Genomic DNA, 70,895 nt, shown 5'->3' with positions numbered 1-70,895 from the left:
GTGCCAAACCCTTTGTATCGATTCCCAATTCCTTACACAACAGCAACAAGTCCGGCTCCTGCAGCTTCTGTAAATCCATGATCGTCCTGAGTGCCCGCTACTTCCAAAACAACTATCCGAGAGTACGTAACCTTGAGTCTCTCGGCAAAGTTATCTACCAGATCTAAAACCCTCGTTTAGAACCTGGTCTACATCAAAGGAAAAGCCAAGCACTCACCCACACGTGATCGATGTTTCCAGACAGCTGCATTCCCTTAGGCCGACTGTTGTTGTCGCTTGTATCTTCAGATCCCAGCGCTGATCACCAGTTGTCGTGCCTGGGTATTTGGATCCATCCCTTCTCGGCAACCATGTTGTTGCTACGATAGGGCAGCGTCGTACCCGGACTCCGTTTGGTAGCGTAGTCGAGACTCCGGGTTGAGGAAATGCTGCTAGCAAGTTGGGAAAACAATAACAAGTTTACTGGCACTTTTTGTACACTCAATTTACATCGTGACAAGGTCAGAGTTCAGCGACGAGCGAATTGGATGAGCCTGTTACCGAGGGCTCAGAACCCCTTTTCTCACTCAGCATCGTCGTTTTATCCCCTCAGACTGGCTCCTCCTTCTTGATGACCACCAATTACACACACGACCCCACCCACCATGGACAGTCCATTTCACTGTCGCTGAGGGGTCGTTGCACTCTTGAAACAGCAAGGGTCAGGTGGTCAACGGCACGCTTGTGGGGGGAGCAAGGTGACAGTTCCTCGGGCTCGTTCCTCGTACTCTCTTGTCCCGGAAGGGCAGAACGTGCTTGCTCCTCCAGTTTGTCCCCGAAGGGCAGAACGTGCTTGCTCCTCCAGTTCTTCACCGAAGGGCAGAACATGCTTGCTCTTCCAGTTCTTCCCCGAAGGGCAGAAAAGGGTCTGCGGCGACTCCTGTCCAAAGATACAGGTCATATCGTTTCGGCATCATACGCCAAGCCCAGGTGGCCCATTGACTCCGGCTTTGCCGTCCCGGGAACGCCGTTTCCAGGAAAGATGCAGGGTTCTAGCATGGGAGAACGCCTCGCCGGCCGATTCTGATGGCCAGCGCGTCGGCACCGACTGCCAGTCATAACAGCGGGCCTCACAATGATATGGTGTTTCTGTACCTAAAGCCTCACATTATTATTATTATTATTATTATTATTATTATTATTATTATTATTATTATTATTATTATTATTATTATTATTATTATTATTATTATATTATTTTATCATCCAGAAGAATATTTCAATGCAGCATTCGGGGGTGCTTTGTCACGAGCAATAAGAAAGGCGCCTTACTTCGCAAACACTGTCCTTTGGCCGAAAGAGCTTTATGTTGTACAGCCATTGCTTCTTGCGCAAGCCATCGCGCTTACCTTGAGGTATCATGAACAGTGCATAATCATTTGCACGCTTGTTGCTGCAGTTATAGGCGCCACATCACGGCATAGTGCCAGCACACAGCGGTGCAAACAAAGCGCGCACAGCGCTCGCTTAGTTCGCGTTCGCGACTGTCGCGAGCTGGCAACTGTGGCAGCTTTTAGCTCACGCTTGTCCTGTATATACATGTGTGTTCTTTTCGTGTGTCCTTCTTTGTGTTTAAGCAGCATGCTGCAAGTGTTTGCAGTTGTTTATTCGCGATCTTCCTGTGCGTCCTTTGTGCGTCTTGTGCGTCCTTCCTGTGCGTCCTTTGTGTTAGAGCAGCCCGCTGCAAGTGTCGAGCTCGTAGCCTCCCTGCGTATGACATCCCACTTTCCCGCTATCGCATTCATTGTCACAGTTTCGCCCTTGCTGTGAAACTGACTGTTTAGTTAGCGCATTATCTCGCGATTATCTGTCACTGGGCCTGCCCAGCCTGAAAACTTGTCCCTCTGCGGTAATGCCCCAGCGGGTCGTAGTATACTAGGAATCGATAGGTTCACCGCGCCTTTGGTGTTTAACAGTGCTGGGATGCTAGGAAGATTGGTCGTCTGTGGTGACAGACGTGGCGGCGCATTTTATAACCTAAGCTGGCATTGTATTTTTTCGCTCGCCAACAACTTTGGGGTAGACATCGGGGTAAACTGTGGTGTAGACTAAGCGCCACGGTTAACTGTCTGGATCAATGAACCATCCCAACAAAAAAGACACCATGAAACGGTTGCGAGTGATCACTGCGCATTTAAATCGAAAGGTTTTTATATGCAATATTTGACAAAACAACCGAAATATCTAAACTCGCACGATATTATGAGTGGGCACTGCAATAACATGGTTGTAGCAAATCGCTCGATTCCTACAACTCTATATGGAAACTCCCCTTTAAAGAAACGTTGATGTTCTTCTCTATTTCCAGGTGTTTCTGGGGACATGCGACGCGAACGTCAAGAAAGTGGCGGAGATCATGTCGGAGATGGCCGACTTAGGGGCATACAATGCTATATCTAACTCATGCCAGACAGCAGCACTGAGACTGCTGCGCAGGTTAAACATCAGTACGCAAGGCCTCGTTACGGCGAAGGATGCCGTGATAGCTGCGGCTGAGAGGCTGGTGTCCAAGATGTGACGAGACACATTAAATGCCCATCGTGACACCAGCGTATAATCTGGATATTGGTCTTGAAAAATTTTGCAGTCGCTCGTCGAGTGTTTTTCTTGTCAGCGCTTGGTCTTGTCGTTTTTTCTGTCTGCTTTGGCTAAATTTTTACCGCTGTTCATTGCAAAACTTGCAATGGATCCCTACAAAATAGACCAGATACCATGCACACACTTCTGCTATAGACTTCAGTCTTGCATTCTTTGTTAACTAGTGCTACACAAGTTGTTCCAGATAACCTAAACTTAGCAAAGCTGTAAGAAAATATTTAAAAAGGACGGCACAGTAAGGTTCAATTCTAAATGCGAAGCATTATTTAGTGAACCTTTGACACTTTCAGCGTTTCTATCTATCTATCTATCTATCTATCTATCTATCTATCTATCTATCTCTATCTATCTATCTATCTATCTATCTATCTATCTATCTATCTACTATCTATCTATCTATCTATCTATCTATCATTCTATCTATCTATCTATCTATCTATCTCACTATCTATCTATCTATCTATCTATCTATCTATCTATATCTATCTATCTATCTATCTATCTATCTATCTATCTATCTATCTATCTATCGTTGCTGGTTTTAACGTGCAAATCATGACAGGCATGCCATGTAAAACATGATTTAATGACATGGCCCCGGGGCGCTCGCGGTCGTTTAATGAAATGCATATATACCAAAATTTTATGACGACATATTTCTGTATGACGAACGTTAGTGACAGGTGGTAACATGTAAATCATGCCTTACATGACGTGCGTGCCATTATTTTCATGTTACCACCTGTTATTTATGTTCGTCATACAGTCACGTCACGCAATACCAATCTGTAGCAGTCAGTTTTCATGGCGCGCTGATCATTATATGTGAGCCCAAAGGCATCACTTTTACACCATACATAATTAAGAGCTGCCCGGCAATGTTATTGTGCATGAACCGTCCGCGGCAACCACGCGAAACAAGCTGCACTAGTGCAAGGGAGACGCAAACATTCCCCGAAACAACATTCGCGAATATTCAGTGAAACGCTTACCTCACAAAAGCGGGTATCAGTCATGGGATCAAATTTTTCCCGCCGTATTCTGTGCAGCCACACAGCCCGTCGCTTGGCATACTTTTCCTGCTGGGAATAGCAAAGAGGGCTTTGCCCGTTTCCCGTCTGTTGTTGCACCCAAAAGCACAGCACCCAGGCATTTTTCGATGCCTCGATAGGCTTGCGATGAAGTGTCAAAACGATGCGGGCATTCGTAATGTTCCTGCACGCTTTTCTGAGGCTATAAAAACAATTGCCCTCCAAAGCACCGTGTGTCGGCAGCCGGGAGTCACTAGCGAGGCGAGCGAGCTGGACCATTTGTGTGGCGAAGCCGCCCAAAGGGCGCGGCGGCGAAGAGAAAACGAATGCGGTACTGTTCCCGTTACAGTGACTTTAATGGGTAGTCCTCTCGAGCGCCCTCTAGCGGGTCGTCTTCGGCTCTCTCTGAGAGCACGCCCCTCGTGCTGAGTCTGCCCTCCGTCTTGAATATCGCTGATGTGCACCGTCGCCTAGTGCAATGAATAAATGCCTTTACAATATATATATATATATATATATGATAGCAACTTCCACTTCTCTGTGCTATCATGAGCACTATGACAGGAAACACGAGTGCGCGTAGCAAATAGAATGAAACCCCCTTGTGACCGACACCTGGCGATGGCGCTGTGGCGCTGCCACAAATAAAGTACGAAGGGCGACGTTTTCCGCAAACTGTTGTCCCTCCCACAACGCGTCTGATATTTAGCGGCTGTTGTAGCGGGGGGGGGGGGACTAGAGCACGCATCTGCAACGCAGCGAGCGCCTCCGCGCCATCTAGGGATCTTTCTGAGAACTAGAGGTGGCTACGACAGCGCCATCTAGTGAACGCTCCAAGAACTAGACGTGGCTACATACTACTACTACATACTACAGAGGAGGGACAGACCCACACCCAAAGGAGCTTCGCCCCTAAATGTGTTAAGTGTGGAGCACTTTAGGGGCCCGGCCTGTCGTATGCTGTCATCGCATGCTGTCGTAGCTTGACGTAACGCAGGCAAAAACACGAATAGCATGGCCATCTGTAGCATATCGAGCGCGCGCTCGCGCGAAAGAGAAATCTGCTTCCTATTGTTCTTCGAGCGCCTTGATGGTGATAAGTGCGGAGCAAGCACTTCAGGGGCCCGGGCTATCGTAAGCTATCGTCGCTTGGCGCAACGCAGGCAAAACCACGTATAAAATAAGAAACAAAAAGAGGAAGCAAGCGAGAAATAGCAAGAGAGAGAAAGAAAGAAAAAAATAGGAAGAAAAATAGAAAGAGAAAGATATAGATAAAGCGAGATGAAGAGTTTACGAGATGAAAAAATAAAAATAAAGAGCGAAAAAGAAAGAAAAAGAGGACGAAAGAAAGAGAAAACCGAAGAGAAACAAAAAAGGCTGCCCAGCTAGGCACGTCCTTCATTCTTGGCACCCCTATGCGAGACTGCCTTAATTTTTATTTTGCTGTGTCTTCATTTTATGTGTTACACACGCACGCACGCACAGCTCTCAACGCTGTATTTTACTTAATCAGCTGCAGTTTTTTTCTGTTTTTTTTTCTCAGCAATAGCGAGGCGGGTGGGTCAACATTTGATTGCACCGCGGCGCTCTTGCCACTTGTTTCCGACAGCGGGCGCCGCGAAATCCCCTGCGTCAGGTTTGAAGCTATTTGCCAAGCGCCCACGTGCTCCTATTCATACTACTCACGATAGTACTTCTCGCTGCGGCATCTGGAACCTAAGAAGAGCCACTGGCGCCGGCGTTAGCGTGTGCATTGGTCCTCGCGTCGTGACAGATAAAAGACGCGATAACGTTACAATGACCTGCCTCCTTCCGCTTTTATCTCTGTTTTGCGACGTTTCTATGAGACCACCGAGTATCGGAAAGCTTGCTGATAAAAGCGAGTCTTGCTCCGGCGCGACAGCCGCGTGTTTTTGTGCGAAGAAGACGTACCGCCATGCCGGATCGCGGACGAGTGCACCGTTTTCGCGACCACGCCGTCGCAGGCGTCAACTGGCGAGCGACCCGCTTTGTGGACGAAGTGCCCAGTTCGCGAGTGTGTGCCCTCTGTCGCATGATCCCAAAGAGGACTGTGCTGTTGCCGTGCTCGCACGCTCTGTGCGAATCCTGCCACGCAGCCAGCTCTCGAGATGCCGATGGGCGGTGTCCGTTAGATCAAGAGCCGTTCGAGGCATCGCAGTGCTCCGCTTACGACCTCTTCCCCAGGAATGCGAGCGCATTCAAGGTGAGGAAAGAAAACCAATATCAATGTCTCTTCCGAAGAAGAAGAAAAAAAAAAGTCAGGAGCCCTTGCTCAGTCCGCGCGCCTGACCTGCTAATATTCTTCCTTTCTTTCTTTCACATCGCGCAGTGTTGCCCTCCTAACTTTTTTCCTTCCTGCATGCTGGGAATTGGACGTGCTTAGCAGCGCAATACTTTGGTTGCTACAACGATGGTCGTACGTTTATAGCCAGGCAACAATGAAATGTGCCAAAGTGACATGAGAAGTCACCTCGATAAAGTATCACGTTGTCATATCAGAAACGGCTGATCGCCGAAAATCCCACGATTTCGTACAGGCCTTATGAGAAAATTTCACGCAAGCGTTATAAATAATGTTTGCGAAAAGAGCATGAACCTTTTACACGACATAAAAATAAGACGTAGATCTTTTAAAGGCAGAGCATAATTTGCTAATGTTATTTTTTGCTAATGTTATAATATTCTCGTAAAAGAAAACTGAAGCATTTGGTCGCCGTTGCTAGTTCTTCTAGTGTTAACGTTCCAGCGCTGTGGTTGATGCACGTTTTGAAAAGAGTTATGATGCTGCAAGAAAGCCATAATTGCTGACTAGTTATTGTTGATTTTTTAAAGTCTGTGTAAGCGACAAAGCCTATATTTGTACGCAGATTATAATTTTATAACTTGGAGGCTAGAAAAGTAAAGGAGCATTCAAGCAGAAATATGGTTTCTTGCATAGAAGGCCTATATCCCCTTTTTCGCAATACTGCCAGTTTATGCATGCTCTCGAGGTTCTTGACGTTTGCTTTCTAAGAGATATATTAGTCTGCCGGCCGCGGCGGTCGCATTTCGATGAAGGCGAAATGCTAGAGGCCTGTGTACTGTGCGATGTCAGTGCACGGTGAAAAAACACCAGACGGTCGATATTTCCAGAGCCCTCAGTTACGGCGTGCCTCATAATCATATCGTGGTTTTGGCGCGTAATAACCCAGCTGTTATTATTATTCTTATTAATATTATTATTATTATTATTATCATTATTATTATTATTATTATTATTATTGCGCATAACGATATCGCATTTTATCTTTTTTCTTTGAAGGTTCACTGCTGGAACGAATCACACGGTTGCCAGTTTCAGGGCACTGTGCGAGATACGCTGGAACACTACGAGAACGCATGCACATTCCATTCAGTGGAATGTTTGCGATGCGGCGAGGGGGTCCTGCACAGGGACCTGCCAGCGCACTACGTTGCCGGATGCGGTGCCGGTGTTTCTTCGACACGCTCAGAGAACATGTCCGCGGAGTCTACAGCGCTGACGCTACAAGACGTCAACTCTTCTCTGGAAGAGCTGAAGGCGCTGTTGAGGGACCCGAGCCATGACCAGCTTCTGCCCGTGGTTCAGAGCCAAATGAATGAGCTGACGGAACAGGTCAGGAACCAAGAGTCTAGGTTAGCTGATGTCATCCGCGATGTCGGAGCATCAGTAATGGCGGAGATGGCTCGTGGCGCGGCCAGTATTTCGTGCACCTTGTCGCCGGAGCTCACTTCTTTGCGAGATTTGGTGGCCGACGAAGCCGACGCCTCGGCGCCTCTTCCGTTGGGCTCAGAGAAGATGCTGATACTTCGAAAGTTGGAACAATTCGCGAACATGTCACTGGGTGGCCCGGAACACTCACTGCCAACTTCGGAGCAGTGTCCGCGCCGAGTAGCTGTTCGTTGCACTTCGAGGAGCGTCGACGTTCGCAATCTGACCAGTTCCTTGCCTTCCATACTAGCGTGGACCCAGGCCTACGCCAACGTGAATTACGTACTGAGCGTCGAAAACTGCGACGAAATCATTGCGTGTCCGGAAAGGTCGAAAAAGTTTGCTGAGATTGTTTTGTTGCACATGAGGGACACATACTTTACGGTCGCCATCTGGAAGAGCTACGTCGGGCACGCTCATCGTATCAGGGTGGAGATTGCGTTTTACGGGTTGCTAGCTGGCTCCCATTGTTTGCCGCCCCATTTCCGCTTCATGGCATTGAACAAGAAACAATGGAGGGTTCGTGAACTCCCTTCCATTGACAGTTCTTGCGAGTGTATGCACAACGGAGGGTCGTGGGCACACTTTCACCGTGCGTTCTGGACAGAATCCGATTCTCTTCAGGCGGGCGGTTTTCTTCAAGACGGGCACATGGAGTTGAGACTCGAGTTCTCGCATGCAGAAAACCCACCGGCGGGAGCTTCTAATGCTCGACGTAGCTGAGAGCGCAGTACGCCGGTATACCCTCCTTTCCAGAGAAAATTCTTTCTCATAACAATGCTTGTTAGTGAGACAGTTGTTGAATTTTGCTACACTTATCATATGGTTAAAAACTGTTGTCTGTTCCTTTGTTGTTGATACGCCATGTGACTGGGAATTTTCATTTTGTCGCATCTAAAAGTGACGATTCGTCCGTCATGTTGCCTCCAAAACGCTCGGTCAGTGTTCTCACATTTGGAGTGTTTGCCTTCGCTTATGACATTAAAACGTATTTACAAGCTCTTTTAAATTTCGATTCACGTGGACTCATATTGACTCTGCATTAAGTAACGCAAACATCACACTTAGAAGGTGCATATTGCAAGCTCTAGAAAAGACACACACAGACGTGCGCGCGCGCACGCACGCACAAACACACACGTTATATAATGAATAATTCCAATGCTCTCACCTTCATCACGTATGATAGCGGTGGAAGACCTGCATTTTTTGCCCATGCTTTATACAGAAGGCAGGGACAGACAGACAGACAACGAACTTTATTGGATCCTGAGGAGTTAGGTTTCTTTTTTTATTAAATGTATATAAGGAGAGGTTGGTGTCAATGCGTGGAGCCGGCTACTCCTCTTCTGTCGCACAATGGTTGTCGTCGCGAAGTAGAAAATAAATACAAGGCTATACAACGGCACATAGTACAGCACTCGCGCGCTTAGTCCAAATTCTTCAATGGAGTACTCTGTCCACTCAGCGCAAAAGCTGACAAAACACGAGTATTCACACGATTGAAATGTCCACACGAAACATAGCAGTTCACTAAAATGTTGGCATAGCCGATCATGTCACTTGGGAATTCTCGTAAGTACCGCAGTGAAACTGCAACAATGAGGTTTTCACAAAGAATTCCCTGCCAAAACGAAGAATACAAGAATATTGTGTCCAACGATACCGGTGAACAATAACGCGAATATAATTTTATCAGATTTAAATTCTGTAATATTTCATATATTCCACCAAAAATTGCACTGGTGCGCGCGCATCAATGTTCTGAGAATTTAACCAGAAACATGTCCGATTGGCCAACTTACGCTGGTGGAATGGGCAAAGGGAAATAGAGAGATGAAAAAGAGAGGAGGGAAGGTAATGAGCACCATACGTACGCCATTTCCTAAACAGTGGCAATTTAGTCAATATACACCCGCGAACCACTCCAGTTTTCGATAGAGAGCTCTCTCTCTCTCTCTCTTTCTGTCTTTATGGTTTAATCATAAGAGCATGATCTTTACACTGTCCGGTGCGCGGCAGCTGATGCGAAGGCCGCGGGTTCGATCCCGGCCCACGGCGGTCGCATTTTGATGGAGGCGAAATGCTAGAGGCCCGTGTACTGTGCGATGTCAGTGCACGTTAAACAGCACCAGACGGTCGAAATTTCTCGAACCCTCCGCTACGGCGTGCCTTATAATCATATAGTGGTTTTTACACGCAAAACCCCAGATATTCAAGTCAATTCTGGCCTATATGTACTGATATTTCATGTCGGGAGACGAAAGGAATCGCGCGTTAACCATCCTTTTGGGATGTGACGGTGCGCATACCTGAATGAAGTATGGATTCCATATCCATACTCCATGGAATCAGAGTATGTCAGACATAACGATGGCAAAGTGGAATATGCTTTCTTTCTTTTTCTTTTTTTTTACGCGAGGACGACGTGCGAAATGCTTGCGATCCTAAGTTACACAGAAGTACATGAATGCGTAAAGTGGTGACAAATTGTTGAACAAAAAATGTCGCCGAAGCCAGCCTTTCGGAAATTCATCGAGGCAACACTGCCTCGATGCTCTTGTAACCGGCATTCTCGTACTATTGTAACACCACTGGAATCGCATTTAATAATTGCGATAGAAATATTACATATGTAGTCAGTGGCGGGTTAATGAGCAGGAAGTTCTAGCACTAAACAACTCTGACATTCTGCAAAGCAGCTTTGACCTTTTCTTCAAAAACGCTGATGTTTCTAACAGATGAATAATTGAGTGCTTAACTGCAGGATGCAACCAAGAATACGTGGTTGTATCATATAGTAAGCACTCTATAAAGTGAACTGATAGGACTGTGTCTATAAAAAAGAGCAGGCAATCCCTGACGTACTCCTTCCCTAGAAAGCATGGAAGTGGAGACGGTATCATTCGGCAACTTGTGACCTGTATTTACGTAACTTTTGATAGAGGCTCAAAGCAGGAACAGTAATTCTCCGAGGCATGGACTGATGAAATCGAATGACCACATTAATTAATGCTGTTAAATGCCTTAGCTAGGTCAACGAAGACTGCGGCAAAAGCTGAATTTAAAAACTAGTTTAATTTTGTAAGCGATAGCCCCGCCACGGTGGTCTAGTGGTTATGGCGCTCGACTGCTGACCCGAAGGTCGCGGGATCGAATCCCGGCCGCGGCGGCTGCATTTTCGATGGAGGCGACAATGTTTGAGGCCTGTGTACCTAGATTTAGGTGCACGTTAAAGAACCCCAGGTGGTCGAAATTTCCGGAGCCCTCCACTACGGCGTCTCTCATAATCATATCTTGGTTTTGGGACGTTAAACCCCAGATATTATAATTTTGTAAGCGATGCTCCGTGCTGCGATTTCATTCGACAACTTTGAACGGAAGCGAAGCAGATGTTGAAAGATCAAATCGAACTTAATAAAACAGGACTTTAGGCGCTTCTGTAGGAAATTTTCGATTACGTTGCTAAAGAAGGGAAGAACACAAATTGGGCGTTAATTATTATTACATCTGCGATCGCCTTTCTCAAAAAGGGGAGTTACCTGTCCGTTTTTCGGGGGGTGGGGTTGGAAACATACAATTTAGCACGTGATCGATCATATCAACATGAGCTTCCGATTTCTTATCATTTACGGGCTTTATTCTTGAAGGGTCTATGGAATGTGAACCTGGTCCGGTTGTAGTTAAGTGATGCTATAATAGAATTAACTTCTGCTCAAATACTAGGATCTTAAAAATTTGAAAATTACGGTAATGCGATATATGGGTAACGTATAGTGTGTGTTGAGCAATTTGAGTGGAAGGGAAATCGCTATTAAGTGCATTAGCAATGTCGCTTCGCTCAGTGTAATGGTTCTGTGCAGTTCGGTGCGCCTCCTACTAAAGGGCGTGCCGATCCTGCAACCAGCGTCGCAACGAACGGGTCGATTCCGGCGCTAGCGTGGCCTGCTTTTTTATTTCGAAAGCATTTATGCCAGTGTTTCCTTAAAATGTATCAACAACACAATTTAGCACGTGGGAACACATAAAAGCACTTCCACGCCTTTTATGGAACTTCCAGGGCACCTTATTTTGCCGCAGCATGTGAGCACTAATGCTGTCTCTCAAGATCAGATGCGTCTTCTGAAGAGAGCATTTACTCGTCATATTCGTCATATGAATGCAAAAATTCGATCATTGCTAATAATTACGATCATTGCTGATAAATGGTGCGGCCGTGAGGTTGGTGCAAGGGTTTACGCGATAAGCAAAGAATGATCAGCAGTTTATCTCCTCTTGCGGTTACGTAAGCTGAAGCACACGAGGTGCCCTATAAAAGCGATAAGCTCGTCGAAAAACATGGCAAGTACGTTGTAACGCCAACGCAGTACTCGCAGTATAAGCGTCTGAAGGCTCACACCACAATGGCGGATCTCAGACGAGTGCACCGTTTTCGGGACCACACCGTCGCAGGCATCAACTGGCGACCGACGAGGCTTTTCGACGAGTTGCCGAGTTTCCGTGTGTGTGACCTCTGCCGCATGATTGCTAAGCGGATACTGGTGTTGCCGTGCTCGCACGTCCTGTGCCAAGCGTGCCACGCCGCCAGTTGCCAAGGTGGCAGTGATGGACTGTGTCCCATGGATCGAGAGCCATTCGTAGGCGCAGAATGTAGCGGCCACGACTTCCCCGCCAGGAAAGCGAGTGCCTTAAAGTGAACCGAGTGCATTGTACATGCGGGGTGTTCGCTTCGGTGGCCGCCCGAGCATTTCACAGCGAACGCTGTCATGAGATCACAACAGACGATTTTGGTGGCATAGTTGTTCGCCGCCGGTGTCCAGGGTCGCTATCGCGCGAAATGAGAAAATAAAATGTCCATGATCAAGCGGGATTTGATCCCAAGCCCTCTGCGTGGCAGTCGAGTATTCTACCACATGTATAATATGTAATATAGCTTGGTAGAAGACTAGAATAACAACCAGGTGATGCACAACGCGAATTGCGTAGAGAGTGGGTGGTTTAAAGCTTCCTAGCCATTACAGATGACTCAACCAATATTTTTCGTCTTCAGCCACAGCGTCAACAAAGTGCACATAACGCCTTACAGATATGTAGCGGGTACCTCGCTTCTTTGCAGAATGACATATAATGGCGTTGTGGATGATTGCCTACTCCGCGAAAATTGATTCGGGGCGTAATGGGTACCTTAACTTGTAGTTGCCTTAAGAAAATTTTCCACGGGATCTAGAAAGACCGCTTAATCAGCTTTCTCTATGATATATGCTGGATGTTCCACGCAAGGTCTGGTTTTTTTTTTTCGTTGTAGCTGTGTGTGTTAAACTGCACCCAGGGCAGCTGTATGAATCGACGCGCCGATGTGGTGGGAAAATAGTTCACGTAATCTAAGCTTCTGAATACTTGCACCCGCGGTGCGAGACGTTAGGGCTCCAGAAGCGTCACATGTGTACGTCATCCCGAGCTGCTTTTCTTACCTACTTCGCTGTTAATATTGTTCCGTACGCTTTCCATGCCTTACTGCTCTGTTAGTACATTGGTTGTGTCTAACAAAGAAACGAACAATTCCCTTTTTCGTATGTGCAAAGCGATAGCGAATATCAACTGGATAAATTGCACGTACTTTTATTTTTATTTTCATATCAAGGTCTATTGCTGGAACGAACAGCACGGATGCGGGTTTGTTGGAGCCACGGAAGACATGTTGCAACATTACGAAAAGGAATGCGCCTTCCACATCATCGACTGCTTCCGGTGCGGCGATGGTGTCCGGCACAGCGACCTCTCATCGCATTACGCGTCTGGATGCACTTCCGGTCTCTCTTCCAAGGGTGCAGGCGACGCTTCCTTAGAATCCACGGCGGCGATAGTTCGAGACGTGAGGGCCTCTCTGGAAGAAATGATGGCCCAGTTGGTGAACCCGGACCGCGACCAGCTGATGTCATCAATCCCGAGCAGGATGAACGAACTCACCCAACAAATGAGAGAACACGAATTCCGGTTAGCCGAGTTCACTCGCGAGGTGGATGAATCCACGGAGGCCGAGATGGCTCAGGTGGCGGCTTCGATTTCGTCCAAGATGGCGGGCCAGCCGAGGTATCAGAGCAGCGAGACGGCGGAGCAGGTCAGCACGACGTCGCTGCAACTGCTACGCCCGGAGAAGTCGAAGACCTGTCGCCAGCCGTACTTATTCGCGAACCTGCCTCTCGGTGTTCTGCAGGCCATGCGGCTAACTTCCTCGCAGGATTATCCGCAGCATGTCGTCTCTAACTGCGGGCCACGGGACGTGAAGTGTCACTTGTATTTAACCGCGCCTCTGTCGACGACGCGCACATGGAGGGAAGTGGAAGGCTCCGTGAAATACGTCCTGACCCTGAAGAACTGCGACATGGATGTGCCGGCGATGGAAAAGAGCACAATTTTCGCTCAGGTCACCGTCTTGCACACTAGGGACGCTTACTTTACCGTCGAAGTCGACAAGAACTACCTCTTTCTTTTCGTGCGAATCGGGTTTCACGGGTTGCTGGCGGGTCCCCAGTGCTCGATGCCTTCTTTTAGGGTTAAACTGTTGGACGGTGAACCGGGTAAGAGCCGTTATCTGTCTTCACTTCAAGAACCCTGTCGTTGTAAGGGCGACGATTACCGGTTGCTGCACTTTCGCCGTGTCTACTCGATAGATGCCGATTGCCTGCAAAAGAACGATTTCGTTCGTGGGCGAAAGCTGGAGCTCGAAATCGAGGTTTCGCGCAAAGAAACTGCGCATTCGCCACATCGGAGCTCCTAGCGCCAATGTAGTGCATTGCTGAGCTTTTTTATTCTTTGTATGTCTCTTTAACACTTCACGCGTGCATGCTGCATGAGCTTAACGAGGTTTTGACTGCAGTTCAATAAAACACTGCTGTGAAAGTATCTTGTGCCTCGTTTTTAGTGCGTGACAAATAATTTATTTTTGTGTTGCTTTACTGAATAAGAGGAGATAGTTACGAAGATATGTGTTCCTTTTCTTTACAAGAGGCTACAAGATGAATGCACTTATAGTTTCTGACAGTGACGCCTCAATCCCGGTCGCGGCGGCCGTATTTTCGATGGAGGCGAAAATGCTAGAGGCTTAGATTTAAGTGCACGTTAAAGAACCGCAGGTGGTCAAAAATTTACGGAGCCCTCCACTACCACATCTCTCATAATCAAATCATGGTTTTGGGGCGTTAAACCCCAACAAAAAAAAGTGACGCCTCATCCTCAATAGTTGGTCATCGAAAGTGCCTCGCCGTTACTTGAAAGGTCGAAGCGAGGGCGTCTTCCGTGCTTGATGGGGCTCTAGACCAAAGATGACCGAACAATGTGCTCATGTGAGCAGTGCCAAGACCTTCACTTGACTCCAAATGGTAATAATTATCTCAAGCCATTTTATTGCGCCTCCTATCAGCAGTCTATTCAGAAGCGGAAACGTCACACAGTGATGGCAGTGCAGTGTTATCAGATTAGTTCGGCCTGCCTCATTGGTTAACCCCTTCACTACCGAAAAAAAATGTTGGCGAGAAAAAGAGATGTGGTTTGCAAAGTATTATTTCAAAAATTTGAGAAGCGCGAAGAAATACATAGCGACGAAGAGTTCATTTTCTAATTGTAAGAACTGTAAAGAAACGGGAACACTAGCTGTAAAAATGGCAGGAACACCTCGATTATTGTGGGTTCTGGCTTCCAGTCTTTAAATATTTTTTAAATGATTTCAAACACCAACACCGTAACTTTTCTTCACACAACTTTGCGCGCAAAAAAAAAAAAACCAAACGTGGAGAACGCTTGAGCTTTGCTTTAAAGAGTAGGACGCGATAGCGTAATCGTACCGTGTTTGTATCGCCTTCCTAATCGCTAGCCTGGCTTCGCTTGTCAGTGGATAACCTAAACCGTGCCTCAAGGAAAGCCGAAGTGCGGACGCCCTCCGGCTCCTACATCCTTGCTAGAGCATGCCGAGGGTGTATGCGTGGTGGCCGAGTGGCTACACACACCGCGTCACGGAGCGAATGGTGAGTTTCGAATCCCCAATCTCACTCAATCCGAAGATATTTTTGTAACGGTTGATCTGCTCGACGTGATTCACTGCTGCTTCGGTAACGCGCACGTCACATCAAATGCCTTATACTTCCAGTATTCATACTTGGCACGCCAGCCGAGCGTGATAAGCGAGCGCGATCCAACTTATCATATCGGTGAGCGAGTGGAAGGGTGAGCGGAGGCATGCGCTACGAACGCAAGTCAACCAGTTCCCGCGCTTCGCCCGATTTAAGAATAACAAAATAAGAAATTAGAAAGAGAAATAAACAAAAGAGGAGTTCTTTACAGTTCAATCAAATTTCGTTATTTGTAAGAGCTCGTGAAAGACAATAAGTTCGAGCATCCACACCAACCTCACTTCGTTCAACCATATCTTAGGATGCCCGTCAACCATCCGGCATGCGCTACGAGTGCGCATGTTCCTTGAAACCGAAACTGGCGCTCAGTTTCCGGGGCATGGTAGTACTATGGCATACGTAACGATGCGGCCGTGAGGATGGTGCAAGGATTTACGCGATAACGAAGAATGATCAGCAGTTTATCTCTTCTTGCGGTTACGTCAGCTGAAGCACGTGAGGTTGCCTATAAAAGCGATCAGCTTGTCGAAAAACCTAGCGAGTGCGTTCTTACGCCAGCGCACTACTCACGTCTCAAGATTCACACCACCATGGCGGATCTCAGACGAGTGCACCGTTTTCGAGACCACACCGTCGCAGGTGTCAACTGGCGACCGACGAGGCTTTTCTACGAGTCGCCGAGTTTGCGTGCGTGTGACCTCTGCCGCATGATTGCCGGGCGCGTACTGGAGTTGCCTTGCTCGCACTTGCTGTGCCAAGCGTGCCACGCGCCAGTTGCCAAGGTGGCGGTGATGGAATTTGTCCCATGGATCGAGAGCCATTCGTAAGCGCGAAATGTAGCGTCCACGGCTTCACCGACGAGACAGCAAGAGACTTGAAGGTGAGAGCAGAAGTGCATTGCACATGCGTGCTGTGCTATTCGGTGGCCGCCCGGGCATTTTACAGTGAACGCTGTTATGAGATCACAACAGCTGATTTTGGTGGCTTAGTTGTTCGCCGCCGGTAGTCATGATCGCTATCGCGCGAAATGAGAAAAAAAAGAATGTCCAGGATAGAGTGGGATTCAAAACCGAGCCCTATGCATGGCAGTAGAGTATTCTACCACAGAGGCGCGGGTACATAAATTAATTCTAAAAAAGACCAAATACAGGCGTCATGTCAGGCATCGAATCGCATTAACAGATGTAATATAGCTTCGTAGAAGAGTAAAATAACAACCAGGTGTTGCACACCGCCAATTGCTAAAGGGAAGGTTGTTTAAAGCTACCCACCTATTACAGATGGCTCAAACGTAATCTTCAGCCACAAAATCAACAAAGTGCACATAATGCCTTACAGATTTGTAGCGGGTACCTCGCTTCTTCGCAGAATGACCAATAATGACACTGTGTATGATTCCCTACTCCGCAAATATTGATTTGTTGCGTAACGGGTGCCTTGCCGCTGTACTTGCGGTCGCCCCAAGAGACTTTACAACGTGCTCTGGAAACAGCGCTTTTCCGGCTTTCTCTGAGTGTGCTGCACGTTCCACGTGGGCCTAGCGTGTTCTTTCTCTTGTTTCGTTCTGGTAAACTGCACCTAGGGCAGACAAAAAACGCCGTCACAGGCGTTTTGTGTCTGCCGGATCTGGGAAGGGTGCACCGATTTCGCTACCACGCCGTCGTGGTCGTTTTGTGTCTCCTAAATTGCACCTAGGGCCACTGCATAGATCGACGCGCCGAAGTGGCGGGAAATTGGTGCACGTAATCTAAGCTTCCGAATACTTGCACTGGCGGCGTGAGACGTTAAGGCTCCAGGAGCGTCACATGTGTGCGTCACTCAGAGCTGCTTTCGTTGCCTACTTCGCTGTTATTAGTGTCCCCTACGATTTCCATGCCTTCATTGTCTTTAGTACATTGGCTGTGTCTGACAAAGAAACGAACGATTCCCCTTCTTTCGTACGTACAGAGTGATAACCAGGGCTGGGCAAAGATACTTTGAAATTGTATCGCGATACGATACAAGATACTCAGGCGAGAAGTATTGGAGATACAGATACAAGATACTGTCGCAATAATTGTATCCGATACGATACTTGCCAATTGTATCTTAAGATACTTCGATACATTCTCAAATTTAATATTATAGATCCATATAATGTAGCAGCAAACATCTATACACAAAAATGTCTGCTTGGAAATTTCTTAACTGTGACCTATTTTGTTTACTTGAATGAAATGTCTCTTAGTATCTCAAAAGTTTTGGCCTGCTTGCTCAAAGTACATTAGTTTCCTTCCAAAGTACTTATTGGGGCTTATTTGAGCTTCTTCACAGGACAACTCTTTATACACTTCGCTGACAGCGGTCTTGCTTGTCATTTTTTTAATTGATGGGAGTCGCTGCTTTTAGCTTGTCGACCAGCTGTAGCGGGTTGCCATATAATCACAATAACTCAATAAGAAGCCTTCGCACTACGAAGCAAATACCGGTGTGGACTTTTACCTTCTCCGTAAAAGACAGTTTGCACCATGCCCGTATATCCGGCAGTGTACACACAACAACGCTGGTATCGGACTTTTTTTTTCTCGGGGGGGGGGGGGGGGTGGAGGGGGGGGCGAATGTGTATGCGGGGTTTGCGACCCTTCGCTGGCGGCCCGGCCGGCACACATGACCGCCTCCATCCCTTTGTTTTTATTTTCTAAATAAGTATGTTCGTGAGCTATACAGACTGACTGGTCTCAAGCATTTCTTTCGTGAGAACATGTGGTCCCCATGTGCGAACATAACCGTGGAACAAAAACTCTATGTTTCAATCCACGTAGATTGCACTCGTTGTGTACTGTACGTCGTCTATCGATGTTTCTCGAATCCTGACTCCAATCCCCTTCAGAAATGACCTATATATGATAATAGGGAAAGGCTTTCCTTTCAAATGGCAACGTCATTTGTTCAAGCTCTCTCCATTCCCACCATCCTTCTTCACTGTCCCGCCTTGGAGCTAATTTCGCGACTACGGCCCGCCGGCTATAAGTTGAGTTTGAGACCCCTTGTGTAGATAGATGACGTAAACTGGCAATGAATTTCCATGTCCTACTTAGCTGCTGGCGTAAGGATTCTTTGTTGATATACTCACTAACGTGCAATCTTTTTAGCAATTTTTCTTCAAAGAGACATGTGCAACACAGATATTCTCAGTACGTTATTGTACAGTTCCACAAAGCGTCGCAGACCCCGCCGCTATTCGCGTATTGCCGCTTATAGCTCCCATTACGTGGCGGTTATAATGCGAAAATTTAAACGCCTAAGCAGGAAAACAATATAAGTAAATAAGAGGTGGTTCCGTATCAAACATTCACATTGATGAGTCAGAACACAATACACCCTTCGTCCAATAGCTATGATACATGAGTATTGTCAACTTACCTGTTAGACAATAAATTAAGTGTCTATGGAAAATTGCCTGAAGCGGCCTCGTTGGGACGCTCATGAGTAAAAACGAGCATTCGGTAACCGCGTTTCTCACATCCCCTTCCTAACATCTTTACGATGGCTTCTAATGATTTCCATTATTAAGCAAACTCAATTTCGCGTCGCCATTTTCTTAAGCGGTAAGCAGATATTTGTATTGTGTACTCAAGGCACGCCACATAACTAATATATTTTGTTTTCAAAATCGCCTTGGGCCATGTAAATTGTAAACAGTAGTAAAATAAAGCAGTTAGAAGTAAAGCAGAAATCCTATTTTGGGAGTGCGTTACAAAAGACATACTGCGGTGACCAACCGGGAAACAGTGCAAGACCTAGTAATGATGTGATGCAATGACAGCTAGAAGCACTTGTGCTAATGATCAGTTATTATTTCATAAATTCTTTGAATAAATGTAGTGGAAGTGAAAAATACGGTCCCAATATATTTTCTTTGGTAACCGCTTGCTCTATTAGGTCTAGCATCAGTACCGTGGTGCTAAGTTGTTTAGAATCTTATTTCATATAATTAACTAAGTCCATGCCATCCAGTTACATCCACAAATCCTTCAAATCGCTGATATGTAAAACCCATGCGACGCAAGGCAACCCCATTCTTGCACGCATACATTTTTGTTACGAGCAAGACGCCAAGCGAATCTTCAATAACCACTGTAACTCATCAAAATTTGCGCGATAACGCCGCACCTGTGGAGTACGCACACGACAGTGGCTAAGAGCAAGTGTCGCGGCATTGGCGCAACTAAGGGAAAGTAAATCGAAAACAAAAGTGTACGTTGGGCAGGAATAGACGTCCCTGCTTGTCTTCCTGATCTTTTACCCTCACTGGATGATTTCTGGCGTAAAAATAAAATAACGTTACTGCCCTTAGACTTATTCAGCGGCGAGGGGCACCAGTACCAGCTTGAGAAGGCGGAGCTTGGCCACGATTTTGTTTCGCACGGTTGTGTTGCGATAAAGTATCTTGTATCTTAAGATACACGATACATTATCGAATGTTATCGGAATAAGATACAGATACTTGAATTTCGACGTATCGCGATACAGATACAAGATAACCATAGAGTATCTAAGATAGTATCTAAATACATGTATCTTCGATACTGCCCGCACTTGATAACGAATATCAACTTGATAAAGTGTAAATACATTTATTTTCCTTTTCATGTGAAGGTATATTGCTGGAACGAACCGCACGGCTGCAGGTTTGCTGGAGCTACGGAAGACATGCTGCAGCATTACGAGAAGGAATGCGCCTTCCACATCATCGACTGCTTCCGATGCGGTGATGCTGTCCGGCACAGGGACCTCTCCTCGCATTATGCGTCCGGATGCCCTTCCGGTCTCTCTTCCGAGGGTGCAGGCTATGCTTCCTTAAAATCCGCGACGGCGATAGTTCGAGGCGCCAGGGCCTCTCTGGAAGAAATGAAGGCCCAGCTGGTGAACCCGGACCGCGATCAGCTGATGCCAGCAATCCAGAGCAGGATGAACGAACTCGCCCAACAAATGAGGGAACACCAATCCTGGTTAGCCGAGTTCACTCGCGAGGTGGGTGCATCCGCGGGGGCCGATATGGCTCAGGTCGCGGCTTCGATTTCGTCCAAGATGGCGGGCCAGCCGAGGTACCCGAGAAGCGAGACGGCGGAGGAGGCCAGCACGACGTCGCCGCGACAGCTACGCCTGCAGAAGTCGAAGACCTGTCGCTGGCCGTACTTCTTCGTGAACCTGCCTCCGGATCTTCTGCAGGGCATGCGGCAAACGTCCTCGCAGGATTACCCGCAGCATGCCGTGTCTAAGTGCGGGCCACGGGACGTGAAGTGTCACTTGAATTTGACCACGCCTCTGTCGACGACGCGCTCTTGGAGGGATGTGCAAGGCTCCGTGAAATACGTCCTGACCCTAACGAACGGCGACATGGATCTGCCGATTACGGAGAATATTTGCGCTCGGCTCACCGTCTTGCACACGAGGGACGCTTACTTTACCTTCGAAGTCGACATGAAGTACCCCTACCTTCACTTTTGGATGGGGTTTCACGGATCGCTGGCGGGTCGACAGTGCTCGATGCCTCCTCCTAGGGTTAAATTGTTCGACGGTGAACTGGGCAATAGCTGTTATCTGACTTCAGTTCAGGAACGCTGTCGTTGCATGGGCGACGAAAACCAACTGCTGCACTTTCGCCGTCTCTACAGGCTAGATTCCGGTATCCTGCGAAAGAACGATTTGGGTCGTGGGCCAAAGTTGGAGCTCGAAATCGAGGTTTTGCGCGACGAACCTGCGCGTCCGTAACATCCGAGCTCCTAGCGCCAATGTTCTGCATTACTGAGCCTTTTTATTCTTTGTATGCCTCTTTAACACTTGACGCGTGTATGCTTAATGAGCTTACCGAGGTTTTGACTGCAGTTCAATAAAACGGCTGCTGTGAATGTTCTTGTGCCTCATTTTCAGTGCGTGACGAATAATTTATTTTTGCGTTGCTTTATTGAATAGGAGGAGATCGTACAAAATTTTCTGTTCCTTTTGTTTACGAGAGGCTACAAGAGGAATGGACTTATGATTTCTGATATTGACGCCTCAATCCCGGTCGTGGAGGCCGTATTTTCGATGGAGGCGACAATGCTAGAGGCGCTTGGACTTAGATTTAGGTGCACGGTAACGAAACCCAGGTGGGCGAAATTTCCTGAGCCCTCCTCTACGGCCTCTCTCATAATCAAATCATGGTTTTGGGGCGTTCAACCACAACAAAAAATAGTGACGCCTTATCCTCAATAGTTAGTCATCGATAAGTGCCTCGCCGTTACGTGAAAGGTCGAAGTGAGGGAGTCTTCCGTGCTTGATGCTCTAGACCAAAGATGACCGAACAATATGTTCATGTGCGGTGTGCCGAGACCTTCACTTGACTCCAAATCATAATTATCGGAAGCCATATTTATTGCGCCTCATATCAGCAGTCTATGCAGAAACGGAAACATCACACAATGATAGCAGTGCAGTGTTATCAGATTAGCTCGGCCTTCCCCATTGGTTAACCTCTTCACTACTGAAAAAAAAATGTAGACGAGAAAAAGAGATACGGTTTGCAAAATAATATTTCAAAAAAGTTGCAGTAGCGCGAAGAAAAATATTGCGACAAATATTTCATTTTCAAATTGTAAGAATTGTAAACAAACGGGAACATTAGTTCTAAAAATGGCAGGAACGCCTCGATTAATGTGGATTCTGGCTTCCAGTCTTTAAATATTTTTTAAAATAATTTCAAACACCAACTCCGTAACTTTTGGTCACAGAACTTTGTACGCGAAAAAAAAAAAAAACTTGGAGGACGCTTGAGCTTCGCTTTAAAGAGTAGGACGCGATAGCGTAATCGTACCGTGTTAGTATCGCTTTCCGAATCACTAGCCTGGCTTCGCTTGTCGGTGGGCGCCTAAACCGTGCCTCGAGGAAAGCCGAAGTGCGGACGCCCTCCGGCTCCTACATCCTTGCTAGAGCATGCTAGAGAGTGTATGCGTGGTGGCCGAGTGGCTACACACACCGCGTCACGGAGCGAAGGGTAGCAGTTTCGAATCCCCGATCTCACTGGACCTGAAGTTATTTTATTATTTCTTCATTTGCAACTACCTGGAATTTTCGCTCACGGAAAACGCTGATTTTTCGCTCACAGCCAACGGCCCGGACACCGGAATTTCTGCGAAACGAGCTCTTTAACGCTATCGCGCTAAAAGTATTTGTAAAACTTTAAACAGTTACGCCTAAGCAGCCGCGCGCTGCGTGATCTGCCCATCGTCGTTTTGCTTTGTCTGCACAGCATCCGCCAATACTTACTTCTGCTGTTAATTCTTGGAGTATGAGTAAACGACCCTCTGGGCGACAAAGCCCAAAGGGTCGTTTGAAAAATAATGAAATGATGGTTCCAATTCACGCTGAGAAGGTGGTCAGCCGGCGAAGCCATGGTGTAACCTGATACGATAGACCGACGTGACTGCATTTTTTTTCGAGATTGTGCACCAGCCTCCTCTACTTTTCCTTCCCGGTCAAGCGCCGACAAGCCAAAGGTTTACGCCTAACCAAGCTGAGGTCTCTTCAGACAAACGAGCAATGCACTGCACAAGATGATTGAGAGCAAGACAGATTTAATGCGCTGCCGTCTGACAAATTTTCAACGTTTAACAAAAACAGCAAAAAAGAATGAAATAAAAAAATAGAAAAAAAAATAGAAACGTATGTAGGAGATGAAAATTTGTCGAGTTGCAAGCTGTGATTCCCCAGAAACCGAAGCCCTTGTTTCAGCAATGAAAGTGTTTGTTTGCTTATCTGCGTATCGCAGTTTGTGGCGTCAGGTAACAGTGTACGCGAAGTATCAAGCGTTAAGTAAGAAAAAAAAGACCGATTTGTAATAATAATACGCGTGATAAGCGAGCGCGATCCAATTGATCATATCGGTGAGCGAGGGGAAGGGTGAGCGGTGGCAAACGCTACGAAAGGCAGTCAACCAGTTCCCGCGCTTCGCCCGATTTAAGATTAACAAAATAAGAAATTAGAAAGACAAATAAACAAAAGAGGAGTTCTTTACAGTTCAATTCCGTTATTTCAAAAGTTTGTGAAAGACAATAAGTGCGAGCATCCACATCAACCTCACTTCGTTCAACCAGATATTAGGATGCCCGGCAACCATAGAGTTAATATACTGACTCTAGAGGAAAAGCTCCCCATAGGGCCCATGCATTGAAACCTATAACCGCATGGGTTCCGCCTTTATGGAACAAAACAAACGTTGCCAGACCCTGAAACACTCGCTATATTTGACGGTAGTAAACAGTTTTAATCTACCAACCTAAGCCATCTACGCTCTCTTCATGGAACATCAGCTGTGTTTTGATTCGTGAAGCCGTGTGTTAGTGTAGCGTTGTCTGTGAAGCTGGCCCGATTGATAACAGTTAACATTTCCACTTGTTTGCGCATGGTTTTTACTAGGCACACCTTACCACTAATGCATAACGAATAAAGTTTCTCCGTTCGCTGGAACAATAAGGGTCACTCCGCAGATTCGCGGCTCGAAGCAAAGTGCGTAGGCAGTGATAGCGCGGTGCTTCGACTTGCAATGACGAGAAACGTGTATCCACGTTTAGAATAACAGAAAGCTGAGCTAGTTGATAAGTATTCATTCTAAAAAGACAGGGCGTGCAAACACGGACACAAGAAAGAAGTCAGGACACCACAAACGCCGACTAACAACGCCAAAATTCAGTGAATGCGCAGTGGTTGTACACACGTCAGAAATGAAGAAACGCCTGATGATTGAAGCTGGCATATCGAGAATAGTGTAGCGCATGCGTGAGCAACCGTCGATTAACTGCATAAAGACGAAATCAAATGCCTTAACAGTTATCTTCCACGTAGAAATATAGGGGTTACTTTGTAACGAACAGATCCGCGCGTGCGAAACTGTCCCGTCTTTGGATCACACCGCGCACTAGAGGAGTGTAGTTACTCGCTACTAGGTGCTACGCAGCAGCCCTAACAGTCAGAGCTGTGACCCCTATCCCGCGGTTCGCGTAGTTGCGACCGCAGCGGGTTTCAGGCCAGTGGTAACAGAGACAAGTTCTTTGCCTGACACAGTTTATTGTGCCAAAAGCGCCACCAACGCAACAAAATACAAGGTAAAAACGAAGCGGCGGAGTAAGTTCCGCACGACAACGTGAAAACAAGAACAAAATGGGAAGCACGAGATTGAGAGCGATAAGGTTCAACTCACCTCTCGTGGCTTCGCAGTCCGGCCCTGAGGCAGTAAGTTACCTCACAATAGACCGGGCGTTGCGCAGGGGGTGATGGCGTTTGGGTGGCTCCCGACTCGATCAAGCTGTGGTCGTCACCGCTGCTCGAGTCGAAAGACAAGGCGGTCCCCAAGAAAGCCGCGCGCATCTCTTGGGGTCTGGAGAGGAGTCTCTCCAGAAAAGGGCAAGGAGGAAAACGGGGCATCTCGACTTCGGCCAGGGAGCAGGGCGCGAAGGCTGCAGGAGCGGCACGTGCCCTCTCCCACGCAACCCCCCTCGCCACTGCGCGTACAAACGTAGCGCGAAGCCGAGGTGCCGCCGCGTTGAAGACAATGGGTTGCGTGTGCAACCCCACATCCCCCCCTCCTTAATTGAACCCTTTAGCCAAAAAGAGGATCGCCATCACCTGGGGCTTAAGAGGGGGCTAGCGGCTCCCCAGGAACACGGCGAAGTCCGTGTCGATGAGGAGCCGCACGGAGACGCAGATCACCGTTATCGCTGAGGGGCAGTCACCCGGCGAGCCGGAAGAAGTGTCGGTGAGTGATAATGCAGGGCAGCTTGACAGTTGAAGACAGTTGTCAGGACAGCCATCAGGCGTCGTCGGGACAGTCGGAACAGTTGTCGGAACTTGCATTGTCAGGAACCCAGGCAGCTCGGTCGGAGTCGCTCGGCTTGCTTCTGGCGTCGCTCGCTCGCTCGGGTTTTGCGGCCCATGGTGTTGAAAGGGGCACACGGCTGGATTGATCAGCGCCAGACTGCAGGCCACCTCGATTTGCGTTGGTCGCATCGCCAGGAGAGCGTCATGTCGACGCAGGAGAGTTGGCTTGGGCGCTCATCAGTCGTTGCCCTCTGGTGGGGGTAGAATCGTTCCCCTCCTTTTCCTCCGCTCCTCCCGCTCTTGGTTCTTTCTTCCTCTTTTCTTCTAAGGCGTTTGGAGTCGAAATTCCCCGACGCTTGCGGCTGGCCGGCTGCAACCCCCGTTCTACGCAGCGGGATACCACGCTCGTACCGCGGGTGCCCTCCGTAGTTCGGTCGCCGGGTCTGCAACTCTTCGCCGGGCTGTGCAGTGGTTACGCGAATTCTTCTGCACCGAGGCCATTCGGGACCGGAAGCTGTTTTGCTGTTTTTCTTTCGCCTTGACTCTGGCTGCTGCTGTAGGCTTTGGTAGAACACTGTAGCTTTGGTGTCGCCGCTCCCTGCTCTGGAATGCGTGCGTTGAAAGTACAGTTGAAAGTACCGGCTTTGGGCGCTGCCGGCGAAAACGGTCGTTTTGGCTTGGCTGTTGTTGAAGTGCTGCCGATGGGTGATCTGCGACTCGAACAATAAGTTAGCCCCTCTCTTACTCTCCGAAAAAGCAAGCGCGTGCTCGCTCTCGAAGGCTGCATGCTAGATATCAGAGGAGCGTCCCATCCGATATCCGCACAATAAAGCCCCTACGAACCGGACAGAGTTAGTTCTGCCGAGATCGCAAGTTGTAACGTCGCACTGAGCTCGTATGTCGAGCCGTGCCTTCGGATGCCACTGCCTGCGGGCGCGGGGAAGCGTTTCCCTCGGGCCACTCGTTCCCTCTGTCATAGTAGGGTTTGAGATCACAGACATGCACCGGTCCGCCGATCGGTCTTAGCGTTAAGTCCGTCAGCTTGTACACGAGAGAAGAGACAGTCTCTCCTACCCGGTACGGTCCTATCCACTTCGGTGCCAGAGAAGCTGAGAATTTCTTACTGGCATCGCTTAGGACATGATTGCGCTTCAACACCAGGTCGCCCACTTTGTACTGAACGTCCCGATGAGAGCGGTCATACTGCGCTTTCTGCTCCCCACGAGCAGTGCTCAGGTTCCGTCGTGCTTTGCCCAAAGCCTCCGTCACCTTCGCGCGCAGCCCAGCTGCATAATCGGCGCGTGCCGACGAAGCAGCCAGTTCCGTGCTGCGTTCCTGTAGAGTATGTTCTACGGATTCAGCAGCTCTCTCCCAAAATTGAGAGTGGCGGGGGTAAAGCCAGTCGAGCGGTTCACGGTCGTCCTCAGAGCAAATCCGATTTCAGGGACGCAATTGTCCCAATCCTTGTGCGTCCCCGCAAAAGCAACAAGCATGTGCTTGATGTTGCGGTTTACACGTTCGGTTGGATTTGCCTGGGCGTGGTACGTGGTTGTTCTCTTGTGCTTAATGCCCAGGGCTGCACAAGAGTCCACAAAATTTTGGCGGTGAAATAGGACGCATTGTCCGTAATCAACTGCTTTGGATAGCCGAATCTCGTGAACACTTCGATGAGCTTTTCCATGATAATGCGTGCCGTCAGCCTTCGTAGGGGGAACAGTTCCACCCACTTAGTGAAGTGATCTGTGACGACGAGAAGGAATTGGTTTCCTCTCGGTGTTCTTGGGTCCCATGACGTCACAAGCCACTATTTGCCATGGTGTTTGGCTTTGGATCGGCTGCATGAGCCCGGGTGGGCGTCCACCACGCGGCTTCACGCGTTGGCACACATTGCATGAGCGGGCGTAGCGTTACATCCCGTTTCATGCCTGGCCAGGTAGCAAAGCGGCACAACTTAAGGTAAGTCTTAGGGCCACTTGCATGCCCAGCGATGCACGTATCGTGAAAGTAGCGTAACAGTGCTCCTCTCAACGTGCGTGGGATCACCGCTTTGAAGGACTCATGTGTATCCTTCTCCGCAGGAATGTATCTCAGCAAAGTGCCGTCAGAGTCTAGCAGGTAGGAATCCAACGCGCTCACAGCATTACCAGCTGTTTCAGAGCGCCGCGCATTAACAGCAATACCAGCTGCGTCAACATGCGCCGCGGCCGCGCCGCCGGGCTCCCGGAGCCCCTCAAACACCTTTTTGCAAAATGGATCCTCCCGCTGAGCCTCTAATAGCTCCTTCCTGCTGAACACGTTCCCCACTGAACTGACGCAGTCCAAGTGGTTAACGCTCTCCTCAATTGAAGGTGGGTTGTCCGCCCTTCCGTGAGGACTCTCGCCGTCGAGCAGTGTAGCAGTTACTCTGCTCTTAGGCTGAGTTTCAAAGGTGTCAGGATGGGTATTAATGTTACCCCTCGTGACAACATCGAGCGTCGCAACAGTTACGTCGCTCTCGGGCACGACTTCGGGCGAGGTGAGTTGAGTAGTAATGTTACTCTTCTCACAGTCAACGGGCGCGCGCGAAAGTGCGTCCGCCACAACGTTGCTCTTTCCTTTCCTGTAGCGAACGGTAAAGTCGTATCGCTGCAGGAAAAGTGCCCATCGTGCAAGTCTGCCGCTCGGCTCCCCTAGGCGTCTAAGCCAAGTTAGTGCCATGTGATCAGTCTCGATAACAAATTGAACTCCATCAATATAGTAATCGAACTTTTTCAGGGCAAAAATGATTGCCAAACATTCCTTTTCCGTCACTGAATAGTTTTTCTCTGCGGGAGTCAAGGAGCGGCTAGCAAAAGCTACCGGCCGCAAGCCACCTTCGTGCTGTTGGAGCAAAACCGCTCCTAGGCCGAGGTCGCTGGCGTCCGTTTGGATCACAAAATCTTTGCTGAGATCCGCTAGCCTTAATTCAGTGGTTTCCGCGAGCGCTTTAATGAGGTTGCGCAGTGCCTCCTCTTGCTCGGGACCCCATCTCCACCGCTCACCTTTCCTCAACAGAAGTGTCAAGGGGGCTTGCAGTGCAGCGCAATCTGGGATAAACTGACGATAAAAGTTCACCAGCCCCAGAAAGCGTCTCAGTCCACCTATGTCTGTCGGTGATGGATAGTTCAATAATGCCTGAACCTTGTCATCACACGGCAGAAGGCGACCGTTATCCAACGTGAAACCCAGTAGCGTTACTCGGGTCTCGGCAATCTGAGTCTTGGCCGGGTTTAGCGTTATTCCCGCCGACCTCAGACGCTCCAGCACGTCCCTGAGATGGCGTAAGTGCTCATCAAAGGTTCGTGAGTATACCACGACATCGTCCAGGTAAGCAAGAGCGTAGTGCCACCTTGCATCACCTAAGACGCGGTCCATCAGGCGCTGGTAAGTCGCAGGCGCACCGACAAGACCGAATGGCATACGGGTAAACTGGAAAGGCCCCTGTGACAAGTGAAGGCAGTCTTCTCTCGGTCACGGGGATCTACCTCCACCTGAAAGTATCCTCTGCTAGCATCGAGCGTAGTGAAGTACTTCGCTCCGCCAACATTGACACGATCGAGGGAATGCTAGGAAGCGGATATGCATCCTTGCGTGTTACCTCGTTCAGGCGACGGTAGTCAACACAAAGGCGGGTCGTCCCATCCTTTTTAGGTACCAGTACCACGGGAAAACCCCACGGGCTCTCCGACCTTTCGACAACGCCTGTATCGAGCAGTTCGTCCAGAGCGCTGTCTAATGCTTTCCTCTTAGCCAAACTCACCGGCCGAGGATTGCATTTCCAAGGAGAAGCATCGCCTGTCTCAATTTTGTGCCTAACTAGCGCAGTGCAGCCAGGCTGTTCTGTGAATATGGCGTCATATTCATTCAGAAGCGATGAGAGGCGAGCTTTCTCTTCCACCGTCAAACTGCTTGAGCTATTGAGCAGCGGGTGGTCCCTTTCACCCCGCTCTGCAGTGCACAGTGCCTCCGCAGAGGGGGATGGGGGACGCGCGCGAGGGGAGCCGTTCCCTCCGGCGCGTTCTTTCTCCGCGGGTCGGTTTGTCGACCCGGCAGAAACATGTACGAGTGACTTTTTCGGGCAATTGTTGGGACGGTCTGCGCGCGAAGCATCATCGAACGTAATTGTCTCTGACGCTTTTTGAAAGGAAACGAAAGGTTTCAGGGTGCCACATGCTCGCTCCCTATATCCTCCGTTGCAGACGTCAATAACAATGCCCGTCTTGGCGAGGAAGTCTCTACCAAGAATGAGGAACCGACAGGCCGGGGAGGTAAGCTAGGCGTTGCCGCCTGACCCGTTTCTCCCACCGCACCACAGCCGAGCGGCAGCGCTTGCTTGCGCCGAGCCGCTGGCGAGCCGGAAAGTCACATTACTCGATCTAAGCCGGATAGCGTTCCGACAGAGATGATCGTACACTTCGTCGCCAAAGAGTGAAGCGCTTGCTCCCGTGTCTAACAGCGCAAAAAACCTGCGCCGGGCGACTGTTAGCTCAATAAGTGGCACTGGCGTGTCGTTGGGTGGTCCAGTACGACAAGCCAGCGGGGCTAGGAGTTCATGTGTCTCACTCAGCACCGCTTTGTTTGCCGCCGGCCATGCAGTGTTGCTCACCGGCGGCCCCGCTCGTTTCCCGAAAGCGCGTGCTCTCGGCTTGCGGGTTGCCAACAATCTCGGGCGAAATGCCCCGGCTGGTTGCAGCGATAGCAGAGGGTGGTCGGCCGCGCTCGGGCTTGGCGTGCTGTGCCTCGCGCCGTTTGGCCACCGTTCCTCTCTATCGGATGCTCCCTTCCGGGCGCGCTCCGCTCTAGCGTCCTCGGATCGGTATGTCGACTCCGATTCTGCGTACCTCGGCCACGGCAGCGTGTGCTGCTCGCATGGCGTACGTGTACGGGTCAAGAGCCCGGTCAGATATGTCCCAACCGCTACTCGAGTGCCCGTCACTGAAGGCAACTGCACCATTTCCCTGTGGACGGATGCGAACATTGTCTCCGTTCCACGCGCATCGCGGCTCAAGTGCCTGCGACGCTGGGGGTGGTGGTCGGTACGCACGTGAGGCGAGTATGTCCGCCTGTATGCGTTTTGCCTCCGAGGCCAGCTCGTCCAAATCCCTGAACTTGCCGCCTCTCAAATATGCTGCGAAAGTGGGGTGCGCTTGTCGCGTGACTCGCTCCACCTTCTCGCAATTTAGAGCCGAGGGGTCAGCAATACGATAGAGCTCGTCCATCGCCCTCACGTACTCGAGCAAGGATCGTCCGGATGCTGAGTACGCCGCTCTAACTCGCGCAGCATGCGACGCTGGTAATCAGCGGGTAGGAATTCGTCGCGAAACCTCGCTCGGAATTCGTTCAGCGTGCTTGACCGGTGGCCGGTAAGTCGGAACCACCGGGCAGCCTGCTCAGTCAGTGATACTGGAACGACGCGTTCTAGCATCTCGCCATCGGACAACCCCGTTGCCTGCTGGTAAGTCAGCATGCGGTCAAGGTAATCATTGGCGCTGACCGTGTCATGATACCCGCTGTAGGTGGGTAAGTCCACCTTTACGCTTGGTCGCGCAGCTGTGCTGGGCCTCAGCAGAGTGTTCTGCACGACACCCGTCAAAGTCTCAATCAGGCGCAAGGCATCCCTTAAAACCTGTGGAGACTCGCTCTGGCCAGTAAGGTCTGGCACAGGAGCTGATTGCGTTGAGCCGGTATGCCGCTGTGGCTCCCTGCTCTCCGCACGCTCGGACAAAGGGCTCGGCGTAATGTGCCTCGCGCCTTCGAGCGGACAATCTAACGGAGGGAGGGCCTCATGTGTAGCGCCACCCTCATCGAAGCAAATCAGATCCCCTTGGCTAATGTTCGCCGCAGGGTCCGACTGTGCGGTAGCAGTTACCGCCGCTTCGAATTGTTGCCTGTTGGCAGCCACCCTTGACAGCGTGAACAGCGGCTGTAAGTCAGCCTCGTCTGCTGCCATGGTTGTTCGTGTAGTGGCAGTCACTCACACAAACTACTCGTCCTGTTTAACCACTGGCCCCACGTTGGGCGCCAAATATAGGGGTTACTTTGTAACGAACAGATCCGCGCGTGCGAAACTGCCCGTCTTTGGATCACACCGCACTAGAGGAGTGTAGTTACTCGCTACTAGTGCTACGCAGCAGCCCTAACAGTCAGAGCTGTGACCCCTATCCCGCGGTTCGCGTAAGTTGCGACCGCGGCGGGTTTCAGGCCAGTGGTAACAGAGACAGTTCTTTGCCTGACACAGTTTATTGTGCCAAAAGCGCCACCAACGCAACAAAATACAAGGTAAAACGAAGCGGCGGAGAAGTTCCGCACGACAACGTGAAAACAACAACAATGGGAAGCACACGAGATTGAGAGCGATAAGGTTCAACTCACCTCTCGTGGCTTCGCAGTCCGGCCCTGAGGCAGTAAGTTACCTCACAATAGACCGGGCGTTGCGCAGGGGGTGATGGCGTCTGGGTGGCTCCCGACTCGATCAAGCTGTGGTCGTCACCGCTGCTCGAGTCGAAAGACAAGGCGGTCCCCAAGAAAGCCGCGCGCTCTCTTGGGGTCTGGAGAGGAGTCTCTCCAGAAAAGGGCAAGGAGGGAAAACGGGGCATCTCGACTTCGGCCAGGGAGCAGGGCGCGAAGGGCTGCGGAGCGGCACGTGCCCTCTCCCACGCAACCCCCCTCGCCACTGCGCGTACAAACGTAGCGCGAAGCCGAGGTGCCGCCGCGTTGAAGACAATGGGTTGCGTGTGCAACCCCACAACGTAGACCGCCACGCGTGCCGGATTGATAGGTTCGCCTGTTGCATGGGCATGCGCAGATAAGTTTTCGTGCCTTCTTTCTTTTCAGCCGTTGTGCGTCTCTTCAGTTGTTAGCTGGCGTTTGTGGTGTCCTGACTTCTTTCTTGTGTCCGTGTTTGCACGCCCTGTCTTTTTAGAAAGAGTGTATCCACGTTCTTTTTTCAGCTCATTGCTGCCGTACTTCAGCGCAGAGAGCCATAAAGCAGAAAAAGGTCGATTGAAGCATGCAGCGGTGAATGTGAGTGAGGCGTCACCCGAAAGCTTCAATCAAAACCAAAAATACACGGCACACGGAATTTTATCGCCGTTAAAAAGACTAAAAACTTGCGCCTAGTTGGTACATAACTTTCAGTGCTTGTCTCATCTCTTCTTTGCCGTCCGTCCTGGTTAGCACTGAAGTTTTCAGCTTGTAAGAAAAAAGGGCTGTCCCATAAAGTCTAGTGCCACGTGGCAACAGCAAACGCGCTCAACGGGACACTATGACTACTACGAGATACACGACGCAAACAAACAAAGTTTCAAGCGACGCGCAAACCGGCGCAATCGGCCGCAAGCGCACTCTCGAGTGCTGGTGTTGTTATGGTGGCGCCATCTAGTAAATCAGCCTGCAAACGCTCCTTTCCACGCACAGTAAACTACATAAATAGCCGTCGTATTCTTTCGTAAAAGTATTAAAAACAACACAAAACAATATCCGGGTGTTTTTAATTGTGCAACTGCTTCTTTAGGATTGATTTGTGATGGCAAGAATGACAACGTTCCAAGATGTCAGCGTTCTTGTGGTTAGCGGTCTCGCGGCCCAGCTTTTCCTCTAGAATCAGTATATTAACTCTATGCCGGCAACCGCTACGAGCGCGCATGTTCCTTGAAACCGAAACTGACGCTCAGTTTCCGGGGCCTGGTAGTACTATCGTATACACAACGATGCGGCCGTGAGGCTCGTGCAAGGCTTTACGCGATAAGGAAGAATGATCAGCACTTTATCTCTTCTTGCGGTTACGTCAGCTGAAGCACGCGAGGTACCCTATAAAAGCGATAAGCTCGTCGAAAAACATAGCAAAGCCGTTCTTACGCCAGCGCAGCACACACGTCTCAAGGCTCGCACCACCATGGCGGATTTCAGACGAGTGCACCGTTTTTCGGGACCACGCCGTCGCAGGTGTCAACTGGCGACCGACGAGGCTTTTCTACGAGTCGCCGAGTTTGCGTGCGTGTGACCTCTGCCGCATGATTGCCAGGCGGATACTGGAGTTGCCGTGCTCGCACTTGCTGTGCCAAGTGTGCCACACCGCCAGTTGCCAAGGTGGCGGTGATGGGCTTTGTCCCATGGATCGAGAGCCATTCGTACGCGCGGAATGTCGCGTCCACGGCTTCACCGCCAAGACTGCGAGAGCCTTAAAGGTGAGAACCGAAGTGCATTGAACATGCGGCGTGTCCTATTCGGTGGCCGCCCGGGCATTTTACGGTGAACGCTGTTATGAGATCACAACAGCTGATTTGGTGGTTTAGTTGTTTGCCGCCGGTGTCCATGTCCGCTAGTGCGCGAAGTGAGAAAAAAAAAAGTCCAGGATTGAGTGGGATTCGAACCCAAGCTCTATGCGTGGCAGTAGAGTATTTTACCACAGAGGCGCGGGTGCATGAAATAATTATAAGAAATACCCCATACAGGCGTCATGTCAGGCATGGAATCGCATTAACAGATGTAATATAGCTTGGTAGAAGAGTAAAATAACAACCAGGTGTTGCAGAAGGCCAACTGCTAAAGAGTAGGTTGTTTAAAGCTACCCACCCATTACAGAGGGCTCAACCGTAATCTTCAGCCACAGCATCAGGAAAGTGCACATAATGCCTTGCATATATGTAGCGGGTACCTCGCTTCTCCGCAGAATGAAGAATAATGGCATTGTGTACGATTCCCTTCTCCACAAAAATTGATTTGTTGCATAATTGGTGCCTTGCAGCTGTACTTATGGTTGCCCCAAGAGACTTTACAACGTGCTCTGGAAACACCGCTTTTCCGGCTTTCTCTGAGTGTGCTGCACGCCTGGCGTGTTCTTTTTCTTGTTTCGTTCTGGTAAACTGCGCCTAGGGCAGACACAAACTGCCGTCGCAGGCATTTTGTGCCTGGTAAACTACACCTAGAGCCACTGCATAAATCGACGCGCCGAGGTGGCGGAACATTAGTGCACGCAATCTAAGCTTCCGAATACTTGCACCCGCGGCATGAGACGTTAAGGCTCCAGAAGCGTCGCATGTGTGCGTCACCCAGAGCTCCTTTCTTTGCCTACTTTGCTGTTAATAGTGTCCTCTACGATTTACATGCCTCCTGTCTGTGAGTAAATTGCTTGTGTCTGACAAAGAAATGAACAATTCCCCTTCTTTTGTACGTACAAAGCGATAACGAATATCAAACTGGATAAAGTGTAAATACACGTATTTTCCTTTTCATACGAAGGTCTATTGCTGGAACGAAGCGCACGGCTGCGGGTTTGCTGGATCTACGGAAGACCTGCTGCAACATTACGATAAGGAATGCGCCTTCCACATCATCGACTGCTTCCGATGCGGCGATGCTGTCCGGCACAGGGACCTCTCCTCGCATTACGCGTCCGGATGCACTTCCGGTCTCTCTTCCAAGGGTGCAGGCTACTCTTCCTTAGAATCCGCGGCGGCGATAGTTCGAGACTTCAGGGTCTCTCTAGAAGAAATGAAGGCCCTGCTGGTGAACCCGGACCGCGACCAGCTGATGCCAGCAATCCAGAGCAGGATGAACAAAGTCACCCAACAAATGATAGAACACGAATCCTGGTTAGCCGAGTTGACTCGCGAGGTGGGTGCATCCGCGGAGGCCGATATGGCTCAGGTCGCGGCTTCGATATCGCCCAAGATGGCGGGCCAACCGAGGTACCAGAGAAGCGAGACGGCGAAAGAGGCCAGCACGACGTCGCTGCGACAGCTGAGCCCGGAGAAGTCGAAGACCTGTCGCCGGCCGGACTTCTTCGTGGACCTGCCTCCGGATCTTCTTCAGGCCGTGCGGCAAACGTCCTCGCAGGATTACCCGCAGCATGCCGTGTCTAAGTGCGGGCCACAGGACGTGAAGTGTCACTTGAGTTTGACTACGCCTCTGTCGACGACGAGCTCTTGGAGGGAGGTGCAAGGCTCCGTGAAATACGTCCTGACCCTAACGAACGGCGACATGGATCTGCCGATTACGGAGAAGATTTTCGCTCGGCTTACCGTCTTGCACACGAGGGACGCTTACTTTTCCTTCGATGTCGACATGAAGTACCCCTATCTTTACGTGGGAATCGGTTTTCACGGATCGCTGGCGGCTGGACAGTGCTCGATGCCTTCTGTTAGCGTTAAATTGTTCGACGGTGAACCGGGCAATAGCTGTTACTGTCTTCAGTTGAAAATCCCTGTCGTTGTATGGGCGACGAAACCCAAGTGCTGCACTTTCGCCGTATGTACTCGATAGATTCCGCTATCCTGCAAAAGAACGATTTCGTTCGTGGGCCAAAGTTGGAGCTCGAAATCGAGGTTTCGCGCAACGAAACTGCGCATTCTTAACATCCGTGCTCTTAGCGCCAATGTTCTGCATTGCTGAGCTTTTTTTATTCTTTGTATACCTCTTTAACAATTCACGCGTGTATGCTGCATGAGCTTAACGAGGTTTTGACTGCAGTTCAATAAAACAGCTGCTGTGAATGTTCTTGTGCCTCATTTTCAGTGCGTGACGAATAATTTATTTTTGCGTTGCTTTATTGAATAGGAGGAGATCGTACAAAATTTTCTGTTCCTTTTGTTTAATTATTGCCCAGCTACAAGAGGAATGCATTCTAGTTTCTGATATTGACGCCTTATCCTCAATAATTAGGCATCGATAAGTGCCTCGCTGTTACTTGAAAGGTCGAAGTGAGGGCGTCTTCGGTGCTTGATGTTACGGACCAAAGATGCCCGAACAATGTGTTCATGTTCGGAGTGCCGAGGCCCTCACTTGACTTCAAATCATAATAATTATCGCAAGCCATTTTAATGCGCCTCCTATCAGCTGTTCATAGAATAGCGGAAACCTGTCACAATGATAGAAGCGTAGCGTTAGCAGATTAGCTCGGTTGGTTAACCTCTTCACTGCCGAATATAAAAATGTAGGCGAGAGAAAGAGATGGAGTTTGCAAAATATTTCAAATTGTTTCATAAGGGGGAAGAAAAACACATTTTACATCTTCAAGAGGAAAGAATGGTAATGAAACGGGAACATTAGTTGCGAGAATATAAAGAACAACCCCGATTAATGTGGGTTCCGGCTCGGTCTTTGAATATTTTTTTTTAATGTGTCCGTGGCGGCCGAGCGGCTAAACACATCGTGCCATGGAGTGAGGGGTCGCAAGTTCGAATCCCCGATGCCACTGGAGCCGAAGTTATTTTATTACTTCATTTGCATCTACGTCGAATTTTCCGTCACGGACAACGCTGGTTTTTCGCTCACATCCAACGAGATGGACACCCGAATTTCTTCGAAAGCAGCTCTTTAACTCTATCGTGCTAAAATTAGTTACAAAACTTTAAGCAGTTGAAGCCTGAGCAGGCGCGCTGCCCGATCTGCCCATCGCTGTTTTGCTTTGCTTGCCTACCACCACCCGCTAATACTGACCTGTGCTGTTAACTCTTGGAGTATGAGTAAACAACCATCTAGGCGACATAGCCGCGAGTTTTGAATGACACTAAGCAGTTTTCTGTTATGGTAATTGGCTTGAGAAGTAATGTCCACGAACATGGAAGCAGGTGGCGAAGAAGATGACGTAAACACTCGCTTCGAACCTTCAAGCCTTGGATGCTTCCTGACATTAAACACGATTGCTGACGATGACGTGTGTCATGATTGCCGATGCATGTGCGGGTCGCGGACGATGTTGGACGTCTGCGATTGCGCACATCACAGCAGTCAACAAAGAAAGCGGCACTGGCAAGCAGAAATTGCGTGGATACAGTAAGTGAAAAATTGTTCTAAGTTTATGAAACTGAGTAATAGTCCCAGGACCAGCATCGGACGCTGTGCATCAGATCTGAGGTTCAGTCGAGACCGTATACATGTGATGCGCAAGGAGCCCATCGAAAAAATTCCCCTTCCTCCGTTTCCTAATTACCCGGCAATACCAAAAACATTTGTCTAATTGCTTCGTTTTAGTGACTACGCCTGAATGATTTGTTGTTTGCGTATAGACTGCATTTGCGACCATGCAGCCAATACGCGCACCCTCACCTCGGGCAGTTGGGACATGGCCTCCGAGATTGGCTCGTGGTGCGCGCGCAGCCGAAACCAATCTCGGAGGCCAACGTTGTGGGTTCGCGGTTCTTGCCGGACTTTTGTCGAGGCAACGGAGACAGTGCATGCGTTGGCAGCGAAGCTCCCCTCCCGAGGCCCTGTTAGGTGGCACATTAAAGGGGAAATCCGGGGATTTTTATATATTCACCGATTTCACTTAAACTTTCAACATATGTTCCCTTCGGTACATTGATGATATGTGCCAAATTATACAACCGTAAATCATTTAGTCTTTTAGAAAAGGAATTTTAAAATTGGTAGCCAATTCCGGAATCACGCCTGTTAACGCAGGCCACCCTGTGTGTGTGACGTGACGTGTCTACTCTTTTTCCGACCCCGCCTCGCCCAGCAGACGGTTGCAGCGCGCGCTTTCTTCTATGAGGCGGCGACGACGCGAGCAAAGTTCGGCTTTGTTAGCTGCATAGCGTCTCAGTCGTCATTGACATCGGGTCTTACAGTAAGCACGCGCAATATTGAGCAATGAGGAGATCGATGCGAGGCACGTGAGCTACTTCACGCGCCGGCAGGTAGAAATCAAAAGGCGATGCTCCCGCGCTCATATAGTAGCTGCAATCATCGCTGAACTTGTCACTGGTAAGTTGAGACGGGCTGGCACAGCTTGATTCCGCGTCGGATGACATCGAAAGCTTACTTTTCGCGTGATAGAGGAAGCGCGTGTGCTATGTTTACACCTTGGCCAGCTGTGGCGGCGTGTAGCGTACTTCGTGACGTCACCGCATACCCAGCACGGAGCAGTTTAGCTCCCTGTTTCGGTTTCGACTCATCGTTTATTGCTTATTTAAAATTATTGACTAGTCTCTCAGCAAAATGAAGCACCTTTGTTGTTACAGGACTGCTAATACTATCTGAAAACGGCATTATCTCAATATGGTAGAAAATGCACCGGAGTTCCCCTTTAAGTTCTTTAGAGTTGTTCAAAAATGAAACGATTTAATTTGAGGAATTCTTTCGGTAAACGCTTCCCTAAACGGATGGCTTGCAATTTCCAACGCGTAAGGAAAAATGGGGCGTGGTGAGGCGCTCCTTTCAAGGCGCGCTATCAAAGTCGTAGCTTCGATTCCTGCATAATGCGCAGTACTGGCATGATTTTTTTTCTTTTCGATGATTATTATTAAGGCGAAAGCCTTAGATGCCTCATCAAACGCGAAAATTGACCTTCGGCGTCCCGCGTCGGCGGCTTTAACACGAGTGATGCAAAAAATCATAATCGCGTGGTGACGCGACCACATAACGTCACTGATCGACAAAGCATATGATGTCACCGTGACGTCACTATTACACCATCTCATGACACTGCCGCTTGGTCATAGGTGACCCGATCATGGAGGCCGTGCAAAACCATGTTAGATGCAGAAAGCTTTTGGTGGCGAAGCTGGGGGAGGATCAATGCGCAGACACAGAAGAAAAAGAAGATGGCTTTCACCTCCGAGTCGTCTTCGGCGAATGCGTAAGGACCCTGTTAGTTCTTGTTTCTTGCTTTCACTGTTTTATGTATTAATGTTCCTTCTTATTTCTCGTTCTTTTTCTCTTTGACAAAGTTACAGGGCGCTACAGTGACGGGCGCAGGCTTTTTCCGCCAGTTGTTCTCACAATGACGCTAGTAATCGCTTGAGCATTACTAAAAGTTGTATTCCGCCTGTTTCCTCGAAAATTGCTTGAAACACTTATTTCGATCACCGGAGATAAAGAATCTTTGGTGATGAATCCGACGAGCCGACGATAAAGAATCACCGTCTCGGGGCAATGAAATAAACTGCACCAAAAGCCTCGTTTATCTTTTTGTGTCGCCGCGACGTGGCCGGACCCATGTGGCCGGTGGTGACAACTGCACTGCTTTACGTGATGTTCCAAAACTTAAGGGAGGACGCGATAACAAAAAAAAGTAAAAAAAAAGAATGGCGTCCTATTATCTCTCCTTAATGCTACGTCAGCCGAACTGTGTTAGAGCATGCAGTAGCGGGAACTTCTCTGAACAAGCACAAAAACAACAAAAGAAAGAAAAAAATGAAAAGAAAGAAAGAAAACGAAAGCCAGTGTGCTCTCGTGCGAGTACACGATTCGCGAGTCTGAAGGCCTACCACGTAAAGTCGTGAGCCCGACTATCGTGAACACGGCAGCACGTGCTGAACTGCTATAAGAGCGACACCTATACCAATACCAACACGTAGCTCTGCGCATGCGCATGCGCAGACTTTTTGCGGCGTGGTTATCTTACTATCGCGCGCAGCGCGTCGTGAGTGAGTGGCTTTGATGAAGGTGCGCTCAGGTGACGCGGTGCGCGCGCTGGCAAAATAGTCTCGTAGCTGACTTACTGCGCATGTGCAGAGCGTCGCGTTGGTGTAGGAACTTGGAAGGCTTCGCCGTTAAAATTATACGACACACGCTCCCGTGTTCACGGAAACCCTGCTAGCGAGCGCAGCATGCCTGATCTCGGAGAGGTGCACCAATTTCGCGACCACGCTGTCGCAGGCGTCAACTGGCGACCAACGCGGTTTGTACACGAAGTGCCCAGTTACCTTGCGTGCGGCCTCTGCCGCATGATTCCTAACAGGATTCTGCTGCTGCCGTGTGGGCATAACCTGTGTCAGTCTTGCTGTTCAGCGGAGTCCCAGGATTCCGGGAAACGATGTCCCTTGGATCAAGGAACGTTCGAGGTAGAGGAGTACGTTGATGATGACTTGCCTGCCACGGAAGCCAACACTTTGCAGGTGAGAAAAGCGAAGAGATTGATTGTTTCCGTCGGTATTCGTTAATGTATTTAGTTACGTCACTCGCACCACCACATACCTGCGCGTCTAGCGTAAGGCTGGGCGTTTCGCTTTGCCCATCTCATGTATGTACAGCGGTGAGCACTCTTAGGGTGAACATGCGAGCGCGTGGCCGACGGCTCTGTCGGCGCCGCGTAACGGTCATCGGTGGAACATTGCACATGCGCATCATGCGTTCTACACCGCGCGCACACAAGCGTATCCCCAACAAGCATATCTATGACGCAGTGTGCGTGGTGGAAAGAGTGCATCGCAAAGCACATGCTGCGCATGTGCAATGTTTCCAACGATGGCTGTTACGCGGCGCTGATAGTGCCGTCGGCCACGCGCTCGCGTGTTCACCCTAACAGTGCTCACCGCTGTACCGTATTCGCGGATCAATATGCGGATCAATATAATTTAGAGCTAGCCAATGCACGTACTTTCGTTCCAAGCTTCTACAGTTCGTGTCATAGACGTCAGACTCTGCCGAGGCGGCGCTGCGAAAACACCGCCACCAGCGCCCTCATCGTAGCCCTGGCACTAACTGGGTAGTGCAAGGAGAGCCGCCCGCAAGCGAATGTGCATAGGCCTGAATATACCCTCCTCTTTCGTTGGTGTCGAGGCGCGATTTCCTGAAAATCAAGGACCTGGAAAGCTTCTTCCGCCAATCCACGCTTCAGAAACAAAGGAAGCTGATCAAAGCGAACCGCGAGTACAATGCAAAATAAGTTTTAGTTATTCCCGCGCGCTGCAACTCGCAAGTACAAGCGAGCATCACACGACACCGAGTTCGAGGCAAGCCCTCCGACATCCGTTCTCTAGAGCCTAAATGCGTTAAAATTGGGTATATACGTATGCCACAGCGATAAAGTACCTACATACCATCAATTTACTTAGCTATGCATCTTACGATCAGTGGTAGAAAACTCGGTTCATCAAGGGCGAATGGCTCCGGCGATTTTCGCCTTTTCAGTTGTATTCTCCCTTAATTCATCTCTCGCTTCCTGTGCATTGGAGTGTTTTATTACGCATCCTCAAATGGTCTCTTGATGGTCGTCTTCCGTTTGTATGTACTGCAAATGGGGATACGTGCGTGTCCACTTTCGCGGGTTACAATCAAAGGCGAAACCGTGGCCTCCGAGATAGCTACGACAACCGCGGAGGACACGGGCGAAACAAACCTGAAGGGGGTCACGACCAACATTCTGCGATTTACTTGTATGACGCACGTGGTGTCAGCTAGTTAGAACCAGAACTCTGAGCCTTCAAAACGTACATACGTCCGCGATGTGTTGTGACGACCAACTCGTCGGTGTGCGTATCACGCGTCTCCAGTCTGCCTCTAGCTGCTCACTTCGTGTTACACGACAAGCACCGCGGTCAGAGCCTCTGCTGAGCTTCATAGTCAAGGTTACCACGGCTTTGCATCAGGGCTACGCAAAACAACAGCAGAGCCACACATTCATGCCACCGGCTGTGGAGAACGCGGGTACTTCGCTTACCCAACACGCTCGCAACGGCCCGTATCCAGCGCTCTCGCCTTTCTTCTTCGTACGACAACTATGGAAATCGGTAAAACTGAACGTTGTTATTCAGCCTTTTACGTCCGTGGCAATTCAAAACGCAACAGTGCGTCTTTTGCGGAGTTTCTTCGTAGCGTGCGGAGGGCTCTCGTCTGCTGCTGTTTTCGCCGTCGTTCAGGCGAGTGATCCAGCAAGCACTTCACGACGGTTCGGTTGGTTCGGTGGCGCGTCCGACTAGCGGAGAGCAATTCACAGCTCTCGTTCTGAGTGCTAAATGCGCAAACACACGCGATATTAGGCTCAATAGTTGTTTCGCACTCGCTAGTTGCACCTGGTCCCATAACAAACTGTGCGAGAGAGTCGGTCTATGCACTACTCAATACTTCTCCGACAGGTGGCGCCACACATCTTGGAAACTCCAGAGTCTGACGTCTATATCGGTGCAGTTTTGGTTCGAACACTTACATCAGAGTAAGCCTTTCCCTTAGCGACCTGATTTGCAGCGACAAGAAGCGGCTACCGCGAGAAATCGCTCATATAGCGGTCGTTAATTTAAAAAAAATGATGTCGCATTTAAATTCGTGAGTACTGTACTTGTTCAAGTTGTATTGGCTATGTATGCCAGGCAGAAAAGCAGGCAACGCGGACGAGACATGCACGGATCATGCACGCTTTGTTTTTGCTTCCAAGCGCGTCGGTATTCTGCATTAGGTGTTGCATCCGCACATATGCAGACCAAGGGGTGTATGGAAGTTACTAATCCGGGAGGCTGGGTGCCCCGGTTAACCGCGCAGTGAAGAAACAAACGCGATATTTAAGGGGGCCGCGACACCCAATGTTCGATCATAATTCGTGTTATGTGGGTGTCTTCTAATCTAATGTGCACGTTGTTTTTTGTCCTATCATCACTCTGATGCCATGAACTACGACCTTGTAACACGTTCGGTTTGTTTTGCGGTCTGCCAGGCTCTGCTACTCAAGCCACCAATTGGCTTTGGCAGGCCTAGCCACATGTAGTGCTTTGTTTGAAGAAATAAAAGGCATTATTATTATAAAAAAATTCTTACGTGTTCGAAAACAAGCTGGCGAAATTTTAGCGCGCGCTTGGCCGAGACCTTAAATAATAATTGAACATTTTTATAAAAACGCGAGTGGCCTGAAGGTCGGTCAACGCTGGCGCACTCGCGGGCTGTGACGTAACAAGGTGCTCGCTTTGCGAGCGTCTGCATTGCGGTGAACGACATTATTCCCGGGTCAGATGCTCGTGCAACCAAGCCAGTTTCAGCTTGGCAATGAAAATGAACAGTATGCAGCGGCTGAAACTGTGGTAGAAGACGACGGCTTCGCTTCATGTGTGCACATAACGTCACACACGGCATGGCAAAACTGCGGTCGCTGGCGGTGGGCTGGGTTTATAGCCGGCGACTTGTATGACTTATTCGGTACTGAAATAATCTTGTACAGAGGATTTTTTTTTATAAATGTAGAGGCACAATAGGCCCTCTGCTTTTATTTTTTGCGGAAAACGGCGAAATGTTGGGTGAGCGTGTCGTGGCCTCTCTATAAAGGGGCCCTGCAACAATTTTCCAGTGTGTTGAGAAAACGCTGCTGATCCGGTAGTCGAAGCTCCTGAGAACACGCGAGCCAAACATTACAGCGCAGCACGCGGCCCGGAATTACGATTAATTCTGAAATCAGCTAAAAAATCACCCGCTCATGTCTCTACAAATGAATCCATATACTCGTATGACCGCGCCATATACCCAAATTCACGGTTATTGGTTGATTTGAGCGTCGTTGGCTGCGTGGTTATTGCGCCCGCCGCGGGAGGCCGCCACGTGCCCGCGCGCGCGCTCTCGCTATCTCGCTGAAGGTTAGCCGCGCGTTCATAAAAAGAAAAAGTGCTCAAGCTCATGACGCACGTGTGACGGAGGTTCTTCTCCCCGTGCCATCCCACCCTGCTTAGCTTCCAGCGCGTTCGTCGGGACGAGAAAAGAGAGAAATCACTGCGTGCGACAAACTTCTGTAACTCCACTGGTACTTGACAGACTCTAAAAAAATTTGCGGTGGTCCATTCGCGAGGAAATAAACTCCCTTAGTGAAGCCATTCGATGGTTAATTGGTAAAGTGTCGCAGGGCGCCTTTAAGCTAAATATGGATGCAACGGTCGGTGGGACAAACGAAGACTGTGCTTGAGCGGTGTACATGTGTCCATCCGCCCAGAAGGATGTAGTACAGTTTGAATTGCGCTTGTCTAGAAGGGCCAGTCGGCTACTCTGGCCGCCGTTTTCTGCAAAAATATACAAAGAGCGTCACCGTAATTACACCAAAAATAGTCTTAACCGCATGCTAGATTCTTGAGCTATAATTCAAGCATGAACGGAAGCTTGTAACTGGCGCGAGGTATGTAGCAGCTTTGGACGGGACGACGCTAGCGTCCGCAGCAGCGCGCTCGATCAATAGAGACAAGTGCGATTCACTGTACAGTACCTACAGGAAGTTAATAATACCGGGGGTTTTAGGCACCAAAACCACGATATCATTAAGAGGCACGCCTCACTGGGTGGAGTACAAGCTAGTTCGAGCCCTACCTTTGCAGTGGCTGGATCTGGTTTAATCTGGACCTCCCGGGTTTCTTTAACGTGCAGCTAAATCGAAGTACTTGAAGGTCTTGCTTTGCGCTCCCATCGAAATGCGACCGCCGCGGCTGGGACTCTAATCTACGTCCTCGAGAAGACCAACACTTTAGTCGCTGAGCTACTGCGATGGGCTAAATGTGCTAGATAAAAAAAAACAGGTTAGTATTGCCGTGAATTCGCTTTAAATACAAAACGAATTGTTCAAGGGTAACTTGACCATTTGTTGTACAAGTCACAGTTCTAGCACTGTAGCCTGACTAACAGTGTAACGCATGCGCAATCATATCACCACCGTAACGGTAATTTTTCTGGAACGTTCCACTGGTGAACCACATGGCATAACGCAACAATCGACGAAATGACAGCAGATATTTTTTACTTGCGTACCGCCGTGCGGGCAAGCGATCCTTTTTATCTCGCTTTAGCAATCACGCGAGCTGTCGTATATATTTCATGTTTGCGTATTTACACAGCAGGCGGAAGTTTTTCTGCCAACCGGATAGCATGTCAAGCGCTTACACGATGTTTAGCGCACAAAGAGTGGCCTGTTAAATGACTTGGTACTCGCGGTGTGAAACCCTTGCAGGCTATTGCATCCCGCAGCTGAGGTGCGAGAGTTGGCCTTGATTGACGCGGAAGTGCGATGAAGAACTTAGATTTATTTACAATATGAGCATTAATAAAATAGGGTGACAAGACTGCAGATAAACATAGTTTCGGCCGGCAGCATATCGTACGCTGCGGACCACGGCCAGGAGAACACGACCCGGCTTTCGATGGTTGTGCTTCTTATAAAGCTTTCCCACACGTCACTTCCAGCCAATCAAGAACTGGGGTGAGGTGATGTCAGGTTCGTCCAATTGGCAGTCCCAAACAGGTGGCGTCACTTTCGGCCAATGGGAGACCCAGAGCCTTGTTGCCGGTGCACTGCACTCTTGCGTGTAAGAGCGCGCGCCTAGAGATGCAATGCCTCCTTGCATCATATTGCATCCCGGTGAGGCCATCGTCCCAGGATCGATGAACGTGGAATACGAACCACCTCGGCTCTGGCGCGAAGGCGTCGCTCTGGGGATGACTCACTCCCATGCCTCTGTGGGAATGCCGCACTTATCCGCTGAAAAGCTGGATGCTGCAGTTGTGCGCAGTTCGTATCTAACAAGGCACAACTGCACGCTTATTGCTGCATTCTTTAGGTCCTTTATAGGGCCTCTAGAAAAGCTCTGAAAATGCAAAAAAAAAAAAACTAGCGCATTATTCTCTCCTGGCGCTTCCCGTATTCACGTGACGTCATCAGAATATAAGCTGTCGCTCTACGAGGGATATCAGTTGTGAATGCTCTCCTACCCTGTTTTGCTATGCAGTCGCACGACCGCTCTACCTTACCTCGAGTGACTATCGTGCCCGATCAACTGATTTCACTTCCTTTTGCTCGTTTTCGACTGCGCAAGCGGAGTTAACGGCGTGTAACCGAAAAGCGTGAAATCCTGATGGGCTCAACGCTTGGCGCTGACATTGCGCACGTGTTTTATTTAGAAATAAGTGGCGAGGAGCAGCCAAGCGCTTGTGGGAAGGGTAGTGAAGCCAAGAAAAAAAAACACTATCTCGTCTTTGAACTCGGTGAGGTTTAGAGGCCCTTTAACTTATGTTCACTCGCCTAGCACCTCGGCGCTGTGCAATGCCAAAATGTCATAGCCAGAAATGTGTTCGCTTCTTCGGCCTACTAAGAGATCACCCAGATTAGAGGCTATTTGCTTACAAAGGCTACGTGATTTAAAAAGGCGAAAGCCTTAGGTGCTTCATTAGAGGGTGACCTTGAAAAACGTGGCTTGTGGTACAGAAAGCCGCGTTACCTCTCAAGTGACCTTACATAACAGGGTTCGACCAGGAAACGAAATCCGACATTCTGCATGACAGTCAGGTGTACTAACAGAGCCCCGCCAGTGATTGAAACTGGTTTGAAAAAAAGACGTCATACAGGCGTCATGTGACGTGAGAGGTCACGTGACCAGACGCAATATTGTGTGGCGGAAGCGTAGAATCACACTACGCGTCCCACCACGCGAATTGCGCAACGGATGAGTGTTGTAGAGCTTAGCACTCATTACACAGGGCTCAGCCATCGTCCATCATTATCGGTCGCGGCGGCCGCATTTTCGATGGAGGCGGAACTGCTAGAGGCCCGTGTACTTAGGTTTAGGTGCACGTTAAAGAACCCCGGCTGGTCGAAATTTCCGGAACCCTCCACTACGGCGTCTCTCATAATCATGTATCGTGGTTTTGGGACGTTAAACATCAACAATAAAAAAACAATCATCATCAGCGACAGCATCAACAGTGTGCAGCTACGTGGGACGCGCAGCGGCTACGTCAATAGTCTACAAACATTTCAAGAATGCATATAAAGATAAAAGCACCCGAATGAGATATTCAAAAGGTCGATTTAATGATATACATGTACAGGGGCAATGCAAGGAACCGCGAACAGCGTGGCGCGCTCTGACCTTGGTGACAATAAATATGTGCTAGAGTGTCTTTGATTGTATCATAGATGGCTGTAGTGGCTTTTAGGGGCGAATCACCTTGGAGTCTCGGAGTGTCGGCGTGCTCGTCGTCCGTTTGCTTGAGTGCAAGAGAGGGCGTCACCGCCTGAGCGCTCGCCGTGTGGCGAGAGAAAGCGAACGGTGAGCGTTGGCAATAGAAACGCTCTTTCTGCAATGAACACTACTACCAGGGCCCGTATTCTCAAACAGTCGCAAAAGGCGATAGTATCTGATGCGTTCAATAACTGAAAAAACACTTGCCTGTGACGTCACTGCTGCACTGGCCGTTGGTGTTACGACTGTCTCGCAACACCGGAGTGGGTGTACCGTACGAGCGCAGAGGGACCCGAGTGCGGCGTTTTCGAGCGTATGCTGGCTTCTACGCAGTGGCCAGGCTTGGCTGTGGCTACTTGAAATATAGGACGTGTGTAAAGTGCTTTCAACGTTTTTTTTTTGTGCGATTGTTTAATGCAGAGTATAATATTTAAAGAATGCAACATTGCGTGAAACGTATTTTCGTTGAGAGTTTAACACGGCGTACTCGGAGAGTTCAGCTGTAGTGCGCCCCCGCAGCGATATCGTCTCAACATCTCAGCATGTTCCCGGCTTGCGATAAGCCACGCGAGCAACGCACGGTTCATGTTCCTGGGACGTTCAAACTACGAAAAAACAGGCGCTGGCAAAGAAGGAGTACTAATAACACCCAAAGGTAATGCTCCGCTGAAAGCTGCAGCGTAAAAAATGCTGCGTACATCCGCCTAGGATTGAATACTAGAAGCTACCGCCTACGTCACTGAAATGCTAGTCTTCACCACCAGCCGACGGTGATAGGGTGTGTTAGTTTATTCCAGGCATTGCAGGAGCACCGTAGAGCATCGTCACGTCGATGGAAATACTAAGTGGCGCTCTCACTTTTCCTGTTTTGGTCAATAGCCAATCAGCGCGCACCAAAGGTGATGCTTTTGCGATTGTCGCCTTTTTGAGAATACGGCCCCAGCTCGCGAGTAACGAGAACGCGCCCTTGCCTGCGAGAGACAACGCCGACGCAGGCAGCGTCTGCTAGCGACTTTCTTGATTGAAAAAAAAAAAAAAAAACAACTGCTCGCGCTGCACAACCGTTCACTGGCCACCGCGTATATATAGGCATTGGATCTTTCCCTGCAATGTTGTGCCGATGGCAGGTTTAAGTTGTGCGTAGTTAAAAAAATAAAGATTCGCAGCCTGCACGTTAACTAAAAGCGGACTGCGGGTTTTTGTGTCTAACTTCTCTTCTGTCTGTCATTGCCCATTAGCAGTGATCTTGCTGTGGGATACATCGGCGCACGCTGCATGATCCGCCCCTCTACAGGTTTCACGTTAGTGGAGCTGAAACACACTTGCCTACAGGCTTCGCCCCTCCCCAGATTTTTTTTATTGCCATCCACGGTAGAGAGAGAGAGAATAAACATTTATTATTATTGAGTTTACAGAAGACCATCGTTGGGTGGGGCCCTCAGTCCAGGGCTCCATTGCCTTGCGCGACCCGGCGAGCCCGCTGGACCAGCTGCTGCTATAACCGCGCGAAAAGAAATGCGAACAGCAGTGCACGTTGGGGCCACACTGCTGGAGATACTTCTCATCGCGATAGTACTCGCTCGTTGCAGCTCAGACGCTTTACTTGATTGCACTAAGGCTTTCACCTTCGTGTGTTATAAGAGTCGAATTTTTTTTTCTTCTTTGCCATGGAGGTCCATTGTTGGAACGAGGCGCACGGATGCAAATTTGAGGGCGCCATAGAAGATATGTTGCGGCACTTCGAGAAGCAATGCACGTGGCATGCCATCGAATGTTCGGGATGTGGCAAGCAAGTCTTGCACAAGGCCCTGTCCAATCACTACGTAACCGAATGCAGTAACTCAAATTCTTCGGCTGGCAAAGGCATTGCTTCGGCGGAGTTCAGCGACCTCACTCTTGAAGATCATGGTGCTACTTCCGATGACCTTTATAACGGAGGTATGAATTGTTTTGTGCTCTTACACCAGAGATATATTAGGCTATCCTGTGCCGTAGTAGCATGGTACCTCTAATCGGCGTCCGCAAAAAAACGTGCCATTGGCTGAGCCGCAGGTCACGCGATCTCGCTTTACCCAATCAGGTGTAAGCGAGCTCATTTCGAAACTTGCGGCGGATTCAAGACATCACGTGATCTCGATAGTCAATCGTACAGACTCGCGCACTTTGTTGGACATTCTTTTTTCATTTCGGTAAGGGCACAGAATAGGCCCTATACTCCCATGTATTTTGAGTGCTTCTTTAAAACCCATTCTCTCTGAAACTCCTACATGTAAAGCATTCGCGTTTGTTTCATTTTATTTGCCAGCGTCTCCTCTTTCAGTGGAGCTATGATTACAATTGCATTTTACGTGTTGAAATTTTAGCAATTTTTTAGCAAGGCATGTGATTTTTTCTTATTTTTTCAATCAAACTGCCAAAGAGTGAGCACTATTCTGCATACCTACACCATTCTAGCTTAGTAGGTTTGTATGTGTGCTTAGTTTATTCTGATAAAAAAATCAGCGTTCTGTATTTTCAACTTGTTCTGATAAAAGAGCAAATGTAACAAGATTGATTTGGTGTTAAAGGGACCCTGAAACGGTTTTGACGATTTTGTACGAACACATTGTGCCGGTAGAGCAAGTCCTAAGGATCATTTACAGACCGATTTAAGCTCTGTGCGAAAACTGTGTAATTTATTACAAGGCTTTAAAGCTGCGAATCGCCACCGATCACAGCGGCTCAGCCAAACGCGTTTTCAAACCGCCCACTTCCAGTGCGCGTCGTATTGGAAGCGCGACGTCACGCAGGCGGCTGATCTGATTGGATATGTCCAGTACACGTCACTGAACCTCCTGTGGGCAGCGAGCGTCGTCTGCCTGTGTTACAACGTACTCCGTGTTGATGTGAGCTGAGCGACAGTGTTTATCTCGAGGTTTCTTTTCTTGGACATAATTAATCGCCCTAGCCGTGTTGTGTACCACATATCTAACATTTCTAGCAATTGGTGACTTGTAAGGCTGTGACATCGTGCAATGTTCGTGAGGCATCTGGCGAGCGGAATCCCTTCAGCTCGTCGCTGCAATGAGCGTCGCGCTCTCGCTATCCGTTCAACGCCAAGATCCACGTTTTTGTGGCTGTAACTTCACCCCTGAAGACACAACCACATTGCCCGAGTTTACGCTTATCGGTGATCGTTCTCGAATTATTTTTGTTTGTCCGCATGCTTTTGCAGATTGTCGCCGTACAGAAGAATAAAATAAGATCTGCTGGTAGTGTGGCGGCACCTGTCGGAGCAGATATCAACCACTCCGCGAGCTTCATCTTTGTTGGGCCTCCGAGATTGCGCGCAACCCGTCGGCGCACAGAGACCATGACTGGGCGAAGCTCAAACGGCTCACACCGTCGAGTGCGCTCATGAGAGCGCTGCGATCGCCGGTGATGTCAGGGTGTCTGTGAGTTGAGGGTGCAAGGCAGTGGTGAGGAGGAGGGTATAGATATAAATTCCGTAGCGGCCTTGGTACACAGTGCGTCGCTTAATTTCTGGTGCGAATGATTTGGAGATGCTCCTGCCTAAACGCTGACAAAACTTCAAAAAACCGTTTCAGGGTCCCTTTAATGACAGTTAAAGAGAAAAGAAAAGTTTATGTAGTTTTTGTTCAAAAAGATGTACTGAACAATTTATTTAGTAGCAGCATTTTTGTTCAAGATGTGCTGAACAATTCACTTAGTAGCAACCAGCCGTCTAACTCATTGCACAAATCAGGTTTTTTCGTCTTTTTTTTGTTTTCTTCGCTCCGTGGTATGTTTTGTCACATATTCTGTTTCTCCGTTGGCAAAATGTCGACGGCGATCGATCTTACCCAACTATATCGCAGTGTTCCGACTCGGTGGTATGCCAATTCTTGAGAACGTTCATTCGGGCCATGCAGGCCTTGTTGAAAGTTGGAAGGGTTTCAAAAGTGGCCGCTCTGAGGGTTTTCATTCCGAGGAACACGATCCATCGTGTTATCTTCGAGTGCCACTGTTCCTCCGCATTCTATGCCGACACAGCTACTCGTAATCACGCTTTGTAGAAGCTGCACACCAATCAAAACGTAGCCATTTTTACTATAGGTCACAATTTATTCTTGCGGCTACGTGGCATGAGGACAAAACTTATAGCTGAATCTCTAGCGCGAGTTCTACCGGTCTCTTTTTTAGATGCGAAGCATCTTATAGCGTAGTTCAAACCGGTGGTGGTGGTGTGCGGCGTGACCACCCTTACTGCGCATGCGCATACCCTCTCCACTTCCCCTCTCCCTTTCCCCCCTCCCCCCCCCCTCTCCAATCTTCCTCTGAAACGCAGGCTAGACATGCCGAAATTCTCTCCTGCGCAACGCCGCGATGAGCACCAGCGCATGCGTGTCCCCTCCCCCTCTCTCCTCTCCTACGCTGCCGCCCTCTCGCACGCCTGCCGACCGCGTTCCCCGCTCGCCCTGTGAGAATTAACGGCCAGGCTAGAGGGAAGACAAGACGCGCGTAGCGTTCCTCTTCGTGTTCCACCACGCGAGGTCGGTAGCATGCCCAACGAACGCCAACGGAACGCGATCGTGCAAGTGCTCCGGCTTCGCATCGCCTCATGGCCCCATTTAGCGGGAAATGGTGTAAATTTTATTAGCAGCCGAAGCGTGTCGATTAAGAATTGCACTGCTAAAGAGTTTCTTTGACTTTGTAAAGACTAGAATATCTTTTGGTGCCGCAACAAAATCAACAAAGGTGCAACTGAACTCAAAAGAAATGCGCGGAACCACATCCCCATGCGCGTCTCAAGCACACAAGGCAAATGGACTCAGTAAATGCCGCGCGCGTTAAAAGAACTGCCTTTAAGTAGCCAGACTACTTTTTCAAAACCTGCTAAGCTCGGAGAAAGTAACAGTTTAGGTCTAAAGAAAATTCGCGTTAGGCAGACAACTCAGGTTGTGCATGGCCTGAGGAAAGGGCACTTGGCTTGTCGTCAGTTGGTCTCGAGAACCTCGTCCTTTTGGCGCAATCAAAAAGCGGAAAAAATATGTGGCGCACTGGATATTGATAAGGGCGGGCTTATCATTCCAAACAAGCAAAAAAAAGCCAATATAATTTTTTTTACAATTTTACCTTACCTTGTGTCCTTTAACCACGTTGGCGTACGGCAACGTGGGATTATGTACTTCGATTTTCTAACGTATTCAGGTGTGTTGTGCTGCTGTCTATCAAATCTGCTGGTCAGTGGATGCTTTCAAGCTCATATTAAAGTACTTTTGTCCGCTGCCCACAACCATGTTTTCACCAGAGCAGCTGTTTAAGCTTTCCGTTCCGCCGTTTCGTGTGACCAGAAAACTAAGCTGTGCTTAGCGCGCGCAACGCAATAGCTCGGCCGGCGCGCGCGCTCTTCGTCCTTTCTTCATCTTTCGATTGACTATAAAGGAAGAGTTTTGACGATGTACACTAGAGGAATGAGGATAGTTATAACACATTTTTCTTTATCGCCTAGTAATTTGGCAGATAAGGCCTGTGGCCAACACATCCATTGGGGTTCACACGATGGATGTGAAATGTGGACGTTTCTTTAGTGCGTGTGCCTTCTGAAGAAAAGAAAAGCAAGGAATAGAGAAAGGAGAGAAAGAAACGGAGAAAGAGAAAGAAAATGAAAATAAAGAAATTGACGGAGAGAGAAAAACAGGAACAGAGAGAAAGAGAACCTTGATAATTAAGACATGGCTAATTAAGACATCGCTAATTAGGGCCATGGCAGTTATGACCATGCTAATTGAGACCTCGCTAATAATGTAGGTCGGCCACAAGCTCCACTGTTAGTCCAGCCTTGCACCACTTGTGCGAGCTGCACGCATTTTTTATGATGTTATAAATAATGATGTTATAAATAAAACTGATGTTATAAATAAAACTGAAAAAAAAGACTTGCAGGCGCTGTTCACCAACCCCAAGCACGACCAGCTCCTGTCTGCGATTCAGGGCGAGATCAACGAATTGACGCAACAGTTCGGCAAACATCAATCCAGCCTATCCGAAATCCTTGCATCCCAGGATATTCTAAAGGCACAGATGGCTCAAGTCGCTGCCCCAGCTTGCTCGACGACATCGGACCAGCCGCGGCATCTGGATGAGGAAACCACTACTACGTCGCCATCTGCGTCGTCGTCGCTGCCGTTGCGATCTGAGAAGACGCTGATACTCCGAAAGCTGGAGGCCTTCGCCGACATGTCGCTCCGCACTCTGGAACACTTGCGACAATCTTCCACGTCGCACGGTCCGCGGGGCGTCCGTGTCTATTGCGAGCCCGTACGCCTCGGCTGCGAGGATTGGCATTTGACCAACGCCCGGTCGAATGTACGCAGGTGGAGCGAAGTGAGCGGGTTAGTCCAGTACCACGTGATCCTCGAAAACTGCGACGCGGATACTCTAACGTCGCTGCTCGGAGACGCTGCTCGGATCACGGTGTTGCACATGAGGGACGCGTACTTCACGCTTGAAGTCTTTAGAGACGATACCGACCTCGTTTTGTGGATCACGTTTCACGGAATCTTGGCAGGCTCTCCGTGTCCGGCACCTGTCATTTCCGTGAGGGCGTTGGGAACCTTCATAACGCACACAGTGGTATTGGCCCCGTCTATCCAGGCTCGCCCTTGTAATCAACACGGTGACTCGCTGGTGCATTTTCACCGCGAATTCAGGAAGGATTTCGAGTTCATGAAAAATAGCTTCATTGAGGGTGGAAAGATGCGTTTCCTTATCGAGTTCTCGCACAAAGAAATCGTTAGGGCGACACGCGCGAGCACCTAATTTGCATAAGCGAGCTCATATTTCAGCGCGATAATCATACTTTCGCTTGTTTACGTGCGCGTGTAATGCTAGGGTAGTGAAATTTCCGCAGAAGTTTCGTGTCCTATAGAAAGTAGGCGCTTCTAAATTTGCAGCTGCTCCTTGCAATCTGAACTGCTCAACCCTTACTGTAGCGGCGCATTTTCACTGGCATACCTATCATTCAAGGGTTACGGTGTCGACTTCACGTTTGTAAACTTTAGCATCAATGTCCACGAGAACCTGTAACTCTTAGCAATACGCGTGTCATATATTTTACAAGGTACATTTCAAAAATCTGATTTTGACCCTTCTCGTCGACGAATATTGCTATACCTACGGGGGCGAGAAAAATGTTTGTTGTATTATTCAGTGTATTAAAATTTAGTTTTATATGCCTTATTTTGTTTTCGATTTATTACACAGCTGCAAGAAGTCCTGCTCGCCGTTCTTGATACTTAGGTTTTTACGGCATCATTGCGCGGAACGTCTATGTTAGAAACATAAGCTTTAAACGCTCCTAGAATGTATGTCTACTTTAGGTACAGTTGCGAAGTGCCCACCACGCAGTAATTCATCTTTTTGCGAATTAGCGAAGTACCCACTACGCGTCCATAGGACTATACCTGCAGCAGCACGCTTCATTGAGGCTGTTGCTGTTGATGATAAAATAGTCCTGAGCGCTTTGTCATTGGCAGGTTTTAAACCACTCACTCGTTGCGCAATTCACATGGTGCGGCGCCTTGTGCACTTCTGCTCTCCTGCCACGCCATATTAACGAGTTGACGGGACTATTCGCATTACGTCACGCTTGTGCACGGTTTCTTTCCGAAGCAGTTTCGAGTACTGGTGCGGCTCTGCAGCAGAACACGCGACTGCCACGCAAAATGCATGGGTTCCATATCCGCTCGAACAGTACAGATCGTACATAAATGCGTTACATCAAAGGCTGTCCAACATTAGTTGGGGTGGCGGTGCTGGTCTAACGTCAGTTGTGGTCTCAGTGTTTATTTATTTATTTATTTTAAAATTCCTTTTGATGGCCTCAAGGGGAGTATTGAGGAGGAGCGTCGCTGGCTGTCATCTTTGTGACAAAGTAATTAACACACCGTATTTACTCCAATGACTCAGCAAGCTACTCATAGCAGCATAGTCTAGCGTCGCATGTCCCCGCAGGAATAAGCCAACCAATGCCGATCGCATTTCGTTTTGATAAAGTGACATCTGTGCTGCAACATCAGTGTTAATGTTACGTCGGACCATAAGGTACCATTTTTCCGCCTTTAGGGTCGACGTGCCTGGTATGGCTACAATCAGCACACTACTGGATTTACACAAGGACGTTTGTCTGCCTTGCAGTACTTTGCTCAAAGCCAGAAAATGAGGCATAGGCAGGTACCCCCCGACTGCGTCGCACTGCGTCGTAGATTACCACAACGCGTGGCATGTGCCTGAATTTTTATTTCTTTGTTCGCATCTGTCGCGATTTTTCACTCGCAACCAACGCCGCCGGTGCCGACACCGGAATTTCTGCGACACGGACTATTCAACGTTGTCTCGTTAATAGGCGTGGGCGGGATAACAGAGGCACATCTTGCGACCTCGCTGCAACGTCTAAACCTTAAAACAGTGGCTGATAATACTGGGACCTGCGTCAAGAGTCGGCCTTGATGACTACGTGCTACAGTGTAGTTGGGTAAGAGCTTCGGAGCGATTGACATTTGCGATTCCATTGGCGTGCCCGCGAAGGACACGTGACACTTGAAGTCAACTTTGCGATAAAGCCGGCAGCGACTGAGGACAAGAACAGAGTACAGTATTCAAAACTGCATAGAAGTTGCTTGTACGCAGTATGCAATAAGTATACTTCAAAATGAAAGAAAATCTGCTTCGAATAAAATAAAAGCAGAAAAAATGTCGTTTACTGGAACATTGCATTACACCCTACTAACAAAATTCATCATCCAAGAGTTCCCGGTGGATGAGGCAAGCCGACGCCACAATTATTGACAACAAGCAACAGCAGGTCAGGCGTATCGAGGTGGTAAACGAGACCGTCCTGTCCGAAGGTTCGGATCCAAAATTGCCGCTGTGCTGCCGAGCTTGTGCCTCAGCCCTTGCGCTTTTGGCATTACTCGGCACCACCTAATTACGTGGGAATGCCAATTGCTGCCCCCAAACGTCAATTCTCCCCTTTTGGGGAGGCAATCTCGATCAAGGCAGTGGGAGAGCTGGCTTGCTAGCAAGGATCGCGAGAGCCAGCTGGCTCTGGTCGACCAAGCCCAGCGAGCCGCTAAGGCCAGTGGAGCCCTGAACTGAGGACCCCACCCACTTGCCCAGAAACGTTATATAGGCAATAAATGTTTTTTTTTTACTACTACCTAATTGGCGCCACTGTAAACAGGGCGTTGCGCAGAACACCACCTGTCTATAAAAAAAATAAACATATTTCACAAACGGCCCCGAGACATAGTTTTTTATTTTACTTAGTGGTCAAGGGCACGCCGTCTACCCGCGCAAAAAAATAAAAGTTTTAACAAACAGCCGCCCTACTTAGTTTTCTTTTTTTGAAATAAGGTCCTAGGCAGAAAACGGTCATGCAAGCAACGCTGTCACCAAAGCCTGAAGGCACACGTTTCGCAGTACAGTTCTGGAGACCTGACACACAATTATATGCAATAAATATGTTTGATATGTTATAAGTACACATCGAATTGTGCGCATCATTAGCGCGCATTCAGAGCCCGGCTGCTCCGTCACGATGTTCGGCGTTCAATTAAGTGTAGGACGGTGCCGTCAAAGATAATGTACAAAACACGGTGGTCGATTTGGGCTGAGTGTAACGGCGAAATATTATCGACCGTTGAGAGGGGAAAACCACGTTGCGCAATGCTACTAATATTATTGGTACACAAAGAGGACCGATGAGATTCGCAGGGCATCACGAAATCAGCATTTCCAATTGCTACTCACTGCGACGCGACTCAGGGAAAACTCCAATGCCGCCATTTACTCCAACCCGAGCGAGATAACGGCCCTGTGCTTCACTTCCTTTGAAAGCAGAGTTTCCTACAATATTTACTTGAGTGAACTCTGGTGCTGCGATTGTTCAGCCATCGTGGGAATGATTTGTAGTACATGAATTTGCCTAGCCTTCGTGCTTGCGGCTTCGAACGCACTTGTGGCTTTGTTCATCGTTATATTTTGGCTTTTGGTTCCAATAAAAGAACGGCTCGTTGTAAACCTCGTGATGTGATTTGAATCGGTGAACCTAAAGGGGTCAAGGTGGTGAAGTGGGACTGCTGAATTTTTCCTGAACTTCGTCATCTGACAAATCATGCTATTATTCTTGCACATAGCAGACCCTGGTTGCTTTGAAGTTTGAAAGAGCTGATGCTTGGGCAAGTTGGTATGGACCCATTAGAAAGTATTAACAGGGCGTACAAGATTAGGAAACGTGACAGAACAAACACAGGCACAGAGAGCTCTTTGTCTCGGTTTGTTCTGTCGCGTTTCCTTATCTTGTATGCGTAGTTAATAATTTCTAATGCTTTGATATCGTAGTCGCCACTGCTATTCTCCGTGCGTGCAGTTTGTACACACATACGTGGGATGTGCCAGGCAGCGTGGCTGGATTGTTTCAACACTGATGAGGGGAGATTAAGATTAGTCTCCGTTTTCATAACTGCTCACGTTCGCAACTACATCCGCACGGATTACCGAGTTGATTGCGAGAGGTAGCAAAGCGGCGAGCCACGCACCACCGGGCCTAACTGTCGGCAATTCATCGCACACCCGTAATAAACTGCGCCTGGGAACATACCCGGTTTTTGCCGTAATACATTCGTTTTTTTTTTTTTTATCCAGCTGTCGGTGAGCTCGGCTAAGGGTTATGATGACATTATAACCAGGGACATAAAAGCTCCAGCGGTAAGTACACCCCAGCCTGCCGCCACGTTGGAATTCTGGCAAAACTAACGGCGGCTTATGATGTGAAATGTTTTACGAGCTGACTAGAAGAAAACATTAGACGATGTTGAACATAAATGCGAGACTGAATAAATGAGAACTGCTTGTTCAGGTGATTGCGCCATTACTGTTGTCTTTCTTACGTCAACGTGGACGCGCGCTACCTTCAAAATTATTGGCGTCCGAAATATTTTTTATAAGGATAATTCACGATATTATCCGCCCTGGTTTGCTAGTTAGCGGCTCCTGTAATGTGGCACGTGAAACGTGCCACATTACGCTGCTGAGAACGAATTCAATGTTAGACGCTTTCAATCAATCAATCAATCAATCAATCAATCAATCAATCAATCAATCAATCAATCAATCAATCAATCAATCAATCAATCATCAATCAATCAATCAATCGTTTGCTGACTCAACAGAATGTGCAAACTTACAACAGTCTGCAACATGATCTCGGTCAATCGAATGTGTCATAATTTTTGGCTGTTTGTTAAATAGCAATGATTATCAATGTAACTGAAAGTAATTACTAGTCTTAAGTACTAGATAGCGCGGATTCAAAACCGGACCGAGAAAGAACACTGATGCATATGGCAAGCGCTACTCGCGACTAATTTATTGCGTGTAACATTGGTCATGTGAATCTGTGCATTTTCTCTATGCTGTGCTAATCCGTGCTGTGCAGTATTTAAGATTAGTAACCAACTAGCCCAGTAACAAAATTTGTTAAGTAACTACGAGTGGTGCTAAACACGTTTCTCTCACACTGATCATTATATCACCTGCTGAATTTTCGATTCGCTTGATTTATCACTTCACCGGGGCAATGCCACTCCAAGTCATCACTAATTCTTACGCTGTCGCCGTTCTACAACTTTCAACTTACTCGTCATCCCCAAGCCGCTTACACGCAGGTCCGGGTCTTTGGCCAATCCTCCTTCGATCGAAAACAGCGCTCGTCGTAAATCGGATAGCTGAGGTGAGTTGTTGAGCCGCGTAAGCGGCAGTGACGACGTCTTCGACCGATTCGGAAGGTTTCGTTCTTTCCACCGCGCTAATGAATCTAATCAGAGGATTTGCCTGTGGCCGCTGTTCGCTACTCGGCGTTACCGTGACGCACGGAACCGTGGGCGCGCCAAGTTCATGGGTTGTCACAACGTGCAGTCTTGTGTGCCTTGCCAAATCATTCGAATAAATGTTTGTCACGTGTGGCTGCTAATAAAATGCTGTCTCTCGTTACCGATATACATATCCACGCGCCCTAGTGTGTGCTGTCATATCCTTTCAAAATTAATGACTAGAGACCGGAAGTTCAGGCACGAAAAAACAAGGTTTTAGGCGCCTGTAATAGGCCCTAAATACTGTCATTTAGGCATATATAGGCGTTAAAAACTATCGTTTAGGCATATATAGGCAGAATTCATAATTACTTCAGCAGCGTGTTTCAGGACAAATCTTCCTTCTAACAAACAGAGCAGGCAAATCCCGTGCTTTGGGAAAGTTAATTTTATTTTTTCATGAAAAGCATTAGGAGAATAATAACCATTTGAACAGATTTAGGTAAAAGCTACGGTGACTGGACACTGTGAGAAAGGCTATGAAAGCAGTGGCAAACCAGCACCATCTCAAGGTTTTCGGGCTTGAAATTGTGCCTTCTTTCAGTCAGTATTTGTTTGTATGCGGAAAAAGAACGCTCGACGTCCACTGAAGTTAGTGGAGCGTACTTGTAGTCCGGCACTTTCGATGCTCTAATTTCATCTGGAATCTTCGAATCGGCACCGCTCAGAACATTAGACACTTGTTTTAGAACATAAAATCCGGGATTCTTGTTCAAGACAGATTTAAGCTTCGAGGTGACCCTGTCAGCGACAGGTCCATTGGGGACGGTGGCGAACCTTTCCTGCACGTCCAAAATTAGCTCAACACTCTGAGCCAGAGCGGCGCCCGAACTTTCAAGTTTTTGCATGCTTTCTGCAAGGAAAGTAAAATGAGCACACAAATAGGCCAAGTCAGATTCAAGTGTATCGTGGTGTAGAACAGTCTGGGCTCTTCTCACGGTGATGCTCTCGTCCGCTGCAAAGCTGTTAATAACAGCCTTAACACCAGCGAAGTGTTTGTTGTAGTAGTCCACTGCCTTCAGCCAAGTTCCCCAGCGGGTAACAACGGGCTCCGGTGGAAGAGGCACATCCGGCAACTGCTCTTTAAAGGCACGAACACGCGAAGGCGCCTTAAGGAACACTGCCTTGCCTGCGGCTATTAGTTCGTTAACAGAACTGAACGACTTTCTCAGCTCTTCACAGACCCGATGAAGCCCATGGGCAAGACAAGTGACATGCAATAATTCTGGATAAAAGTCCTTGAGAAGTGCAGCAGCCTTGTGCATATAAGCTTCTGCATCTGTGTAGAGCATCAGTACTCTGTCGTCGTGGGATCCAGGGGGGGGGGTACAGTACCCTCAAGGACGAGTTCACAAAGTAGGCGGTGGTATCACCGCTCGTTTTTTCCAGTTGTTTCGAGCATACCAAGAAAGGTGTTGTTTTCTCTTTTGCATCCAGCTTTCCAACTGCAAAATGTCCAAGTAATCGTCCGGTCGCATCTGTTGTCTCGTCCACTGTAATCCATATGTATGATTCACCGAGCACTCGTCTGATTTTTGCTAACGTGTCCTCGTACATTGGCCTCAGGTACTGCTTGCGAAGAGTGGACTCTGATGGTATATTCTGGTTGCAGTACTTTAGCAAAAAATTCTTGAATGTCTTGTTTTCGATCTTCGCCCAAGGGATGTTAGCAGCGACCAATGCTTCGCATAAGTCTGCGCTGAATTCTCTTTCCTTCAGCAAAAGCTTCAGACAAGAACGACTGCCTCGACGTTGATGGTTGGTCGCGCAGAGCGTTGGCTTGATGCAACGTTGTTTTCTCGTGCTGCTGCAGATGACACTTTTTTCACATGGTACCTGCGAGAATAAAAGAGCGAATTGCACTAGGTAGGTGCGTTGGCTACGTGGAACTTCTTTAGTGCACTTGCGCTTGTACTTTTCCTTGCGGCTGTCGAAAAACTCTGTGGAAATGGCGTAGTTAGATAACACGAGCCCGAGCGTGCATTTTAAAATCGAAATGCTTGTACCTGTATCCGACCGAGAATGCTCCGCACATTTCCTGTTGTATGCGAGTTGACAGATGCGGATATAAAAATAACAAAACAACGAATCTGAGTGCCCGTGAAGTCACCAAAAAATGCATCTTATTTGCGCAGGTTCAGGGGTGATTCGAAGTGGCAGTTGCGTAAGCAATGTTGGGAGCTTTACGCCAATGCGTGTTTCAGAGTGGACGTTAAACGCAACATATTGATCTTTGCAATGTCTTCTCACCTGCTTTCCACATGGATGGCAAAATACCGTTTCTCGATCGACGGAGTAGCACTGCGATCCACTGGTCCATTGCCTGACAAGGACACTTTTCGGCGTCTTTTTCTTCGGCATTGCTCGGCTCATTTAAGCAAAACGTGTACTCGACGAACGCGAAAAGGCATTTTTAGGCGCTGAAAAGCTGATATAGGCACGAAGCTCGAAATAGGCACTTATAGGCACAATAAATGTTTGATTAAAACGTTTCCCTTCCCTTAGTTCGTGCTTATATGTTAAATAGGCTCGAAACGGACTCCAGGAAAAAATAGGCATTTTGCCTGAAGTTCCGGTCTCTATTAATGACCATTTCGTGAAACACAAACACGGAACATGGGAGAGCGAGCGGTTTCAAGATGGATGTGCATTCGCTGTGGTTTGCTTTGGCGTGAATTTCTTTTTTTATGAAGTGGAAGGATTGTTATTTCTTCTTAACGTCACAGTAACGGTACGAAGAGTAAAAGGCTTCGAAGCCTGAAAGAGCTCCTGCTCTGTTCACGGATTAGGCAGCAGCGAACAGATCATGTGCAGGATAAAATGATATAAACATTGTCGTCTTACAGCATTATAAAGCGAAACAGCATTGTCAGCTAGCAGCAGCAATAAAGATAAATTCAGGAGTTCAAAGCATTGTGCGAGATTCAGTTACTGTCTCACACTATAAATACAATCACATCAGTGCCAATTTCACAGAGAATATAGGTATATTAGCCAGGAATAAATGAAGCTTGAGATAATAAGATGCCGCATCAAAATTAAAACCGTCATTCGATTTCGGGTCATTAACATGCGAGAAAAATTTATGCAAATTTGTTTTAATAATATGTAACAAATATCAGTACAGCACACTGAGTAGATTAGTGGAAATGAAATACAGTCAGCTATATTCAATTTGCCTTAAAATTAACAGTGCCTTCTAGCTTACATGGGCTTTCAGTTAACAATTGCTTCTTTGTCATTAAAGCGTAATTAACTTATGGAAACTAACACGGGGTTCCTCTTTAATGATTTTGATATGGACTTAAAAGCGCCTTCCAAGAACAGCAAAAATAAAGAAGGGTGTTCCTCAATGACAATGGGCGAGCAAGACGAAAATAACGATTGCGCTTACACAGCCCAAATACCTTGGTGATAGCAACATTCCATCGCTCTTACGCAATCACCGGAGGAGGTACCTAGCTGCAGTGATCTCCGCATTCCAGATTCTCACTAAAGAGCACCTTCAGCGAAGAAAATAAAAATTTGTTTGCGCTTGTGAGTGCTCGGCGCGCCATTAACCCTTTGGGAATCGCTTCGGCGGATTCTCTCAAGGCGTTGTCTTTGATACGCCCGCTGCTAGACAGTGTGCAAGGAACACTTTGTCCTTTAGACTCAGTTTCCCTTAATCAACGTTGTGCGCGTGCACAAACAACTGCGGAATCGCGTCGTTACGTCTCTAGAGATGGCTTAACCTCTTTACTTCAGGATACAACCTTGTACCTAATTGGCCCCTACTTTCTCGTAAGCAAGGTTAGAGCGAATTAAAGAGCGCTTCCGCGCAGAACACATTAGTCGATTGCGACCTAAGAATAAATATAGGCTCCGCCCACGAGGTCTCACTGCGTTTTGTTACGGGCATCCACGCTGCAAAGCAAATACACGAAAAAATTGGCGAGTATGGCCATCCTCAGGCGATATGCATGGTGTCCGAGCGATGCAAGAAACAGCGTCACGTTGCAAATTGTCGCTGCCGAAACGATGGCACGCGATGACCACTCCGAGCGCCTGCCGTTTCAGTGTACTTCAAAAGCGGCGCAATCACAAGTTTCTACTGCATCGAATGACGACTGGCGAGGGTGACGCCGCGCACACGCCCACGCACACGCACGTAATCACACGGGCGCGCGGGCACGCGCCAGCACAAATTATGATACGTTCCTGTAGGATGAAGGAAAATATCTACAATAAGCCTAACTCTGACGTGCTCCTACTGCGATTCCGGTAATCTGGCGATTACTTGCGGTGTCACGATGCCTCGTCTCCCCCCGCCTGTTCATTCTCTCTTTATCGCTTTTCCGCGTCCTTTCAGTTCAATAGCCATTGCGCTAATGAGACTGAACTCCTTCTTTTGTTTCGGATGAAGGCAGCCGGGGGAGCTCAGCCGCCGAAAAAGGGGACGGGTTCTTGTTCCACGCTACAGTAAAACGCTCCAGCCTGTCCGGAATTCCGCTGTACGCAAAGCATTTTGCGTATAGCGAAATACCGGTGTTAACTGCCCATGCGCGCGCCTAACCGGAAACGCCCGATACGCCGAAAAAAACCCCGAAAATCATGGCCGCACCGACGAAAAGCGGTTGCTGTCGACCTCGAATTTATCGACCGGCCGTCGTGTGCTCTCTAGCTCGTTAGCTTCGAATTGATGCTTGTATTTGCTTGAGATTCATGTCCTCAAGCTTCGACAGCAAAGTATTCGTGTCAATTCGACATCATTTCCGAGAGCCATACTCGAATAATCGATGCTGTAGCATTAGCGAGTGACGGTGGATGCTTCCGGAATCTCGAAGAAAATAGATTACGCGCTATTTCGTTTTTTTTTTGTTCCTCCATAGGTGGCGCCACTTGACGCCGGTAATTTGTATATCACCTAATTTAACACATAATGCAAGGCGAGTATAACAACAAAAATGTCGTTTTTGTGCACCGAAAAGTGTAGTTCTATATCGCGCGCTAAATTAAGCTCCACCAATGCGAAACATGATAAAATGCTTAGCACAGGCACCCAGTGATTCCCGTTCGTAGAGTTCCCCCTGTTCCGGTTACCAAACCGTCGGTGACGCAAATGTTTGAGGTAAGCATGTGGAGTTTCCCCAGGTCCGAGTACAATCTTGTTAGTTAGATTCGCAAACTCGGTGTGCGACATCTGCTCTACTTTTTGCTGCGCTTTATGGCAGTGGAGATACGTGACCTCTGCAGCCATCTCCGTCAGGTTGTTTCACCCTCAGATGTAGCGCCGGAGAAGTGCCGGTGAGAGTAGAATCGTGTGCTTAGCGAGGCGGTGGCGCCCTCTCTTGCTCGACGCGGGAGTCTGCCGCATGTTTCCGAAGCGCTTTTAGTTATTCTAAGTTAATTATTGCGATTAGTTCTTGGTTAATTCTGTTAATTATAGTATTTCGGACTTCGTTCATATATTTTAACCCGGTTTTTGAACATTCGTAACCTTGTTTTAGGCTTGCATTGACCACTTGATTTCGAGCTTGATCACGCCACATGAGATCTATAGATGGATGACAAGCCGGGTCCCTAAAGTGCTACGCACTTATAACTTATTTTAGGCAAACAAACAAGCCTTCGCACTATCTGCAACGTTCCACTTTGCGGCGGGGATGGCGAGCTTATTTTCTACATCGTGCATATGCGGAAGCGGTATCTAACAGCTACGCCGGCGTAGCTGGCGTATTTTGGGCGTACGCACGCCAAAGCCCGTTCGCGAGCGTTGCTACGCTGTCCGGCACCCGCTATCCGGTTTCGCGCTACGTCATTGCGTGTATCGGAACACCGGAGAGACTAAAACGTTCTAGTGCGTAGCGACACGGAACCCCCAGGACGTACTCAGCACCAGAACGTACTCAACTTCAGAACCTACTCAACTGAACGCGTCGATCGTGCAATCTGAGCAGAACGTTGGAGAAGATTTCGGTATATTGAGTCATGGCCTTTGCAGAGCGATAACTCGTGTAAAAGCCCCACACGGTGAAACCATTTCACCAGCAGAAAAACAAGAAAACAAGTACGCATGCCAATAGAAACGAAGCAAGCTCTTGCTTCTTAGACAGCGCCGAGCCATAACGCTATCCCTCTTACTAGTTGCACAGGTGTCGTTCAGCCTCGCTGCACGAACTCCTTATTTGTGCTTTGACAGCAATGCCGAATCGCGTAGGACCGGAGACCACATAATGCTCCGCTGCTCAGCGTATTGCTGAGGCGCAGGTGCACGCGCTCAGGAGGTGGCGGTGAATCCTGCCTGCTCTCCCCGCAATATTGCATCGGCTCGGACAGCAGCCGCTGATGTATCCTTCTGGAAAGAGTGGACAAGGAACTGTTGTGTCAGCGCTGTTCCGAGGAAGCGTGGTTCCAGATGGCCTACATTGTCTTGACGAAAAAATGGCGTACGTTGGTTGATGAGGTTTTCAACGCACTGCGTTCAGCAGCATTGTTTCCGCCTCGTTGGTACAGTGGTTACGATTCTCGGCTGCTGACCAGTTATTAATTTTTCATTCAGCTTCTCAAATAATGTATGCCGTTTGTAATTGTCTTGTAAAAAACTATGTATGCCTTTGCATTCTGTACACCATCACTGCAGAGCAATGTACGCCTGACAAAGGCTCAGTCAGGAACACAATGTTCTACATTGCCATCCAGGAACCTCGCTCACTGAAACAAGCTAAAAATATATACTGAGAGCGCGAAAAATGAACGAAGGACAAATGAGGGGACACAGAAAAGCACTGTCTCCTCGCTTGACCTTCGTTCATTTTTTTGCGCTGTCAATATGTCGTGCAATGGAGTACCAAGTAGCCCAAACCTTAACGTCAAAAATAGTAATAAATAAATAAATAAATAAATAAATAAATAAATAAATAAATAAATAAATAATAAATAAATAAATAAATAAATAAATAAATAAAGGTCGTGCTTTTGATACCGACCGAGGCGGTCGCATGTCGATGGAAGCGAAGTGCTAGACGCCCGTACAGGGCGCGACGTGAGCGCGCGTTAATGAACACGAAATGGTCGAAATTTCCGGAACCCTCCGCTATGGCGTGCCTCATAATCATATCGTGGTTTCGGCATGTAAAACTCGTGATATCATTATATTATCAGCTGCACTGTGAAGACCGCTTCACTGTCCTTCAAATTCTAGCAAGCTACCCTACGCTGCGGTAGCGCGACTATAAATTTTAGTTGTTAGCATGGCGATAAGCCACCGAGTCGATGTGGCATTTAGTAGGCGTGCTGTTTCGAGCCCGGAAGAGCTGGGTTTGATTCCCTTCCCAATCCAAGTTTACCGACTTTTTGTGTAACTCAATTGCTTGACTTTCTTTGCAGGAGCTACCCTGAGAAATTCGACTCCAACGCGAGCATTAGTTGGGCTGAATCCTTGAATCTGCAAAGGTTGTTCACTCAAAAACAGCTTCGAAAATGACACCGGATTTTCTGCGACATGGGCTGCTGAACGCTATCGCATTACATTTGCGTAACTGGTTGCATTTACCACTTGCAGCTACCTCGTACTCCTGTGTTCCAGTGATGCCGGCAGATGTGTACTATTTTATACGGACATGTCAAGGCTTACAATAGGAACGCTCTCATCACCTCCTGCAAGCTGGCTCCGCTACATTGTCAAGACCACCCATTGTTTCGATAAACGGCCCCCATCAATACCAAACATTCTGGACTCATTGCCAAGATGAAACTTCAAACATCACCGCGCACGCAGCAGTGCATTTTTTGGAGGAATCAGAAATATCATAAAAGTACTGAATCTGACAAAAAATTTGTTCGCGTTATCATCAACCGGAATGCTTGGCAGCACAATTCTTATATTTATCGTTTTAGCAGAGAATTCTGTGCAAAAACATAAAGGTTGCAGTCAGAGTGCGGTACTGAAGACAATTCTCAAGGGATTTATGATCGGTTATCGCGACATATAACCGAACTGCTATGTCACGTGTGGACGTTTCAATTGCGTGAATACTTGTGTGTTGTCAACTTTTCTGCTGCGTCAACACATTTTTGTATTGGAGAACTTGGACGGATTGCGAGAGTGTTGACCTATGTGCGTTTGTATAGTTTTGTGTCTGTTCTCTCCTTTGCGATGAAAACTGTTACGCAACCTCTCCTTATATATATTTCATAAACAATTACGACTGGTTACATCATAGCAGATTCCACAAGACACTGATTCACTTCATGGACAACACCGGTCCTTCGGCACACATGTGATACCCGTATACACACAAAGTATTATTCCTTAAGGGCAAGTCTATGACGCCATAAAATAAAAATGCACATTTCTTTCACGAATGAGTCCTTAGCATTGGAAAAGCAGGCACTTTTAGGTTTTCCTATGTATGGTATCATTAAGAAATATTGTGTCGGCTCTATTTCTCACAGAAATAGTAAGACTGTAGCATCGCCAAACAATGTATATTTTGGTTTCGGAATGTCCCGCCCCGTTTTAATAAAATTGCGCATTCGTGCACTTCTTTCATCAAGAATAAGTCTGTAGCAATGCAAAAGCCATCATAATTGGGCTTAGGAATGTCTGGTCCCATTTGAAACAACAAAAAAAAAAAAAAGATTGCGAGCCCTTACCCTCTATCGGGGCATCAGGGGAAGCGAAACGCGGCGCGGATGTGCATGACCTGCTTTTCTTTCTTTCTTTCTTTCTTTCTTTCTTTCTTTCTTTCTTTCTTTCTTTCTTTCTTTCTTTCTTTCTTTCTTTCTTTCTTTCTTTCTTTCTTTCTTTCTTTCTTTCTTTCTTTCTTTCTCTTTCTTTTTCTTTCCTTTTTCTTTCTTTTGTTTCTTTCTCTTTCTTCTTTCTCTTTCTCTTCTTTCTCTTTCTTCTTTCTTTCTTTCTTTCTTTCTTTTTTCTCATTGCGCAATGCTCCCCCCTAATGTAAGCGTTCAGTTTTATTATATAGGTACCGACCATCTCCTGAACACTGTTTTTAGGATGAATCGGCATGGCGTCTTTCATGTTCTTTCCAGCGTTCGTCAGCTTCTAGAACGGCCCAACATAAGGACCATCACGCGATAACGAAAACGCGGGTTAGGAATTGAATTTTCTCGGAGTCTAAGTTTTCCTGAAATGTGCAATCCCTGATATCGACCTCGCGCGCTGTCCAGCACATGGGTTTCAGTCCTCCAACATGAAATATTTCAACGAAGCGCCCATAGCAAGTGTCCTACATTCCCAATTCTATTCTTTTTTTTTTCATCGTCAGTAGAACGCATTTGTATGCGTCCAGTTCAGTTCACGTTGGGCAAGCATACATTGACGACCTAGTGGTCAAGGCCCTCGCTATTGGGCCAGGGGTACACGGGTTCAAACCACAGCCCCGGAAAGAAAACTTATTTATACTCCACCTCACAACTACCTTGCAGCACTGCCGAAGCTACGAGGATTGACTCGGCGCGACTAAGTCCTCTTGTGACATAGACCTGATGGGGCGAATTCCATAAAGAGCGGAAATGGCGTTGTATTGTCTTTTGGTAGTGGCTGATTCACAGGAGTTTTGACTGTGTTGTTTTGGAAGTGCTTCGTTGGCTAGGGTATCTGCCCTTTCGTTGCCGCTAACACCAACATGTGAAGGTATATCCTCTAGAACGTGTGGGAACCACGCCCACCGGCTATCGATAGCGCCACGTGCTGCGCAGAGGCGGTGCGCATGGCCCAGCTGCGCGGCTTAAAAGGGGCAGCCTGCGCGCTGCCCAGGGAGAGGTGCTTTGGCTGCCAGGAAGGACGGATGCTGCCGCCGACCATGGTCGCCGCCTCGTCGTCTCGTGTCCCTGGACCGACCCCGCCGTATTGCAGCGTAGCGTTAAATAAATTGTTGTTGTTTGTTGTGAGTTGAAGCCTCCGTCTTCCTTGCTTATACTACGGACGGGACGCAGCGAGCCCAGTACCCACAAACGTTACCCTGATGCCTTTTCTGGTAGCGTCTTTCAGTGCTGTATAGAGTAATAACACGATCGGCCTACCCTCCTGCATGGTTGTTTACAGTAAAGGGCGCTCCTTCCCCATTGTGTACTGAGCGCAATGAAGTTGGGGATACAGAACACTCACAACACCTGGCCCTGCAAGCGCTTTTGCTCAAAAAGGGCGAGACTTGAAGAAAAGAGAATTTCCGCACGGATGCTGTGAATACACTGCGTTTCCGGCAGGTGTGCGGACGATTCGCAAGGAAGTGGCTACTGTACTTTTACGTTTTCTACGAGAGACCGGTCTACGTGTTGTATGGTGCGACATACTACATAGAAAGAGCCGCTCAGGCGGAGCAATTGCCGGCCAGAACTGCCAGGCTAACTCCTCCTGCGGCAGCATCATCAGCACTACCACCACCACTGAAGCTACGAGGAGTACACAGGCAGTATCCTTGCGCAGCATATAATATAGTTCCGGGTATAACTGTTTCATTATTAACGAGATACAGGGGTTTTTAGCTGTGCTTCTTGCATGGCGCGTTACGGCGATACGTCGTACGTTAGGCTATCCACGGACACTTCGCCCTCTCTGAATTATTGCAGCAATTACCGGCTGGTAACCATAAAAGCCACCCTAACCGCGTTGACGTACGTCAACATGGCAACCCCCATCCAGCCCAGACCATCGGCTTCCATCCGAATTTGAACTTTTTACTGGCTGTCTACCCCAACAACAAGAAATAAGTGGCATAACCTGACATCGCTTAGTCTCGTCCAACGCTTAGGGCAAAATACCAGGTAGGTTTCGTCGCTATTATTTAGATAATTTATTTTGATGCTGCTAGGACTACCAAGGCGGTGCCAAGCGCTAAAAGTGGTTTGATGTCAACTGAGCAGATGGCGCCACAACATTAGCGCCGGTGATGCGTTGACGATGCGAAACGCCCTGAATGCCTGTGATTGTTTACTGCATGCGCCAATACCTCACTGTTCCGCTCGAGAACGATACGTCATAGCCGCTGAAAGTGCGCCGACTGCATTTCACGAGTCAAAGAGCCAGTATCTTTCGAAAGAAGTAAGTTTAATAGCCCTGAATGTGTTTGATGCGATCCCAAAAGGACCCTGTCAAAGCGCCACTATGAACGCTGTTTAAAATAGAACCGCGTTCCTCCCAAACGCCAGCGAACTCTTCTTGTACAAGTTTCTTAACGTCAAAGAAAAAAGCCAGGTGGCGTTCTCGAAGATCTTTTTGCGTGGCCGCCGACAGAGCAGGCGAGCTGACGCCAAAGAAACGACCAGCAGACGACGCGATGCGGATGAACACAGCTTGAGGGGCTTTCGTCTCTCCTATTGGCTAACAAGCACTGCAGCTTTCACAGTGCTGCAAAGTGCTACTGATCTGGAGCATGGAGGAAGGAATGCTAAGGAGAGGCCCTGACGTCAGATTCGTGAAGCGTCCGCATTGCAAACACCCGCATCGCCTCCTAGCGAAGGAGCAGGTAAACATTTCACGATTTCCGTCGCGTCGTTTGCAAGTACAAACGCCCATCGAGCGAATCGCGATACTTTTGCAGTCTTTTTTTTTCGTGGTGCAAGCGGCGCAGTTGATTCACGCGTGCTGCTCCTTCTGTGTGTTCTTTAGGTTCGCATGCACTGCGGAAAGTGCCGGGCGTCACTTTTCTTGTGTGCGTAAGTTCGCTTCACTGCTGACCACTAATGCATGGTATTTGCATGTAAGGCTCACGGATGTGTGCTCTGTTGCTTTTAACTGATTGTGTCAACTTGGAACACCCGTGGACGTTTGGGTTTCGCATCTCACGCGCCGTACGTAACATGCGCCGAAGGCATCGTATCGCGTTTTTAGAGGCTGTGTCGTTCATACTGAAGGACAATAAACTTTTGTTGTTGTTGTCAGACTACGTGATGTATGTATTGTGCAGTGTGCGCTAGCAGCGTGCTAGTAGCTGTGTGCCCACTGG

The 70,895-nt window shown here is 48.5% G+C and overlaps 4 protein-coding genes across 4 annotated transcripts; all 4 read left to right on the top strand.

Moving 5' to 3' along the window:
* Positions 1 to 5,467: 5,467 nt before the first annotated feature.
* On the top strand, positions 5,468 to 8,176 carry LOC119376501 (uncharacterized). Its single transcript, XM_037646307.2, has 2 exons — positions 5,468 to 5,892; positions 6,991 to 8,176. The coding sequence occupies exons 1-2, from the start codon at positions 5,605 to 5,607 to the stop codon at positions 8,140 to 8,142; spliced, it is 1,440 nt and encodes a 479-aa protein (XP_037502235.1). The 5' UTR covers positions 5,468 to 5,604; the 3' UTR covers positions 8,143 to 8,176.
* A 4,839-nt stretch (positions 8,177 to 13,015) lies between these two features.
* On the top strand, positions 13,016 to 21,299 carry LOC125756553 (uncharacterized). The gene is made up of 2 exons (XM_049411428.1): positions 13,016 to 13,537; positions 20,661 to 21,299. The coding sequence occupies exons 1-2, from the start codon at positions 13,115 to 13,117 to the stop codon at positions 21,297 to 21,299; spliced, it is 1,062 nt and encodes a 353-aa protein (XP_049267385.1). The 5' UTR covers positions 13,016 to 13,114.
* Positions 21,300 to 33,324: 12,025 nt separating this feature from the next.
* LOC119376504 (uncharacterized) lies at positions 33,325 to 35,919 on the top strand. Its single transcript, XM_037646310.2, has 3 exons — positions 33,325 to 33,583; positions 34,638 to 35,467; positions 35,913 to 35,919. The coding sequence occupies exons 1-3, from the start codon at positions 33,410 to 33,412 to the stop codon at positions 35,917 to 35,919; spliced, it is 1,011 nt and encodes a 336-aa protein (XP_037502238.2). The 5' UTR covers positions 33,325 to 33,409.
* Positions 35,920 to 39,928: 4,009 nt separating this feature from the next.
* On the top strand, positions 39,929 to 54,137 carry LOC119376500 (uncharacterized). Its single transcript, XM_037646305.2, has 3 exons — positions 39,929 to 40,237; positions 48,709 to 48,973; positions 52,953 to 54,137. Exons 1-3 carry the CDS (start codon positions 39,950 to 39,952, stop codon positions 53,834 to 53,836), a joined length of 1,437 nt encoding a protein of 478 aa, XP_037502233.1. The 5' UTR covers positions 39,929 to 39,949; the 3' UTR covers positions 53,837 to 54,137.
* The last annotated feature ends 16,758 nt before the right edge of the window (positions 54,138 to 70,895 follow it).

The sequence above is a fragment of the Rhipicephalus sanguineus genome, unplaced genomic scaffold, assembly GCF_013339695.2.
Source record: "Rhipicephalus sanguineus isolate Rsan-2018 unplaced genomic scaffold, BIME_Rsan_1.4 Seq12371, whole genome shotgun sequence".
In the NCBI taxonomy this organism is placed as follows: domain Eukaryota; kingdom Metazoa; phylum Arthropoda; class Arachnida; order Ixodida; family Ixodidae; genus Rhipicephalus; species Rhipicephalus sanguineus.
The sequence above is the reverse complement of the archived record's forward strand: the minus strand, read 5'-3'. Positions and strand labels throughout refer to the sequence as shown.

Bases quoted from the DNA above. Each gene is read 5' to 3' on its own strand.
- LOC119376501 (XM_037646307.2), top strand. From the start codon at position 5,605: ATGCCGGATCGCGGACGAGTGCACCGTTTTCGCGACCACGCCGTCGCA. The intron at 5,893-6,990 runs GTGAGGAAAGAA...TTTTCTTTGAAG, and splicing joins GGAATGCGAGCGCATTCAAG to GTTCACTGCTGGAACGAATC.
- LOC125756553 (XM_049411428.1), top strand. From the start codon at position 13,115: ATGTTGCAACATTACGAAAAGGAATGCGCCTTCCACATCATCGACTGC. The intron at 13,538-20,660 runs GTCAGCACGACG...ACGGCGGAGGAG, and splicing joins GCAGCGAGACGGCGGAGCAG to GCCAGCACGACGTCGCCGCG.
- LOC119376504 (XM_037646310.2), top strand. From the start codon at position 33,410: ATGATTGCCAGGCGGATACTGGAGTTGCCGTGCTCGCACTTGCTGTGC. The intron at 33,584-34,637 runs GTGAGAACCGAA...TTTCATACGAAG, and splicing joins AGACTGCGAGAGCCTTAAAG to GTCTATTGCTGGAACGAAGC.
- LOC119376500 (XM_037646305.2), top strand. From the start codon at position 39,950: ATGCCTGATCTCGGAGAGGTGCACCAATTTCGCGACCACGCTGTCGCA. The intron at 40,238-48,708 runs GTGAGAAAAGCG...TTTGCCATGGAG, and splicing joins CGGAAGCCAACACTTTGCAG to GTCCATTGTTGGAACGAGGC. The intron at 48,974-52,952 runs GTATGAATTGTT...CTGAAAAAAAAG, and splicing joins CGATGACCTTTATAACGGAG to ACTTGCAGGCGCTGTTCACC.